The following is a 72,089-nucleotide window of genomic DNA, read 5'->3' on the forward strand; positions in this document are numbered from 1 at the left end:
TCTAGTAGCAACTCAACTGCCTCTGGATGAATACACAATAGGTATGGTCCTGAATAGGAACGTTTGTATAACTTTCGGTCTTCGGACAGCCAAAACCTGGTAGCCTTCCTTCGGATCTTGTCAGCCTCTCCCCGCTCTTCCGGCAAGGTGTCATCCTTCAAGAATTTGATTACGAGATTTATCTAGCAGAAACTTTCTCGAATCTGGTGCACTCGGACTGCATCCCTTCCTGCTCCGGTAGGCTCATAGAGATCCTCGATGAGGATAACTCTTGGCAAGTCTTGCTCCGAAGAGGTAGCTAGTGTGGCCAAAGAATCTGCGTGCGCGTTACTACTTCTAGAAACATGTAGCAAGCTAAAAAATTCGAATTCCACCTGCAGACGTTTGACTCGATTCAAGTATCCTTGCATTCTTTCATCCTTCGCTTCAAACTCCCACTGTACTTGGCCCACAACTAATCTTGAATCCGAGAAAAACTCCACGGCCTTTCCTCCCATTCTTCGGACCATAGCCATTCCCATCAATAGGGCTTCATACTCTGCCTCATTATTGGTCGCGCCAAAATCCAGCCTTAGTGACTTTTCAATGATAATTCCTTTTGGAGATATCAGGACCAGCCCCACTCCAGAACCTTTCCGGTTCGCAGCGCCGTCTACGTACACTTCCCAACGGGCAGGATCTTGTTGAGAAATCATTCCGACGATTTTCCATCCATGTCTCCCTTTATCGTTACTTCTTCTAAACTAGGCTCCGTGAACTCGGCCACTAAATCTACAAGGATCTGCCCTTTGACTGAAGTGCGAGGCATATACTTGATATTAAAAGCTCCTAGAATAGTGCCCCACTTGGCTATCCTCCCCGTGTAATCGGCACTTCGAAGTACTGTCTTAAGTGGGAGTTGCGTGAGCACAACGACAGTATGTGCTTGAAAGTAGTGGGGCAATTTTCGTGTTCCGAGTACTACTGCCAAAATGGCTTTTTCCAATGGCAAGTATCTGATCTCAGCTTCATGGAGAGACTTACTTACACAGTAGACCGGCCTTTGTACACCTTGATCCACTCTTATCAGCACTAAACTTACAGCATAGGGGACCACTGCGATATAGACAAATAAAACCTCATCTGGTTCATGGCTAGACATAATTGGTGGCCGAGACAAGTAGTCTTTAAGTTGTTGGAAAGCCGAGGCACATACTTCAGTTCATTCAAATCCCTTCCACTTGTTGATCAGCGAAAAGAAGGGTTTACATCTATCCTCGGACCTAGAGATGAATCGGTTCAAAGCAGCTGTCATCCCCGTTAACTTTTGGACCTCTTTCGGATTTCGAGGAGGCTGCAGATTTTGAATAGCCTTTATCTGATCAGGATTGACCTCAATTCTCCTGTGTGTTACCATGTAACCCAAAAATTTGCCTGATCCCACACCAAATGAGCACTTCGACGCGTTCAAGCGCAACTTATGTCTCCTCAGGGTCTCAAAAACGTTATCAAGATCCTTCAAATGCTCAGAAATAACCTTGCTTTTAACCACCATGTCATCTATATAGACCTCAATGCTTTTGCCCAATTGTGATTCAAACATCTTGGTCATCATCCGCTGATAAGTAGAACCTGCATTTTTTAGACCAAACGGCATCACTTTATAGTGGTAATTACCAATGGGGGTAACAAAAGCGGTTTTTTCCTGGTCATCTGGGGCTAATGGTATCTGATGGTAACCTTGGAAAGCATCCAAGAAACTCATCCGAGGATGACCAACAGTAGCATCTACTAATTGATCAATTTTCGGCATAGGGAAAGGATCCTTAGGACAAGCTTTATTCAAGTCTGTAAAGTCCACACAAACTCTCCACTTTCCACTTTTCTTTTTTACCACCACAGTATTCGCCAACCATTTGGGGTAAAAAACTTCTTTAATAGCCCCAGCTTATTTGAGCTTCATCACCTCTTCCCTGGTTGCATCAGCATGCTCTTTGGATGGCCCCCGAGGAGGTTGCTTCTTTGGTACACTCAGAGGGTTAACCCTCAGATGATGGCAAATGAACTCCGGGTCCACTCCTGGGGCTTCATAAGTACTCCAGGCGAATACATCAATATTTCTTTTAAGGAAGTCAATTAGCTCTTCTTTCTCTGGTTAAGGTATTTGAGATCCGATTTGAAAATATCTCTCAGGATTGGTCCCAATTAAAACCTGTACTAAGTCCTCGCATTTAACGCCTTCATCATGACTCTCGACGGGTGACAACCGACCCTTTAATTGCTATAGGTCTCCCTCCGCCCCGGTTGAGGATTCAATCTCAGGCTCGTGTCGTATGGCGGCCACTAAACATTGCCTAGCTGAGGATTGATCTTCGCGGATCTCACAAACGCGCCCTTCGGAAGGATATTTGACTTTCTGATATAGAGTGGAGGAAATAGCCCCTAGCGTATGTAACCAAGGCCTGGCTACAATCGCCGTATAAGGGGAATAGACATCTACCACAATGAAGTCCACCTCAACTACTTCTGAGCCAGTCTGTACAGGCAGCCGTATCTGTCCTTTCGGAGTAACCATCCTTTCCTCGAAGCTGACCAGGAGAGAACAGTATGGAGTTAAGTCATCAAGTGTGAGATTCAGCCCCTTGAAGAGGTCAGGATACATGATCTCCACCGCGCTGCCCTGGTCCACCATCATCCTCTTCACATCATATCCCCTGATCCTGAGTGTGACTACCAAAGCGTCGTCGTGAAGCTGAATGGTCCCAGCTTTATCTTCATCCCAAAAGCCTAAAACGGGTGGGGCAGCCTGTCTAGAGCTCTTCGGATCTCAGCCAATATCCCTTACTGGCAGTCGAGCCACTGACATAACCTTGGTCGGCCAGGACCCTGTTCTTCCTGGCGCTGCAAAAATGACGTTAATGGTACCTAATGGGAGTTTCCTAGAATCTCTCTTTTCGGACTTAAAATTCGCTTGACCTCCTCGGCCACTGGAGTGGTGCAAAAGATGCCTCAACCTGCCTTCACGGACCAGCTGGTCCAAATGATCCCATAAGCTTCTGCAGTCTTCAGTGGCATGCTCATGGTCTTGGTGGTATTGATAATAGAGATTGTGATTGCGCCTCTCAGGGTTCCCTACCAGTTTACTCGGCCACCTAAAGAATGACTCGTTCTTGATCTTTTCCAGGACTTGATGAACGGGCTCTTTGAACACTGTATTGACTGCTTGAGCATTTGCTGAGCCTGACTGCCTGGCAAAATCTCTCCTCGGCTTATTGTTGTTATAACGATCCGACCTGAAGTCCTTCCTGTCCTTGGGGGTAACCTTATCCTTACCCTTCCCTTGCTGCTGATCTTCTTCAACCCTTTTGTATTTCTCAATACGGTCCATAAGCTGACGCATGTTAGTGACAGGCTTGCCGGATAAGGATGTTCTTAAACAATGATCAGTGGGGAGACCCAACTTAAACGTCTCTAAGGCTATTGCATCAAAGTTGCCCTCCATATCATCAAACATCTCCCAATATCTATCCGAATACGCCTTAAGTGACTCGCCCTCACGCATGCTTAAGGATAGCAGAGAAGACAAGGGCCTGGCCACCCTTCGACATGTGACGAAACGTGAACCAAAAGCATGAGTGAGCTCTTGATAAGAATCGATAGAGTCTGCTTTCAGGTTATCAAACCACCTCATGGCCACGGGTCCAAGACTAGAAGGGAATACCTTGCACATCAGAGCTTCATCTCTGGAGTAGACAGCTATCCTTTGGTTAAAATGGCTCACATGTTCCACAGGGTTCGTTTTACCGTTGTAAATAGTAAAGGTTGGCTGATTAAAACGCTGAGGAAGTTTCGCTCCTTCAATCCTGAGCGTGAAAGGTGACCTAGAGATTTGATTCAAAACCTTGCTCATGGCATCATTGTCGACCCCTCCATGTGGTGGCCCTTGAGGTTGCTTCTTACGAGGGTGCTCATCCTCATATGAAAAAGATTCGCTGATTGGAGTTCGAGACCTCTGCTCATAGGTGATGTCTTGTCCGTCATCAGAGTCGTCGTCAAAGTGCGAGGCAACGCGTTTTCTTTTCGCATGACGCAACTCCCTTCTTAACCTTTCAATCTCTGTTTGCATGCTGTTTTTCTCTGCATGAGAAACATGACTTCCGCCACGAGGTTGAGTTCGTTCAGTGTGTGTAGTATGCACACTGCCTTCACAGTCTTGCCTCCGCTCCAAATTGAGAAAAGGATCAATATGTTGGGACGCCCCAGACTCTGCCGGTTGTTGCCCTGGTTCAGCCATGATCAACTGCTGCTCCTTCCCCTTACACTCAAGCTCTTCCCACAGACAGCGCCAATTGTAGGGTTAAGATTTGTGGCCCAAGCCCAAAACAATAAATTTGTAGAGTATGGGTGAAAGAGTTAGGTTAAGTATTGGATTGACAACAACGAATCACAACTTTCAAACACAAGCCAACATGAATTTACACGTAAAACCTGAAAATCCGAAGAGCTATACTATTGTTTATCTGATGAACAAAGGTCTTAGGGTTATGGTTAAGTTCTCTCTTTCTTTTTTTGTTCTTCCTCCCCCCTTCTCGTTAGGAGCCTCCTTCCTTTATATAGCCACCCTTCTCCTCATCTCCATCGTCCACTTGTTCCTCATCCACGAGTTTGCTTGAGTACATGTCACGTCAAGCATCTTCTTTTAGCTCTGTGTGAGTGGCGATAGGTTAGGATGCATTATTCAGGGGTCTTCTCCACATAAATGCGGTCAGAAAAGTTGCTGCAGAGTATTAAATACGGTGGTAGCAGCTTTCCCTTTAGATATTTCTCCATCCTTAACGTCTCCCAGCATACTCAGAGTTTATCTTGGTCAGGTGGAGTCCTCGGAAGGTCATTTTGGCCTTTCACACACTCAATTGATTTATAATATTTGCGTCAGAGGATTACAACTTCTTCAGAGAGGAGATATCCTCTTCGGATTGTAATAATTCTTCCTTCTGAGGGTCCCACTTCCAGATGGGCCCTGCCTTTTCCATCTCCTTCTTCTCGGTCGCAAAATAGCTCTCCTATGGGCTTTCGGCCCATTATGTTAGGTTGGGCCCTTTTCCCTCCACAATATCTATATTTAGCATGATAGTTTTGATTAAATAGTGAGTTGATACGTTATTATTATGTTTATTAAGAGATGTCCAATATTAGAAAGTAATTAATTAAGTGTCATATGTCTAGTAATAGGATGAGTCCAAAATAGTCCATAACCAGCTGCAGTTTAGTTCATGTCCAATATAATAAGGTATGTCCAGCAATGGTTTATGTTCAAATAATGTATGTCCAGCAATGATTTATGTCCAAGTAATATATGTCTAACGGTAGTTCATGTCCAAATGATATATGTCCAACGGTGGTTATGTCCTAATAATATATGTTTAGTGGTGGTTTATGTCCAAATAATACATGTCCGGTAGTGAGATGAATTCAATTTATTAATATATGTGTTTATTAATGGAGCATTTATGAATACATGTTTATTAAATAGTGAGATAATATTAAAGTGATTTGCATCCAGCGGTACAGTGATAATGAGTTAACATATGCTTAATAATGTAATTTCAAAGATGGAGAAAACATTGACTTATTTTTTATGTTTCTGACTCCAACTGTATAGCATCACTTCATTTTTTATATGATTTGTGGCTCCAGCTGTATAGTGTTGCTTCATAGTTTGTGGCTCCAACCATATAGCATCACTTTGTTCTTTATATGATTCGTGACTCCAATTGTATGGCGTTAATGAGCTGATAACATTTCAGCGGTATAATAACATTAGTCAAGTGGTATAATGATAATGAATAAAATATACTTAATAATATAAATTTGAAGATAAAAATATAATGACTTATCTTCATAGTTTGTAGCTCCAATCGTATAATAGTGGACTTAACATTTTCAGTAACATGAGAAAATGAGTCTAGTGGTACAATATGATATTATGAGTCCTTTTATGGTGACTTCATGATTAAAAGGGAAAAATGGGTTCAATTGGAGGGAGAGAGAATATGTCTAGCCATGTGCATAGGCTGGTTAAGTTCATCCTCTTTATCATGCACTTAAATGATTTTTCCTATATAATACTCTTTTGGTTTTTAGTCAAATATAAGTGCTACTACCTTCCATAAGAAGAACTTTTAGTTTTAGAAATTTATGTCTTTCATGAGAATGACTTTAATATGAAATCATCGTGCCTTCTAAGAGGAGGACTTTTAGTCTTTAATGTTCATATGCCTTCCATGAGAAAGAGCTTTTGTAATGTGTTCTTGGAAGAGTGTTTGGTATCTTTTAAGATGTATGGGGATTGTAAGAAATATATATGTTTTGTGAGATATGATGTTTGTAAGATAGATTAGAAATATATGTAAGAAGTATGTATGGATAGTTTGTGAGGAATGTGTTTGTAAAATATATGGAAGTATGAGATAGATAATATGAAAGTTAAATATAGTAAATACATGAGCTTATAGTTGCTATTGGAGTTGTTTTTTGTGTTATGACATTGGTTATGTTGTTTTCTAAGAAGAGAGGTATTGTAAGAAAAATAGAGAAAGAGATGGAGATGTATTTATGGGCAGCAAAATGATAATATTTCAAAATAATAGAGTGTGGAAAAGATGGGCAATGGATAATGGTGTGGTGTAATAGGTGTGTTGTAATAGTGTTATCTAAGAAGAGATATTTTTTATAATAGGGATGGAGAAGTGTAGAAATGCTTAGAGATACGGGCAGCAAAGTGAATGAAGTTTCAAAATAAGAGGGTGAAAGAGGAATGGATAGTGGTCGTGTTAGTGTGTAGCTTGTTTCTCTTTATATAGAGCCAAGTATGTAACTAGATTAGAATTAGTTAAAGGAAAATTTAGCAAATAAGGAAAAATATTTGACAAAGTAAGTGGTTTCATTAGTGGGTTTTTGTTTTTTAGCCAAAAGAAGAAAGTTTGAGACTTTAATGCTGCTGAAGCTGCTGTTACAGCTGTCAATCACAGCTGTAGCTGCTGGATGATGTCATCTGAATGACATCTTCTGTTGGAGGAAAATATTTGGCATTAAATCAATGGTTTGGCTGAAAATGGTAAGATAACCTTTATGGGACTTTCCTATTTTTGGTACTACAGTTGGAGGCTAAGGATCTTAGCTTAAAATGGTAGGATTTCTTTTATGAGATCCTTACTTCTTTTGGTATAGCAGGCAATTGCTGGGATTGACCATTAATAGGCAAATGATGTCATTTTAGGATATGTTAACTACCTAAGTTGCTGTTGGAGTTATTGCAGTTACTACTGGAGCTACTGCAGCTTTTGCTGGAGTTGTTGTAGTTTCTGTAGGAGCTATTGCAGCTTTTGCTGGAACTATCGCAGCTTCTGCTAGAGCCGTTGTTGGTATTTCTGACTAAGTTTCATCTTTTGGAAAATTATATGTTTAGTCCATATATAATTTTGATAAGTAATAGACTAGTTGGTTGATATTTGATGAAGTTTTAGAGATGTAATTATGGTCTTTTTGTATTTTAACCAAATCTTGGAGAGTAAGGAAAACATTTAATGCTAGATATGATATATTAATATATATTTAGCCATGTGCTTGTAATTGATTTAAATGAAAAAAATAATATAATTTATATGAAATGCTATAATTACATTTTTAAACTTATATTATATGATGAACATTAATTTTTATATAAAGAGCATGAGGAGTTTTATCATTTTAAGTGTTATGTGATATGAGAAGCTTACCAAATGTTACCTATTGCACACTGACCCGTTAGAGTTCAGGGAATTGGGAAAGACATGCCAAGCAACATGCTTTTCTTTATCAATTTTGAACCACTGGAGCTTTACTGAACATACTTCTTAGCCCTCCAAACCACGACTCCCAAAATTCCCCTGATGAGACTTATGAGCTTGGATCATGAGCCGAAAATGAGATGTTGTTCCATGAGCTCGAATTATAGGCTTTTCTTCTTGAAATTTATGTAATTATCTTTGAAACCTAAAAACCCTACCTTGAGAGAATATCAGAATGGGGATCAGAAATATGAGAAATTTGAGAGTGTGAGAAAGTGTCTCTCTGATAGCGTAAAAGAGTTTGCTGAATTTTGAGATCCAGTCTCTATTTATAGAGGCTGGAATGCTTAAAAAATAAGTAACGATGAGTAGAATGTGAATCAAGATGCATCTTTTTGCGAAAAAGTTGAAAAGGATATGCCTTATCGTCACCCGAAGAGCGTTGGGCCAAAGCCCTTAAGGGTACCATTCAGCACTTTGGAAGTGTCGTTCAGCACTCCAAAATTGCCGAATGGTACTCTTGGATGCCTCGCACTTTCGTGTTCAGGTGCGTTTTGGACTCATTTTTTAGGTTTTCTTGAGCTAGGCCTTGTACTTAGACGTGTTTTCAATCCGTATTCTAGGATTTTTATCTCTTTTCTGGACAATTCAAGTCTTTTCAGTAGCAATTATCTTGTAAATAAGTACTTCAAAATAAATCTTAATAAAGCTCAGATTATCTATAATTTTATTGTTATCCAATTATCCCCCTTATTCCTATGCAAACAATCCTATTTTAGACACTAATTATCAACCAATCACAAAATTATTTAATTAATTTTAATTGTTTAGCCAATCAGAATTAGTTTAAATTAATCATGAGTGATCGACTCTACCTAGACGCAATGCATGCTAACCGTGCAAACTTGATCATGCGATATCTTTCGATCCAACAGTCCAATTTGGAAACCGGGCATATCGCCACGACCGTTAGAATCTTAAGACCATTTTTATGATATGCAATGAACAAATTAATGCATGTAATACAGTCATGATTTTTGGGGTACATGGATGGTCATTCTAGTCACTCTTTTTGATTGAATCATGGGTGCAAAATCGAGTGTCTACACTTGCCTGGTTCTTCGGACCATATACCTTGGGTAAATTAATGCTCCTTATTTGTTTAAGTGTTAAATAGAACCTCGGTCATGTTTGGTTCCTCGAACTACATACCTTGGGTAAATTAATGCTCTTTATTTGTTTAAGTGTTAAATAGAACCTCAGTCATACCTGGTTCCTCAGATCACATACCTTGGGTAAATTAATGCTCCTTATTTGTTTAAGTGTTAAACAGAATCTCGGTCATGCCTGGTTTCTCGGACCACATACCTTGGGTAAATTGATACTCCTTATTTGTTTAAGAGTTAGGTAGAACCTCGGTCATGCCTGGTTCCTCGGACCACATATCTTGGGTAAATTAATATTCCTTATTTGTTTAATTGTTACATAGAATCTCGATCATGCCTGGTTCCTCAGACCACATACCTTGGGTAAATTAATGCTCCTTATTTGTTTGAGTGTTAAACAAAACTTTGGTCATGCCTGGTTCCTCGGACTATATACCTTAGGTAAATTAATGCTCCTTATTTGTTTAAGTGTTAAACGGAACCTCGGTCATGCCTAATTCATCGGACCACATACCCTGGGAAAATTAATAAGTACTTTTTGTTTATCTAAATGTTCAATCTTTATCTCTACTTATGGATTCAAAAAAGACTAGTGTTTCAATTTTGTGGATCTTGGAATTCCCAATAAACCAAATCATATTTTGATTTGGCAGGTCATGTTTAAAAAAAAATATTTGGTAAACTTAATAATGATAACACATATGTGACAATACACACTTGGAGTTAACTGAAACTTTTCATAATTTTTCATTAAAGTTTTCCACTGATAAGAACAAACTTTAAAAAAAAAAAAAAAAAAAACAAGTAAAATAGAAAAGCAATGTCCTAAGTATTGACTGGTGGAGGAACATCGATGCTGGCTATTGATGGTGGGTTAGAATGCTTGGTTTCCTTCTCCTTGGCTGGTTCCAAAGCAATGCTAGTAGCATCATCATCGGTGGACTCGTTGGTCGGAGGAGCTTGGGAAGTAGTGGTTGGTTGGGAGGTTGGTTAAGCCGCTTCCCATAAGGCTGGAGGTTAGAAGATATTCTCGGTTTTCCTCAAGTCCGAGGAAGCATCCACCCCGACCAGGTTCAGTGCTTCAGTCCATACCTGAAGGCAGTAACCTCGGCAAACTTCGATGATCTAGGCCCTCAGAATATCTTCTGTCTCTTTCACCTCAATGTCATAGCCAGATTGCTTGGCTTGAGCAATGGCTTCTTCTTTCTTCTCTAGCTCTTTTCGCTGAGCTTTAATATGTTCTCGAGCAATCACCATTTGCTCCCCAGCTTGGCGAAGTTGCTAGCGTTGATCCTTAGCCTGCTTCTTGGCGACGGCTAGAGCGGCTTCAGCGCTCTTTCTCTCTCTATTCACCTCGGTCAACTTTATGCCGAGGTCCTTTATTTTATTTTTGGCCATGGCCATAGTCTTGGCTGCAGATACTTGGCGTGCCTCTTCATCCTTAGTTGAGCATGGGCATGGTCCACCCATTCCTCGACAATGTTTGTTGTTTGGATTGCCTGAAAGAAAGTAATAGCATGAGGGCAGGCCAGTAAGTTACATTTAAAAAAAAAAAAAAGGAAAAGAAGAAGAAGAAGAGAGAGATAATAGGTAAAAGTTTATACCATGGCCAAGTCCCTCTTTAAAGTTAAGAAGACCTCATGCTTTTTTAAGGTCCTCAGGTCAGCCATGTCTTGTGGTAAGAGTAGGAGTTGTTCTAGAGCGTCAGCCACATAGCCCACTTTCCCCTTTTAGAAGTCCCTAATGGAGGAGTCCAATGGGAGTGGGGCTCCATCCAACTTGAGTGAGGGGTTCCAGATCGCGACCTTGGGGCGGCGATCTAAAACCATCTCCATTCTCGAACTATCCGTTGCATTTTTTCTTTGTGCCCCTTTGGCAATTTTTGCCCCCCTTTGGGGCTTGGGTTCTTTGGAAGGAGTAATCTCACATTCCTTAGATACTTCTTTACCTTTTTTTTCCCTCTTCCTCTTCTTTTATGGCTGTTAAGAAGGGGAGGTACGGGTAGGAAGAGGAGTGAAGGGTTGAGGTTGGATGGCTACTTCGGGTGTGGACCCCCCTGCATGTGAATCCAGTAGCTCAAGGAGACTGATGTTCTTCTTACGTTGGAGCACTATGGCTTTAGGTATGTCAGCTGACTCTTGGTTGCTACTGATTTGAGCGAAAGGTAGAGGCCTAGAAGTGTTGCTTGGTGATTCTGTAGGGTGTGGTTGGTCGAATATTTCAAAATCTTCTTCTTCCGAATCTACCACCTCAAATACCCTAGTTGCTTCTTCCTCTTGAGTTGAGTCTGAGGATATCACTTCTTCCTCAGTGGCACATTGGTTGGGGAGCTCAACTTGGTGTGTTCCTTCAAGGGGAGGTTCAGTGAGGAATTGGCACTGTAACGTTTATTTGGTGTAGCCGAGGATCTTTAGCATTGATGACATTCTTGGGTGATTGAAAGTTGGATGAAATGGGCTTGTACCCGAGGATAATGTGGGTAGCATGCAATTGGCCGTTTGTGTGAAGGAAGATTTCAGACTAAAGAATCCTGTTGAGATCTTCATCATTGACTAAACCGAAGTTAGGAGTTGTAAAATGCTTATCTGCAAAAACCAAAAGTAAAAGGATGATTAGACAAGAAGTAGAAAAAGGCACTCAGTAACCAGAAGGAAAAGGATTATGAAATTGAGATTTTTGCTTTAGAGAGGGGAAAGAGTAGGGTACTTAATCCTAGAACACCCCACCGTCTGACCATCTTGCGTCGGATAGTGTAGGCCATCATGCTATTCACCCGAGACGATCAAGAAATCCTGGTCCAAGCCCTTGTCGGATTTAGGGAGGCATGAAAATAGTCTGACCGAGGGAACCCTAGTTTGGAGTTAAAACTCGGTGTCTTTAAGGTATTGGCAATTATATACCTAGTTGACGTCATGGTAGGAAAGGTTTACCCCCATTTTTTGGTTTAAGGCATCAACACTACCCAATATTCTAAACAAGTTCGGGGAGCATTAGGTTGGGTAGAGTTTGTGGGCAATTAGAAAATCCCTAGTTACTCTCCCCATAGGGATTCGCAGTCCCCTTTCAATAAAGGCGATCATAAGGATCACCACAGCCCCTTTAAGCCTAAAAGTGTGCCATTCCCATAGGAGGCAGTGTCGTATGTCAACCCAAGGTGGTATATTGTACCTAGCTTTAAAGGCTTCTCTACCCTCGAGCGTATCTACCAAACTAGTAAACCTACCCATCCAAGAAAGAAAGGATCCTAAAGCTATAATGTGAACTAAGTGGTACTTACAACGAAATATGAAAGGAGCACCTCAGACTGCTTCTTTGAGATATTGAAGTTTTTGGAAATGGAGAAAAGGAACACCTCACACCCTTTATATAAGGAGAAGAGATGAATGGGAAAGTTCCTACTCGAAATCCTATGAAAAACCCCTGTTGTAGGATCTTCATTGCATCATAGAATGTGGAAGACAGAGCGCCGTGCGAAGCAATTAATGGTGTGTCTCAAATGCTGAAGCATCAGGAGTGTGCGCAGAGCAGGTGAAAAGACGTTACCACGTGGGAACGTTCCTTAAGTGCGTAAGGTTTGGGGAAAGAATCAAAATTCCACATTCATTGGAAAAGAAAGAGTAGCAATTTTGAGGGGCTATTGTGGGGTGGTGAAGTCCGAGTAGGCGTCTTGGGCTATGGGCCATGCCCGAGGACGATAATGTGCCCAAGGATGATTAATGGGATTGCTAGGCTTAGGTCAATGGGTCGAGGATAAATGAAATGAATAATGGGTCAGCTCTAATTTCCGAAGACCTAGGCCACCTTGGGAGAGCTTCAGGGAAGTAGCAAGAAACTCAGTCAATCATGAAAGGCAAAAAATCTGGGAAGAAGGCTGCCATCACTACATTAAATGCACTGCACCTAATGAACTGACCACATTTATGGAGAAATAACACTTGAACAGTGGCAACTCAGCTTACAACTACTAACAAAGCTTCCAGGAGGTTCTAATGGGACAAGCATCCAAAGGATTTTCTACTAAATCAATAGGTGGAGTGCTGAGATAAAGGGTGGTAGGAATATATAAGGAAGGGATCACCATGAAAAGAGGTGAGGTAATTGGAGAAGGAAGAAAAAGAAGAAGAACACATTGTATGGAGATAAGCTTGATTGAATATAATAACATCTCATCCTTGGACTTGACCGAGGAGCTCTATTTCCATTAATTTGTCTTACTGTCTTGAATCCATTCAATTGTGATATACTCTTTTTGTAAGATTGTTCCCTGAATTAACCCATTCTCTTACAAATATATTGTTTTGGGCTTGTTGGGCCATCATCCATTATTCTTGGTGGGTTGTGGTTCAAATTTCGGTCCTTACAAGTACTATACTTAAGTTTTGTTCAAAATTAATAATAGTATCTTCGCCTAATATAAAGAGCAACCATGAGCATATTTCATAGTTGAAATTTTATAAACTAAGGCTGCGTTTGGCTCCATGTAAATGAATTTCTGAGTGTAAAATAATTGCAGGTGAAAATATTTTTAGGAAAGGAAAATATTTTCTAGTGTTTTGTTGCATTTTGAAAATTGTATTAGAAAGTATTTTCAAGTGTTTGGTAACATTCTGAAAAATACAAAATTTCTACTAGTTTCTCACATTTTCTCAGCCATTTTCTCAATTTCCAAACAAATTTTATAATAGAAAATTGTAAGATATAAACTTTTTAAAGAAACAAAAATCAAAATAAAATCATTAAACTTTCAAACTCGGTCAAATAAAGAGGGGGAGGAAGAAAGAGTGAGAGATTGAGGGAAAGAGAGAGGTAGATCGAGAGAGGTTGAAATCGGGTCAAGGCTTCGATTTGTGTTTGACGTTGACGATGAGCTTCAACGGTGACTAGAGCAAGATGACAAGGGATGGGTGTGGTGGGATGGGGAATGGTGGGTTTGAGGAATGGGTTTGTTGAAGTAGGACAGATGGGGTGTGGTGGGTTTGAGGAATGGGTTTTCAAAAATTTCAGGGATGGGTGTGGTGGGATGCTCAAATCGGTTTGGGCATTGCTTGACAAAGATGGAGGGGACTTTCGACGAGGATGGGTTTGAACAAGATGGGTTTGAGCAAGAAAAGAAAGGAAGGAAGATGAACAGAGCACTCACCGTCGCGTGTAGGGGACGAGGATGGTGATCTAACCGGTGAGGATGTGCTTGGGAATCACTTCAGGTGGAGTGTGCTTGAGCTCTCTCTCACTCTCTCTCTTTTCAAGTGTGTAGTTCGGAAATTCGTTGAAGGTAAAATAAGAGAGTAAACGATTTTACAGCTTTAGGGAGTTATTTTACAGTCAACGTGTATTTGAATATCCGTTTGACCGTATTTTTCGTAGGTACCAAACATACACAAGAGTGTAAAATAACTTCCTAAAAGCGTTTTCAGGCGAAACAAATGTACCTTAATTCTAAAAAAATGAAAAAAAGAAAAAGAAAAGAAAAGAAAAAAGGTTAGAAAAAAAAAATTCCAGATTAATTACAACCCTAACCCGCTCATTTCATGCGGGCTAATGGGTAATAACTACAAGGAGAGGCTCCCCTCTCGAAAATTATATTATGTACCGGCATATATGTCGGGTACACTATATATATGCCGGGTACACCATTTAACTGCTCCTCCCCTCCCGTTAACAACTCTCACGTTTCCTCATTTTAATACAGATGGGGGACACGTGGCAAGTAACAAATCTAACGGCAGAAAATAAAACACGTTACAAAGTATTTTTTATTCTTAATTGCCCGCACCTTTCAGCAATCTCCTTGCAAACCCACCGGGGCCACCATTGATGCAACAACGGCTTTGAGCAAACAGGATGGAGCCATTGGAGATGATGCGTCTTACAACGACTTTGCAGCAAATCGGAAACAATGGCAAAGGCGCAGGACTTGCCTTTCCGTCGATTGAAACACATGAACTTTTATTGATGGTGGGATTTATTTGTGAATTCTCATGCTTGAAACTGACATCAAATCTAATCCAATTCTCCAAAACCACCATCTATAAAAATAAAAAAGAACTATCAACCCATATTCATTCTACCCATATTCGCAAATCTAGAGAAACCAAATCCACATTAAAAAAAACTCAGCCTCTGCCGTCGAACCAAACGGCCCAACTTATCTAGTTTCGCTCTACCGCAAGCTCATCGGAGGACCTTCGTTTCGTGCGCCACTGCCAGACCTAGCTAGCCTCGACGGCGACACTCACCGCCACATCAGTCCCAACTGCCACAGTTTCTTGGGTGTGTTCCTCGCAGTCGCACGCAACCAAACTGCAACAAAAAATTTCCAGCATGTTTTGAACTGAACACCTCTGATGCTCAGACCATGAGAGTGGTGACGGGAGAAAGAGGAAAAGAAGGATTGAGAGAATGACATGGCATATTTTTAGCCTTTAGATTATTTATTTGCCACGTGTCCATCTATATTAAAATGGGATAGTTTTAAACGGGAGGGGATAGTTTTAGAGTTTTTTTTTTTTTTTTTTATCAAAAAAACGGGAGGGGAGCCACTCCCATATCTATAAACCCTATAAGCCTTTAACCCCAAACTCTAAACCCTCACCCTCATTGCCCCGTTTCTGCACTCTCCAGCCATCTCCCATGGCTCCAGCTTTCGTTTTCGAAACCTCTAGCGACGAAGAACACGATGATTTTCAACCCGAAAACGAAGAAGAACAAGACGAAGAAGAAGAAGAAGAAGCAGAAGACGAAGACGAAGATGAAGATGAAGACGAAGAAGAACAGCCCTTGAATAAGAAAACAGAATCTCCATGGGACTTTGCTCCTTACTACGAATCAGTAGCTGAAGAACACGCCCGCAAAAGCACAACTTCCATCGATTTCAAAATCTCCAAAGCACTCCAAAATCGTACCGTTCCTATCATCCCCAACGACGATGACTCTGAATCCGATTCCGACAAACAAGAAGTTAGTACCAATCTTCTCTCTCTTCTAATCCCTAAATTCGATAAATCTGTTATATCAACTTGACTCTCTCTCTCTGCTTGTGCATTTAGGAAGAGGATAGGATTGAAGATGAGGATGAAGAGACCGGTGATGCCGTTGGCGTTAAATCGTTCTATGTGCCTTCTGATGGAGCTTCATTTAGTGCCAATTCATTCATTGAGCTCAATTTATCGCGGCCTTTGCTTCGTGCTTGCGAGGCCTTGGGGTACAGTAAGCCCACACCAATTCAGGTTTCTCTTTAATCAGCTATTCCATTTCTTATTTATTCATGTGCGCTTGTATATATGCCATTTAGGTTTGCTGAATTTTATGGTTTTGATGATTGTAGTCGGCGGTTATACCGCTAGCAATGAATGGGAGTGATATATGCGGGAGTGCAGTTACTGGTTCCGGGAAGGTAAATTGTTCTTTCAATGCCATGATTTGCATAGGAGTGTAGTGAAATTCGATGTTAGTATATAGTTCAATTGAAGTTATGGTTTTGCAATTGTTCCATTATGCAGACAGCTGCCTTTGCGCTGCCTACTTTGGAGAGATTACTGTTCCGTCCAAAGCGTGTGCCAGCAATAAGGGTTCTTATTCTTACCCCAACCAGAGAGTTGGCAGTTCAGTAAGTGTTATTTTGTCCTACTTGTTATTCATTTTTCATATAGCAAGCTATTTTATAAGAGAAATTGTAGTCTTGTTGCTTCCATTTTGGTCATGCTTTTAAGTATGAATAATCCATTTTATAGATGTTCCAATTTTATGCTTTGCTTTTTAAGTATGCATAATAGCATAAGGTTTTGAAAGTGAAGTTTGCTGAGAATGGTGTTGTGTGTACTTGGTTGTCATGCAAGGAAATCTTGGTATAATTTTTTTTTTTTTTTTCTCGTTCCTGGTGACTTGTTTCTTGTAGTTATGTGCAAAAATGGTGTATGAAGTTCAGTTTGGCTGTGGCAGCTTCAGATTGTGTCTCCAAATCATCCATTTGGTTACTATTGGGACCATTTTTTTTTTCCTTCCTTTTTCTAAAAATGAGAGGCAATTTTTAATCTTAAATTCTTGTATGCTAATGATGTAATTTTAACTAATAAACCTGAAACAGTGGTTTACATTAGACTGTGAACTGGTGATTTGGAAGCTAAAGGGTTAGTGGGTTTAGAATTGGGATGAATTATATCATGTCAAGTTTAATTTTAATAAGGGTAAATTGCAAATTACACTCCTAAAGTTTTGGGGATGATTAGATTTTACACTCTAAAGTTTCAGAATTTGGATTTTACCCCCTATATTTTAGGAGGTTTGGATTTTACTCCATAGAGTTTTGGGGTGTTTGGATTTTATATCCTAAAGTTTCAGAATTTGGGGGTGTAAAATCCAAACAACCTTAAACTTTAGGGGGTAAAATTCAAGTTCTGAAATGTTAGGGTGTAAAATCCAAACACCCCAAACTTTTGGGGGGTAAAATCTAAATTCTGAAACTTCAGGGTGTAAAATCTAATTACCCCTAAACTTTAAGAGTGTAATTTGCAATTTACCCTTGTAATAATTGTAATAGTAGATGCCAGAGAGCTCAAGTTCAAATGGCCCTTTCTTCGCTTGTAAGAATAAGGCAGATGATGAGGTTTTGAGTTCAAGACCTAGCTAATATTTTTGCAAGTTCCAAAAAAAAAAAAAAAAAAACGGTTGTAATAGTAGGCATGAGGAATAACAGAAATGGACGTTTAGAGATACCCAATGGTAGCATTTTTATATGTTTTTGTATGCATGTTCATGTTGTGTTTTTTACCTTTGAAGTTTTGGTTGCACTAAATCCTTGCTTAAAATCAACTTGTACTTGTATTTTTGTGAAGAGATATATCTACTTATGCAGGGTATTAAATTATTCCAGGTCATTTCTTTTGTTTGAGAAGTAATGGTCAATGTTTGTGGTTTATATTTTTTTGCCTCAAATTTTTTTTATGATTATGAAACAACGTTTGAATTATGAATTCTGAGACACCACTTTACATCTCAAGTCCAAGTTAGATTACATTTTCCATTACAAGGCCCACGGGTCAGACTCATACAAGCCTGAGTAAAGATTTTATCTGGAAAATATGATCTTATCTGGTTTGTCAAAGAGAGTGAAAAAAAGGAGAAGAAAATTGACCTTTTTGCTTGCCTGGTTTGATTCTGATCTTTAATTTATAATCAATCAAATTTTGATGTCATCGTGCAGGGTTCACAGTATGATAGAGAAACTTGCTCAATTTACTGACATCAGATGTTGCCTGGTTGTTGGTGGGCTTTCGACAAAGGTTTGATCATGAATCTCATTAAGGGTTTGATTTATGAACACCTGGTATGAGGTGTCTCTGCACCCACTGTGCTATCAGTAAATCCCTTTTTTCGTTTTGTCTTTTGTTATTTTGTTCAACTCATTTGAAATTAAATCTATTCAACAAATGAAAATTAGTCTAAGGTTATTTATATGTAGATTTCAATAAATTGAAATTCAGGCCTTTTTGAAATTAATAAAGAAGAATATGGGTTTTAAGATTATTTTTTTGTTTTTGAACTTCATGAAAGGGGGGATTTATTGTACTTGATAGTTTGTCTGTTTCCACCAGGAATATTGAAGTGATGTCTTTCTATATTAGGTGCAAGAGGCAGCCTTGAGATCAATGCCTGATATTGTTGTGGCCACTCCAGGACGCATGATAGATCATTTACGGGTAAATCAGGAAGCAGTTCTTCTTGCATTGTGCTCAAAGACTTTTACTTCCAAAGTTATCATCTTCAGGTTCTTACTACTGCCATTTGCAGTTAACATTCATTGTCTTGTATGAATGGTGACTTTGGTTGTTGTTTATAATATATCTTAGTCGGCAATCTTGATGTTGGCATAAATGCATATAAAGCAGCATCCTGATATTTACTAAAATATTGTTTTGAAAATGAAAATATTTTTATTGTGGGGGAGATGTTGATATTATGCAGAAATGTGACCCTATTTTAAAATATGGGAGGGTGAAAAATAGAAAAAGAAAAGAAGGATCCTGCTCTAAATTTGTGGTCTACCAAAACTTAACATCATTTGGATTTTCTACGGATTTCACATTTCTAGTAAAACGTTTTTCCATGTGACAGTCTGGAGGGTGGGATGCCATGAATCCTGTTTTCCTAATTACAGTCAATTAAAAGTCTTGTCTTGAGCACATACAATCTATCATACCAGTGCTCCTAAGCTTCAAAAAAAGAAAAAGGAAAGTACCAGAGGCTTATCAATTACGTCAACGTGAAATGTTAAGTCTTTTGGATCAATGGATTTTTCTTGCGTTGTTAATGATTTTCTATTGGTATTTGCAGCGGAACAAAACAGGCTGCACATAGGTTGAAGATTCTATTTGGATTAGCTGGCCTTAAAGCTACTGAGCTTCATGGAAATCTTACCCAAATCCAGCGCCTTGATGTGGGTAGCTTCTATAAATTGCCATTTTGTTTTTGTCTAATATAATTACATTACTCTTTAGTGAAGATAACCATCCTATTTTCTTGTTGTACTAAAATTTTGAAGTTCGTTGGAGAATGCTTTTCCTTGCTTTTATGAGCTTTAGATCTTTTCGGTTTTGTGAATTTTACTTATTGTTGTTTTGTAGGCTTTGGAACTTTTCAGAAAGCAGCAAGTCGACTTTTTGATTGCAACTGATGTAGCTGCTCGTGTGAGAACAAATTCTCAAACTTATTTATTTCTTCTCTCTAAGCCTCTCATGCTTCCATGATTTTTTACTTAAATCATGCCTCTATATTCAACTGTAGTAATTATCTCCCCTCCCTCATCTGCTCAGCCTTTTTTTGGGTTTTTGGGGGGGGGGGGGTGGTGTTGTGTGGGGGGGAGTGTGTTGAGTTAAGGAAAAAGTTGAGCTACAACTCGGTTTGGAGGAGATTCCTCCAACCGCTAAGTGGCAGCATTATAAAGTGAAACATTTCCTGGTCATGTGAGATGCACATGACCAGTTTAACATTAAAAGTTCCCACCCATTAAATCAAATCTCTCTCTCTCTCCAAACTCCAGTACCCCAGACCCTTCTCTCTCTCCTCCATAACCTCCACCACCCTATGCTCTCTTTGCCGGTCACCCCTGCTTGGAATGTTGAATAAAAGGGATGAGTACTTGGGGCTATCCATGGATAGTGATGAAGATGATGAAGCTGGGTTTTGATCTGGTAGCCTAAGTGGAGATAATTGTCTAGAGAAATCTTCAGGAAACCAGCTTCTCAATTCCTATTCGATATTAATCTACAAAATATGATAAACTTGTGTGAAGAAAAGAAGTGCCCCTTTAATTCAAGAAAAAAACGTTATGGAAAATGTGATAATAATGGGGTTTNGGGGGGGGGGGGGGGGGGGGGGGGCGGGCTTGAGTGTGTTGAGTTAAGGAAAAAGTTGCGCTACAACTTGGTTTGGGGGAGATTCCTCCAACTGCTAAGTGGCAGCATTTTAAGTTTAACATTAAAAGTTCCCACCCATTAACTCAAATCTCTCTCTCTCTCTCTCTCCAAACTCCAGTACCCAAGATCCTTCTCTCTCTCCTCCATAACCTCCACCCTATGCTCTCTTTGCCGGTCACCCCTGCTTGGAATGTTGAATAAAAGGGATGAGTACTTGGGGCTATCCATGGATAGTGATGAAGATGATGAAGCTGGGTTTTGATCTGGTAGCCTAAGTGGGGATAATTGTCTAGAGAAATCTTCAGGAAACCAGCTTCTCAGTTCCTATTTGATATTAATCTACAAAATATGATAAACTTATGTGAAGAAAAGAAGTGCCCCTTTAATTCAAGAAAAGAACGTTATGAAAAATGTGATAATAATGGGGTTTCTTACCTCAGTGCCATTGAAAGCTTTCATTGAGTTTCTAATGCCTTACACTCTGAGATCATATGGTAACAACTGAGTGCTTTTGGGGCGACTTGCTTGGATACGTGCACTAGCTCTCAAATAATTTAAGCTTGTAAAGAAAGCAATTGATCTCTTCAACATGCCTTGCCAGCCTAAATTGGCTCTCACCAGGTATAAACTACCTGGTGACTAAGGTAAAAACTGATGGGGTTGATGTGATGATGACAGGTTTTGGGGGAGGAACTGCCATAGAGAGAAATTTGAGTTAACAGATGGGGACCTTTAGCATTAACTGCGTGTTTGTCAATTTGACTGTTAAACTGGTTCCACTTTATAATGTTGCCACCTTTACTCCAAACTGGGTTGTAGCTAAACTTTGTTCTTAAGTTAATGGATGAATTTCTAAGTCCTTTGCATTTCTTCTTTTCTTTTCCTTTGCTCATGCGCTTTTTAGGCATAAATAGAAGATTCCAGTGGTACAAAAAAGCTGGATAATATTAAACTGTTTTGTTATTTGACTATATATTCTGATCGTCTTTTGTAGGGACTTGATATCATAGGTGTTCAAACAGTTATAAATTATGAATGTCCTCGGGAATATAAAAGGTAGATTAAACTTTCTTGATGTTGCCAGATGGTGATATGCACGTGATGGCATGAGGCTCACTTTCTTCATCCTGATGAAATCATTTTTTTTTTTTTTTTTTTTTGGGGGGTCCTTTGTGCAGCTATATTCATCGTGTCGGTCGTACAGCAAGAGCTGGTAGGGAAGGATATGCTGTTACATTTGTTACAGATAATGACCGATCCCTTTTGAAAGACATTGTGAGCATCATTTTCTTCCTCATATCATATTGGGGTTCTTATAATCTTTTGAAATTTGTTTCATTTGTTCTTTAGATTTAAGTAGGACAATACTTTAGTATTTACAATACTAACAATGAGGTGGACTCCTTATTATTATCCGGTAAATTTATTAGAAAATTCTCTTTCATTTTTTATTGTTCTTTTTCTCTATCAGTCTTTTGATACTATCTTCAATTCATATTAATCTCTATTTTTACTTCATACGAAATCTTACCACAAACTGTCTTGTTTTGTTTTTAATTTTATAAATAATTTTCTTTATTATAAATCTTGCTCCTTGGTAGTACTCCAGCTTCAAATTTCTCAAATTTTTAAATTGACCTCGCTCTTAATCTTATTTTGGCTCAACTATTTGATAATCTACAAACTTTGTATATAAAACTCCAATCTGAAAATCCACATTAGAAGTTTTGCGCCTTATAGTTTCTTTTATATCAATTACATAATTATTCTAAAACAGATGTCCCTTTTTGAGAATTACATTGATGCTTCTCCCATGCAACAACAATTGAGGAAAAAAGAAGGCAATAAGAAATTGATGCTTCTGTCAAATCCTCAATAAGATTTACCTTAGTGATGATTTCAATTTGATAGGCTAAGAAAGCTGGTTCCAAGCTGAGAAGTCGAACTGTTGCAGAGCAATCAATAACCAAGTGGTCTGAGATAATTGAGCAAATGGAAGATCAAGTGGCTGAGATTCTTGAAGAAGAGAGGTCTTAGTATTTTCATTATAAAAAATTTCATCTTATTGTTCAAAGCATTGCAATAATTGACTTCAATTACACACAGGGAAGAGAGAACCCTAAGAAAAGCTGAAATGGAAGTATCAAGGGTATGTGATTTTGCATATGTGATGCCTTTGTTTGATGTCATGAGTATGCAGTTCAGTTGTACTTTTAATGACATTTTCTATTATTTTGATGAAGTCATTGTTTGGAAAGTCTGTATTGTCATTTCCAAAGCAGCGATCATGTATATATTTTACATGCTTGACTAATCATTAACTATTCTTAAGATGATTTCTGTACAAGCTTAACATTAATTGGTGCACTTCTATGGTGCATGCAGGCAGAAAATTTGATCGCACATAGGGAGGAAATATATTCACGGCCCAAGAAAACCTGGTTTGTTACCGAAAAGGAGAAAAGGCTTGTTGCGAAGGCATCGAAGGTTATTTCAAATTTGCATACATACATTTATATTCTATTATTCTTAGCTTCTCAATTTTCCCCAAAAGGAAATTGTTTATCTGTACTTATACATAAGTTGGTGCATAAATGGGTGGACATCTTTTTAGATTATTTTGACAATGGCTTTCACATTGCCAATTTGGAACCATCTAGTTCATTCTCAATTTCATCTGATATCTCATGCATGGGATTTTACGCATATTAATTCCATTGTTTCATTCATTGTCTCTTCCTTTTTGTTGTAATTCTTTAGGCTTCTTTGTGTCTCTTGTCATGATGTAGTCTTCTTCTTTTTTTATTTTTATTTTTTATTTTTTTATTATTATTTATTATTTATTTTTTATTTTTTTTAATAATAAAATTGTTCTTATAAAAAACTTGATTATTGCTATATGATTAAAAAAAAATTTGGGACCCAGAAAAGCTTCTTGCAAATACAAATGATGAAGTCATTTTTCCCACCAGCATATGCGGAGAGCTTTTTGTTGTTTTACCCACTTAATATTCATAGTGCCATTCAGTCTTTGCTTGTTAGACAGAGTATTACCTCTTTTCTTTAATGAATTTAGATAATCCTTTATTTTAAAGGACCTCCAATGTGAGAGGACTTTTCCTTCTTTCCATGTCAAAGAGTAGGCAGAAGCTGAGCTAGTTTCTTTATCTCTTAAGTATCCAATTTTTCTAGTCTCTCTCTCTCTACTACCAGCCCCTCCTTCCCTCTCTATTTATCTTTTCCTTTCCCAGTGTACCATCTTATCTCCAAGTGGAATCCTCTCTTCTTAATGACTTTGTTCTTTTCTTAATCTGAACACTTTATCTTGGATTGGAGTTTTAACTGATTAAAACCTGACTCTGTAATCTTATTGACAGGCATCTGTGGAAAAAGAAATGAATTCTGGAAAAGCGGTAATCAGTGCACAAGAAGCTGAAGACCTCAAAATGAAAGAAAAAAGGAAGCGAGAGCATGAGGTGCTTATTATCTTGAATTTGAGATTATTTGTTAATTTAATAATTTTAGATGAAAACTTTTCATCTAAAATTAATTTATCCTTTACCTCTCTTTTACCAAAAAAAAAAAAAAAAAAAAATGATGAAAACTTTTAGTTGATGTACAACATGACTAATGTTCTTAACTGGTATATGTTGTGTAGAAAAATTTGCCACGGAAGAAGCGTCGAAAATTGGAAGCAGCTAGAGAAATGTTGGAGGATGAAAATCAAATGAAAAAATTAGAAGTATGTTCTCCTTTGCTTTTTGAGTTAATTTTTTTCCATCTATATTGAACTATTCTCATAATCTTGGCTTCTAGCAGCGTTTAGTGACATGGAGTATCTGTATTAACTAGTAAGAATCTGAGGCTTTCTGGGACAATTGGATGGCTCAATCTATTTGTAATCTTAGTAATCTAAGAATGTTTTGTTGAGGCAATTGGTTATAGTACCTGAACAACAAAGAAGATTGTGCTAGATTGATTTTGATTGCTATTATTGTTCAAATTTTAGTTTCATCCTTGCTACCTACAGAGTTTATTAGGCATGACATTAAATTGAAGATATGATTGTATTATTCTTAAATGTCATAAATGAACATCATCTATATGCTACTTTGGCAGACTTTGCTGTCTTTTTTCTTCTACATATCTTCTGCTGGTTGATCTTTATGAATTCATTGGTCTTTCAATTGATGGATTTGTACCCCGCAACTTTTTCCTTTTCTTCCTTTTCTTTCTCTCTCTTTTTTATTTTTTAATTATATATATATATATATATTTTTTTTTTAACTTTTTAAGTTGAGGTGTTTTTTGTCAAGTTTGTTAGAAGGTGGCACACACTGTTTAATAAGTAAAGCACTGCAGGGTAATGATAAAAACAAGAATGAAAAGACTGGATTGTCACTTGTTGAACTGGGTTACCGACGGGCAAAAGCGGTGAAGGCTGTGAAGAAGGCACTAGATACTGGCAAGATTGTGAAGAAGAACACCAAGAAATCTGAACATCCTAACCAAAGACAACAATCAAGGACAAGAGAGATGCAGGAGCTATTTCAAAGTGACATGAGTGAGAAAAAGCAGAAAAGAAATTCTGTTCCAGGCAAGAAAAAGTCCAAACATTCATTTAAGAGCAAGTCAAGGTATGAATTAGCTTACAATCCCATTGCACAGTACTTCTGCGGTTGATTTTGATCTTATGTATGTATGTAACATATGTGTGTGTTTGTGGCCTATGTATTTCATGTATGTATGTATGTATGATTTGCAAATATTTTATGCTAAGAACAATGATATGGGAGGCTCAAAGAGAAAATTATTTTTATTTAGTTTTATTTTATTTTTCAAGTCAATTTGTACTTCTATTGGTCAATTATATTTTTATTTTAGGTCCAGTAGTTTATTAGGTTATTACTTATTAGGCATTTAATTTCTAGAAGCAAGGTTATTTTTTTATTAGGTAATTAGGGTTTTCTACACTAGTTAGAATTATGGTTTAGTACTCTTATATAAGAAAAGTATTGTGCTCCTATCAAGGGGGATTATTTTGATGAATAAATTTTCTATTGAAATTATCTCCGTAGTCTGGTGCCGGCTCTAGTCAACCCTAGGTTTCCTAGTGATTTTATAATGCTTGATGCTAACCCCAAGCAGGCCTAGGTGTTGACATCTAGATTCTCAATCTTCTATTTTCCTGTTGTATTGTTCTAGTTTGTCCTGTATCAAATTTGGTATCAAAGCATGATAAAGGGTTGCAGGTTTTCTCTCTCATTTTGTATTTGCACTGCAAATACTCGATGTGAGATCATTCTTGGAAGAAAATGCTTACTTTTGTTCCAACTATTTTTTTCCAGGTATAAGCGCAAGTAGAACTATGAAGTGAAGCTGGCGGCTAAGTTTTCCTTCGACATCTAACTTTATGTGAGAGAACAAGCCGTCAACGGGAATTGTGCATTTGGTGGACGGTGATATATTTGTCTTTGTAACCCATTTTATAGAAGAGTTAGCAGATTCAAAAAGTAGTTTGTGTCAAATATCATTGCATTTTTGGGGTTGAGGATAGGAAAGGGGTCCTGCTGCTTTAGGAAGACATTGATACTGTAGCAACTAGCTGATCCAGTTGGCTCCCCTTCATTTTTGTGATAAATTATTTCGAGGTAGTGTTGTTCCATTAGTTAAGCATTAAAGAAAGAAGGTTGCGTTCCAATCTTCCAAGAGTTTATTAATTTCATCCATATCAGAAACTCGTGTTTTATTTTCAAACTTCGAGTTTTGATCTGCACAAGCGTTAATTACTGTTTATACTTGTCCAGTTAGAGAACTAATTGGGCATCTCTACTCATGCTAAAATGTAAAAAAAAGGGGCTCTGTTTATACTTGTCCAGTTAGAGATCTGGTTAGGCAGCTCTGTTCATGCTAAAATGGAAATAAAAGGGCTTTGTCCTCCAATGGTCCACATGTTGGGTTTTAAATGAATTGAGTTGTTCACAGCAGCCTGAGTTTGGTTTGTATTTGGTCTATTTAACAAATAAGTTGAGCTAAAGTTCCCAAGAGCCTTATTACTCAAATTGGTTTCTAATCGAGACAATCTAGGGTTCTAATTCCCCCCAATCCCAACTACTCAAATTGGTTTCCAACCGAGACAATCTACGGTTTTAATCCCCACAATCCCAACTATTAATATATCCGAAAAAAAAAAAAGGCTCAATGTTAAGTTTAGGATGACTATAAAGGAGTCAATTAAGTTCAAACATAATAATGTATTTATGAGAAGCTCATAATCCATGAGTATGAGACCCAATTAATTAATTTATAATATTATATATTTATATATATAAATGTTAAAAATATGTTTATAGACTTGAAATTGAATTATATAAGTTTAAAATGTAAGTTATTAAGATATCAAATTCTAAATTGATTGTAATTTATTGATATCATAAATAGTCTATTTTATAGTAAGATTACAGATAGTTTTTAACCATACAAGAGTGGTGAATCTAATTTTTGTAAGCTAATAGACAAAAATCATTCCATCTAATTAACTTTAGTAATATAATTTCAATTCTAATATAAGTTAATAGATTTATGAAGGGGTAAAAAACTTATATCGTTATGTTTACTATATATGAGAAAAAAAAAAAAAAAAAAGAGCTAATCAAGTAACTTGCGAATATGCTCGAGTTTTCTCGACCAGAAAAAAAAATAAAAATAAAAATAAACATGTAATATAATTTAGCAACGAGCTCAAAGTTGGTTCATTCAAAAAAAAAAATTAATGAACAATACTAAATTTTTAATCCTTGTTCAATGCTTCTTGGCTACAATGCTATACACATGCAGGATGAAACTAGTGTCACCAATAAAAAAGTTTGGCATACAAGATAACTTTTAAGAGAGAGAATGACAAGTGTCACCAATAAAGAGGTTGGCATACAAGGTAACTTTTAAGAGAGTGACAAGTGACAAGTTATATTACACACAAACACTCTCTTAAGTTATTCAAGACCACAAAGGTACTCACAAAATCGTTTGATTCTTTTTGCTTCTTAAAGCTCCATCAAGAGATTAAAGACCACTAAACCAGTTCTCGCCCACAGTTCAGACTTATGAAATTATTTGAGATACATAGTCACATTCAAAAATTGCAAAAAGTTTAGCTCCCAAATCCCAACACGAATATGAATTAACAAATGGACCTCACATAGACTTTGTTTCTTCTAATGTTAGAGCAAAAATGAATCAAATAGACTAATGGAGTAGCAGTGTATGCTCGTGCTTTGAGAATAATTATTGACTTTATTTTGTTTTATTTTATATCTCCCCCTCTAACCTCTATTTTGTCTTAAGGTTAGTGGAATTCTAATTGGGGTAGATGTGTTTAAAATAATAAGGTATTGGTTTTATATAATTTGAGGTCGAAGATGATAGCTTTAAGTGAGGTATTTCAATATTTAAATATCAATTAAATAATATTTATTTATTATATAAAATCCATTATTCTCATTTTTGAGATGCAAAATAACTAATGAATTTTTATATTCAAATTTTGCTAACATCTCATATTCAATTGGAAAAATATAGCTAATCTATTTCATATTTCTTGTGATATAAATAATTTTAAAAAAGATTTTATAAATTTTAATTAAAAAAAAAAGTTTTCTATACTCTATAGAAATAATTGTAACATATATTCTCAATAAAAATTCTAGAAGAAACTAAGAAAAAATAAATTCCGTTTTTTTATAATACAATTTTAGTACATCAATTTGTACTGCTTCTTCTTGTAAATTTTTTTTTTCAAATTTTTAGTCCTAAAAGTATATTTGAACTATTAATATTATAATAAACTAGTTTATAACTCCATGCATATGTATGGATCATTTTTTTTTTTTTTTTTTGAGAAACCAGACTCAAAGGTCTGCTATATTAGGAGAAAAAGACATTACAAAACATCACGAACTACAATAGGAGTTATGTCATCAGGTACGGATTCTATCCAAACCTGAAGCTCATTACCAGATTTAGACTTTCTGGCAAGGAAATGGGCGACTAAATTTCCTAGTCGTTTTACATGAGCAAACTTACAAAAACGAAGGCCACTAGCGAGCCTAAGTGAGTCATTAATGACCAGACCAAACTTAGGGTGGTTAGACCCTTCAACCTGCAGTGCTTTAGTTACAATCTCAGAATCACCCTCAAAAGTAGCCTCAAAAACACTAAGTTCCCTGGCAAATAAGACTGCTCTCCTGCAAGCCAAAGCTTCCACTGTAGCAACTGAGGGTGGGAGAGGGATTCTTTCAGCTAGAGCACCAACCACTCTGCCCTCCGAGTCCCGAATGATCACGCCCAGACCAGCAGCCCCAATTTCTTTGAATATTGCTCCATCATAATTTACTTTATATAGAGGTGGGATGGGAGGGATCCACCTGACCCTTTGGGCTGTAATAGGGGGATGATGGAGTCGTATGGGAGAGTGGGCTGCTGCATAGTCACGTAGAAGGCCCAAAGCCCTAGTCCGAATGTCTTTTAAACAAGACCAATGGCCCCCCACACGGTCAGAGTTCCTTTTTTCCCAAATCATCCAAAATAGGACCGCCATGAGGTTCAAATCCATGCTCCCATCAGAACTAAACAGCAACTCCAGCAGGTCCGCAAACGATGAAAATTTATATTTGAGGAATTTTTTTTGTTTTCTCATCAGCTTCCCAAATGGAGCAAAGAGCAGGGCAGCCCCACAATGCATGAACAGTGTTCTCACAGTCAGAGAGACAAACTGGACATGCCACTGCATGGACCATGCGCCTCCTCCACAGGTTGAAAAGCGTCGGAATTGCTTCGTTCGCTGCCTTCCACAACAGGTGTTTTATCTTGTGGGGTACCTGTAAAGACCAAATTCCGTTCCACATATGTCTACGTTTGCCAGGATCCGAACAGTTAGGGATAGACAAATGTTTTGACGAGGATAAAAATTTATAAGCACTACGAGTGGTATAAACACCATGGTTGGAGGGAAACCAAAACTGCATGTCCGGGGAATTATGAATGCTCAAGGGAAGGCCAGTAATGATCCTAGCTTCATGAGCTAGGAATTCACGTTGGATCAAGTCCGTGTTCCATGTGTGGGAGTCAGCATCGATCAACTCACTAACCTTAGCATTTGAACTGAGGATAGAGGCTGGAGAAATAATACAGGACCCTTGGGAGCTTGGGAGCCATTTATCACCTCTTATCTTGATGGATAGACCATTCCCGACTCGCCAAGCTAAACCCAACTCAACAACCTGTGAAGCTTGACAAATGCTTTTCCATGCAAAAGACCCTTTGTTTGAACTATTAGCCTCCAAAATTGAGCAATTCGGGAAAAATTTAGTCTTAAAGACCCTATGGAACAAGGTATCCTCATTGTTCATAAGCCTTCATACTTGCTTAGCAAGGAGTGAATCGTTAAAATTGCTAAGCTCTCTAAAGTCCATCCCCCATCACCTTTTGGAAGGCATAATTTCTCCCAACTGACCCAATGGATACGCTTCTGCTCACCGCGATAACCCCACCAAAATTTCCTAATCAAGCCTTCAATTTCATTGATAAGCCCTTTGGGAAGTTTGAAACACGACATGGTATAGGTGAGAATTGCCTGAACCACCGCCTTTATCAGGATTTAATGCCCCGCCTATGACAGAAGTTTTTCTTTCCAACCCTTTAGTTTTTTCCAAATCCGTTCTTTTATCATACTAAAGGACTTCTTTTTTGCTCGGCCAACCAAGGAAGGGAGGCCAAGGTACTGTTCATACCTTTGAATAGCTGGGATAGCCAAGAGAGTTTTGATTTCTTCTTGAGTTTGAGCAGAAGTGTTAGAGCTGAAAAACAGATTGGTCTTACCCCGGTTAATATTTTGACCCGAAGCATTTTCATAAATCTGAAGGATTGATTGGATTTTTCTGCAATCAGCAGCGGAGGCCCTACAAAAGATTAGGCTATCATCAGCAAATAGTAAATGAGAGATGCGAGGGCCAGCTGGGCAAAGAGACACTCCCCTCAAGCTGCCCTCCCCTTCAGCTTTCTTAAGGAGCCCATGCAAACCTTCAGTAACGAGCAAGAAAAGATATGGTGACAGTGGGTCACCTTGGCGGAGGCCACGCTGAGGAGAAATAAGACCATGGGGTTGTCCATTTAGCAGGATAGAATAGGTGACCGATCTAATACACATGGAAATTAGTGATATCCATCTAGTGTTGAAGCCCAATTTTTCCATAATCTTTTCCAGGAAAGCCCATTTAACACGATCGTATGCTTTGCTCATATCGAGCTTTAAAGCCATCATCCTCATCTTTCCCGTTCGTTTAGACTTTAGGTAATGAAGAATTTCATGAGCGATCAAGATGTTATCTGTTATTAGGCGACCTGGCAAGAACATGCTCTGTGTTTCTGAAATCAACTGAGAAAGGAACTCTTTCAAACGATTAGCAAGCACCTTTGCAATAAGTTTATATAACACATTAGTTAAACTAATAGGCCTGAAATCAGTTACTCTCCTCGGACTTTTAATTTTAGGTATCAAAGTAAGGAAAGTGTGGTTGAGCTCATTCGGGAGAATACCTGAATTAAGGACAACAAGGACAGCATTAGAGACATCCGCTCCGATTTTTGACCAAAATTTTTTGTAGAACAGGGGAGGAAAACCGTCTGGGCCAGGGGCAGTGTTTGCTTTCATTTGTGCAAGAGCCTCATGCACTTCAGAAGCTACAAAAGGGCGGAGCAGAGTCTCATTCATTTCTGGGGTGACCCAAGATTCCACACAATTAAGGACCTCATCAAACTCCGTGGGATTTGAAGAAGAGAAAAGTGAGGAAAAGAAGCCATTAAGCAAGTCACCAACCCTGTCTTCATCTTCAACCCATAGTCCAAGATCATCTTCTAGGCCTGAGATAAAGTTTCTTTTGTTTCTTTCAGTGGCACGGCAATGGAAGTATTTTGAGATCTGATCACCATATTGTAGCCAGTCCGATTTTGCTCTCTGACTCCACATACATTCTTCTAAATCCAGCAGCTTATTAATTTCTTCCTTGAGAATTTTGACTTGACAAACACCCTGTCCAAAAATAGCAACAATCTTTGCCTTAGCCAATAATTTTCTCTTGTGAACCAGAGCCGATTTAATGTTACCAAACACATTCTTGTTCCAAGACTTTAGATGGGATTGACAATTATTTACCTTTTGAAGAACATTCATCATAGGGTCGCCTTCAAGGCTCGAGTCCCACGTGGCATGAACCACCCCTTCACAGCTCTCATCCTTCAACCACATTTCTTTAAAACAGAATGGTTTTTGAGGACGGTAGAACCTACTATGCATATCATCGGAACAGAGCCAAATAGGCTTATGATCTGAAGAGAAACCAGCCAGATGGTGGAGGCGGATAGAAGGGAATTTTAGCATCCACTCAGCTGAAGCAATGGCTCTATCAAGCCTATCCACACCAATGGACCATCGAACCTATTATTGCACCAAGTAAAAGGCAGACCAGAGAACCCAATATCCTTAAAGCCACAAAAGTCAAGACAATCTCTAAAAACTTGCATCTGCTTTTCAGACCTTAATACTCCCCCTGACTTTTCTTCCAATTTTGTGATTTCATTAAAATCACCGATACAAACCCATGGCAAATCATACTGAGTGCTGAGATGGCGGAGCAGGGACTAAGAATCTTCCCGGTTGACTGTCTCTAGGGCTCCGTAGAACCCCGTAAACCGCCAGGTGTCATCAACTCTTGGGTTTACCACTGCGTCAATGTGATGAGGGGAGAAAGTGCGAATATGAAGGTCAAGATCATTCATCCAAAACAAGGCTAAACCGCCACTAAGGTTTCTACGAGGGACAAGGAACATATTATCAAACTTCAATCTGCAACGAATTTTCTCCATATACGAATTTTTCTTTTTAGTTTCCATCAGGAAAACTAACTTGGGACCTTTTGCTCTCACTAAATCCGAGAGCTCTCGAACTCGCCGCCGGTTCCCAAGCCTGCGGCAGTTCCAACTCAGGCAATTCATGGTGACTGGCGTGGCTGATCAACAGCCACCACCGATGGAGAATCAGAAGGGGTATGGCCATGAGAAGAAGCAGGTTTGGGTTTTTTAGTTTTAGGCTCTGTTTCATCAAATGCAGGTCTCTATCTATTTAAGTCATTCATATTAGCATCAGAGGGGGGCAAAGTGGGCTTTCTTTCAAGTCTAGACCACATACCTTTGTTTTTGGCTTGAGACTTGCCTTTCAGCCCACTATTGTTTGAAATGTCCACCAATGGAGGCCTCATGTTCCCAGTTGAGGAGGCAGCCATGGGGTTTGGCCCATTTTCCTTATTGAGCCCACTACCAAAATTCAAGGGGTTAATTTCGGATATTGCTGATACTGAAATTTTGTCCGCGGGAAGCTTTTTAGTGGGATTTGACTTTGCATTTAATACAACCTCCAAAGGATTCACTAATGGTAGGGCCACATAGTCCACTAGTAATCCCAACTCTCTGTCAATCCACAACAACGTCTCATCAAATCTTTTAGAATCTTCTAACAAAGGCTTTTCGTGTAAGCTACTTTCAGGCTCACCAACTCGGGTTACCTTATCGGGCTGGGTTGTCGTGGCTCGAGGGGCGTCATCTCCTATGCCTGACAGACGACTAGATGGAGACCCCTGTACCGGCGGAGACATGGATTGGCGAGCCTGTGAAGCTTCCTCACGCTCCGATCCCACTCTAGAACTCCATGGTTTACGAAAATGGTAGTCCGTTTCAGCCCTCAGCCACGGGCCAAATTGCCTCTGCTCTAAGGGTGTCTTACCTTTATTTCCGAGCCACAGATCACATTCCCTGTCCTCATGCAATAGGCAACCACACCAGTAGCAGAAGTTTGGGAGCCTTTCGTAACGAAAGGATACCCACCCAACCGCCACACCATTATCCCATAGCTTTCTCCCCCTACTCAACGACTTAGACACATCAATGGCCACACGAACCCAGAGTGAGCGACCAATCGTGCCTTTCTCTTCAAACTCTGCCACTCGAACCACCTTGCCAATTGAGCTTCCTATGGACCAGCCAAGCTCAGGAGTCATGCTTTTGATGGGTAAGTTATGAATCTGAACCCAAAAAGAACATTCAGTGAAAGATAGAGAAGAGATAGTTGTGGTATCATTAATCCTTTGGAATAGCACCAAGTGTTTATCATAGGTCCATGGTTCAAACTCCATGACTCTTTCCAAGTCCACCTCATTTTCGAACTCAAAGACCATTTTATTCTCATTCATATCATGTGTTAGGAAGGGTTTTCGGGTTCTCCATAGGGGCTTGAAAGTCCTGGACACTGCCTCCTTGTTCACCATACGGTGGGTTAGGAACTTCCCAGCCAAGAGAGATTTTGTAACCCCAGGTAGCTTCGGAACTTCAAGACCAACCTCTTCCTCCTCAGAAAGGGAGAGCTTTCTCCACAGATTTTCTACTTCCTCCATAGTGAGACAACCCCCAGACCACTCTGTTAGAAAGTGGAAAAACAGAGTTGAAGCAAGACAAACAGAAGAAACGAATACTAGAACCAGACCACCCTACCGCTACCCCGACGAAGAGAGGAGCAGAGGATACACAGAACCTCTACTAAGAGAGGGACGCACTATTCTACAAATCCTAGAGAGAGCGCCGCTCAAACTCTAGCATAAGAGAAACCCGTATGGATACACTTAAAAATATACAATAAGATGCATAATATAATTCCTATATATATAATTTAAATATTATCGATAGTCATTTTTATATTTTGTTAACTCTTTAAAAAATTTTGTAAGGATATTATTTGGTATAAAATGTAAATTGTCCATTTTTTTTTTTGTTTAATTATTGTGAAGCACTTTTTTTATTTTTTATTTTTTTTATGATTTATTTATTCTAGACTCTTTGATTTTTGTACTTAGTAACTCACTTAGATGAATATTTATGATATGGTTCCACATTTGATTTTAAAATTAAGAAATAAAACTCTTTAAGAATAAATAATTTAGGATACATGACACAAAATTTGAACTTTAATTTGAAATTCCAATTTGAGTTTCTCTTAGCTTTACCTATTATATATATATATATATATATAGATTTCATGTTTGTAGAAAAACAAATCGAGATAAATGACAAATTTTTTGCAAACTATCATCATTTAGTCAAAGCCTAAAGAGTTAAATTTACATGAGCTTTGAGTTATTGGCTAAGTGACATGACAGAAGAGCTGCCCCTCTTTGTATCATCATTGATGATTAGCTATTTAGCTCTTTCTACTTGAAAATGTACCATATTCATGTTCTATTTGAGTTCATACTTATACACGCTATGAATGATAAGTTTGGCTTTGAATATGCTTGGAACCTTGGACTCCAACTATCAATAGGAATATAACATGTATCCCATCATGTACATGTGCAATGCACATGATTCATTTAGTTGGTTGGATTAAGTAAGTTATATGCATTGTAAATAACGAATGTTAACGTTATTTTTTTATTGGTAGTTGGAGCCAAATTTTGTCATGTGCAAACACCCATGACCACAAGGATTACAATTGTGTGATTATTGGCTAGAGAACATTTTTACATTGATGACCCAAATCATGCAATTACTATGATATCTGTAAGCACAAATTATTACTAGTGACCCATATATGCATTTTCTGGCATGCCCAAAAATATCTTAAAAAATTAAATAATTATTTTAACATCTTAAGCAGCCCAGCTAATCTAACATTAATAACCAAAGCAACACGTCTAAAAATAATAACCAATTATATGCAAAAAGTAAGATGTTTAACGTAGAATCAAAGGTAAAAACAATATTGGGAAATAATATTTTATAATAACACATGCGTAAGGTATGAGAAATAATAATATAGTAATTGCAAATTGCACAAGATAAATGTATTTTAGATATGCTTAAAACTGAGATCAATGACCTGCCAGAGGAAGAAGAAATGTGCTAGAATCTGTGATATATGCCATATGGTACAAATTGTACCGTACAATGACTCTACAAAGGCGACCAACAGAAGAAGAATTTCCTTGTAGGATTGATCATATACTCGTAAACCGGTCAACCTGGTTCAGCCAAAAGGCTTGCGGACGGGTCTAGTCAAATGGGTCGATCAGAATAGATAAAAAATGGGTTGGGTGGGGGGATTTGCGGGCAGGTGACCCAAATCAACCCCCCAAAAAAAAAGAATATATATATATATATATACACACATATTACATCTTGCTTTTACACATGTATACTTTCTATTGGCTAATTAGATTATACCTCAAGTTTTGTAATTTTATATTGGACAGTATTGTCTATTACACACAACGTACACAAATTTCAGTTAAGAAAAAAAATGTATACTGTGTGTAAGAACATGCGCAAACTAACAATTACATTTCTATTTTTAAGTAGCTCTTGTATATGGGTGCTTATAATTTGAGTTGGATTGAGTTTGATGTCAATCTACCATTCAACCCAAACCCATTGCGTTTGACAAATACAATCATAGGATGGTTTCATTTAAACCCTATGTTCGAATAGATGGCAGATGCCAAATGTGTGAATGGATTGCATTCTCACTAGCAAATACACAAATACCATAAGCCAAATAAACCATAGATTCATATCCCAAATTCCTAATCCAACAATGACATGCAATCTCGTTGCATCGCAAGTCCAAATTAGCACTACGACAATTCACTCCAACTCTAATAATAATAGAACTACTCCTAGAAACCAAAGTTATATGCTTAACAAACCTGAATTTGAAATATTTATAGAGGGTTTAAGAAAATGTGGAGGATTTGTTTTGATATGGTACTACATTTGACAAATATGAAAATCAAGCATGATCTCGACTATTAATGGTCAGTGACACAAAATTATTAAAATTATATATATATATATATTATATTATATTAATGTGTTAAATTATGACTAGTATAAAATCATTTTTACGTAGTTTCGTTATTAACATTATTTGCGTTATATACTAATTACGATTTACGACATATCACCTTAATAGATTTTAAAAGAGTTGTGTGACTTCACACAATGATTTTGTTTATTTTTATATTTATTAAATAAAGTCAGCTTTACCATTGCCCATGTTGGGCTGAGTTGATACTTCCCCAAACCTTAAGGGCTTAAGGGATTTGAGGACCCAAGTTTGAGTAGCCCCAATATGAGGAGGGACTAGGAGGTAGGTTTATTTAATTATGTAATATATATAACTAATGTCAACCAAAAAAAAAAAAAAAAGCTCCGAATAAAGTCAGCATTATTGCAGAAGAAATATATATTTTTAGTGCTATCAACAAATTATTGCAGAAGAAATATGTATTTTTGGCACATACGTTTATAAAGAACCTTTGTAAATTTTGAAAGATATAAACAAGGTTCCTAGGTGACTCAATCAATTCAATCGGGTAGTAACCGCATTTTCTGCATAGTTCAACTCTTCGGTAATACGAAATTCTATCGTCAAGCTCTTTGACTACATAAACAAATTACATTCTATTTTAATCAGGTAGTAACTGCATCTTTGCATAATTAAACTCTTTGGCAATACGAAATTCTATTGTCAAACTCTTTGACAACATAAATAAATCATATTCTATTATATATTTTTAAGTAAAAAAATAAAAACAGAGATTGTCTTTTCCTCTTTACCCATATCGAAGAAAACATGCTGAGCTAGAACATCTTTTTTAATATTATTTTTTAATCATTTCAGGTAGCTAACAATAATTCTGTTCTAAGCTTATATAATTAATTATATATTAAACCTTTTTTTTAATCCCTGGATTTAATAAAATATGGAAATCATTCTATATAAAAATAATAATAATAAAAAAAAAATAGCATACAGTATTACCATGAATAACTCCGTAGGAAATTTTATTCGGATTGGGAAGGGTATCAATGGATCTCACAGTATTGTGAGTTGTGACAAGACCTCCTAAAGTTAATCATTAAGAGGGAAAAAAAAAGGATAAGAACAAAAACTTTGAGCTAGTCAGTGGGGATTAAGACCTTGAAAGCAGTCTTAATTTCTTTCATTAGTCCAAAGTCCTAACCATTATGGCTAATTTAGAATGATAAAGTCTTATAGAAAGCATTAGGATGGTGACCTCGTTAAATATTCAAGTGGCCCATGGACCACACAGGCACCATAGGACCAGCACACGTGGCATAATTTCCACATATATGAATTTTTCTTTATTTAATAGAAATCACATATATGAATCACTTGCCTTGAAATGATTTCTTAACTTTTGCTGCTGTTTTTTTTTTTTGGGCCTGAAAAAGAGAAGGTGGATGCAAGCACAAACAATTTAACCTAAACTACAACAAGGCCCAATTTTCTACGATCAGCTTAAAGCACAAATAGAACAGAACACAAAAAAATGCCCCACCTATGTACAATCCCAGCAGAAAGAAAAAGGCCGCCTTTTCCAGCCCAAAAAGAAGGCCTTTTGTGATTTCTCCCTCTAGGATTAAAGGGTTGCCGTGTTAGACATTGAGAAGAGGACAATAAATATTATACAAGAGCATCAACCACTGTGTAAATTGCAATGTGATATTATACAATTGCATTCTAATCACACTAATAAAGACATTTAGATGAGGACAATAAATATTTTCAGAATTTGAGAACAAATAAAAATTAGATTAATTAACTTGTCCTAAGACAAAGTGGTAGAAGCATATAAGTTCATGACAGGGCCTAAAATGATATATATTATACATATAAAATGAGGCTAAGTTTGAGCAACTACTTTTTGTGTGTTTATCATGAAATGTCACACGAACTCATTGTGACCTTTAATATAAGCACCATAAAACAATGTAAAACGAGACCAGTTCCTATAAATTTCTGTGATATATAAGGAAGAGAAATTACAGCTACATGTACCAAGCTTTCTATGATTGCAATGGCCATCTATGAAACCCAGAAAAGGAGATTCAAAGTAAATCAAAATTAAAACAAATAAACCTAATTTTTTTCCCTTCAGCAATTAATCACAAGAATCACATTACATCCACAATGCCCTCAGCTTTATTCAGTTAATAATTCCCCTCCCACTAAAGCCAATGGGCTGACCTACCATTCTGGATAATTTTAGGTAACGTAAGCATCAATTCACTTGGTTGGATTTATGAACTGATCCAAAGAGAGGAGGAACCGTAGATAAATAAAACACTGACTATTTCCATGGTGGTTGCTGATGTTTGTAGTTAAATGGATAGGGTTCCCATCCACTATCAGGTTCCTTCCTTTTCCCTCCAACCCCAGAGCTTGAAGAGGGTTGTAAGTTCGTCCTCGTATGCTCCTCCACAGACCTGCCTTGACCAGGAAGGAAAAGCTGCCTCAAATTCCCTGAGTCTCTATGCCCTCCCTCCATCATGAATCCTGAATTTAGATCAAAATTTGGACGGGATGGCCCGGGATTATTTAGACCTGATTGTACACCACCAATGCTCACCATAAACGGTGGCTGAGAGTAAGAAGGTGGAACAGCTGGTGCAGACCCCAAAACAACAGGGCTCCCTCTAGAATCCACCATATATTGCATTGAGCCAGAAGGATACATGGCTGAAGAGAAAGACATGGCAGTCCCTGTTGTCAGCCCATTGTAACCAAAAACAGAAGAATGAGTATAGGACATTGCGGGAGCCAGCCCCAAACCCCCCCCTGCTCTTGCCATGCTAGCATCCACTGTAGGCTCCATATTCTTGCCATTTGGCAAGGACAATGATTGAGAAAGAAAATCTTTTCTATTGACTTCCACTCTGGTGCCCATGATAGAAATAACAGGAGCATCTGGTTTAGGTCCTCCATATGCATTTACAAATTGGGAAGACTTAATAGTCCCGTGATCTGAAGCATCATTTTGGATATAAGGTCTGTCATTCAAATCAATGTTCCTCAAAGAAGGCTGCATAGATGATGACGACGAAGAAGGAGATGGGCTACGATGGCTATTCCGGCTGTTAAAGAGCTGTTCTCCCATCTTTGAATCCAGTGTTGGAGCATCACCATCATCACCAAGACAGTTCAAATCCAACTTCAGCCTCCCGGATCTCATTGGGCTGACTTCAACTGAAGATTCCCCAGAAGGAAGGCCAGATGATGGGGGAATTTGTTTTCCCAACTCATCTCCAACCTCGGCTACATTCAAATCAAAGTCAAGGAAATCCAGCCTCTGCTTTGAACCATCACGGGTTCCTGTAACAGGAGTCTTATCACCATCAGGAATTCTACGAGGAGATGCTGGGCGGAAAGCACTAGTAGCAGCACACCCTTTCCATCCAAGAGTCCCTCCAAACTGCAAAGGCACCATAGGCAATTCTTGAGCTGCTGATGGCCTTGAAGCAGAGGGTGCAGAGGGGTTCATTGGAGAATCCATTTCATCAGAGCAGACTTCTTGATTCAGATCAAAATCACAAGGGCCTTTCTCTGTGTTAACCTCTAGTTCTTGAGCTGCCTCAGTCACCAGAGATGACTCCATATCACGTGTGGAATTTTCTGGTTCATTGTCCAGATTATCTGAATTAATTGAGCCTCCCTCCTCATCAGGATTTGTCTCAGTAGAGTGACTTTTTCCAGTTGCCTCCTCTTGTGGCATCTTGGCAGGTAGGTCCTGCTTTCCATTTATAGAATCTGGGCTACCTGGCTGCCTGATTCCACCTTTCAAGATTTTCTCTGAAGAGGAGCTGCAGAATGGTTCCCTATAATCCACCACTTCTCTTTCTACTTCTTGAGCAACTTGCCGAGCAACTTCTATTGCATCAACTATGCCATACTCAAGTTCCCTATCAGACCTTCTCTTGTCAATCACAACAGGGCTTTCGGTATCCCTTGCTGGCTTAGAAAAATCAGAAGCGTTTGTCAAATCATCACCCTCATCACTACTATGCCCCTTATCTTCATCAGCTTCTCCAATGTCTTCCATCCTGGACAAAGTAGAGTCTAATTTCTCGGGCTTTCCCAATATACTCCCATTGGCGGACAAGTCTAGCAAAGCATTAGAACAACAATCACCATCTTGACCAGTAGTCTTGAACTCATTTCCACTGCAACGATTTAGAGGTCTCATATCATCTAACCTGGTCTTAAAATCAGATGCAGGTACCCTCACATCATCAAGAGTGGTGGTTTTCCCACAGACATCCCTCTCATTAGCATCGACACTATTCTGTAAAGCAGGCTCCCTCACAATCTTCTGCGCATTTACAGCATCATCACCAGGACAAGCAGCTCCAGATTCCATTGCATCAGATGCAGAAGAAATCTCGGACATATCCAACTTGCCCAAAGAATTGTCAGCTTCATGCACTTGCTTCTCAATTTTAATTGATTCATTCAACTTGAGAACATCAGAAATTATCCCATCACTGCCTTGCTTTGTAACTGCAACACTACCAGTCTCAGTAGAAGTTGCTCCATCTGCAGCACATACGGGGGATTCTTCTTTGATAGAAGGGTTATCTCGCAAAGAGTTTGAAAAAGAAGAGGCCAAAGGGTTTGAAGGTCCATCTTTGGTGTCCTCATGGTCAGCTGTTATGTGGGAGCCAGGCTGATCATTATGATTTGGAATCTGTACATCTTCAGTCCTTTCTGGCTGAAGATCATCTGATCTTCTCAAGGGCAAGATTTCATCTCTGGCAGGTTCTAACACATCATTTTCTTCCTTAGAACTTTCTGAATTAGGATTTTCAGAAGCAGATTGCCCACCTTCCTCTCCAGCAAGCCTTCTATTCCCATCCTGAACATCCTGGTGAATTGCATCACAATCCTTACCCTGCTTCCACCTATCAAACAACATTCTTGCTCCTTCCTGAACCTTAGAGCTATTGTGGCCAAGAAGATTCTTGACAGTAATCCAAATCCCTGAAGATAGTGATTTCTCATTGTCTATTTGCAACTTTTCAAGTGCTCGTAGCAGAGCAGTGATTGACTCTTCTGCAAAACTCTCTCTTGTGTCATTACCAAAATTTTCAGCATCCTTCAACCATCTATCAATAAACCAAAGTCCATCTAATTGTATAAAAAGATCAAGACAATCTTTATTCTCTGTGGCAGCAATAGTGCTTGCAACTGCAGCCCACTGCCTGGTTGCATCACCAACATTTTTCAAAACACAATCTTTGTCCTTCTGCATTACATTGAGCAGCTCCTCAACTCGAGATGGGGCTGTGAGCCCATCTTTCATCTCGGTCAAGGTAAAAAAATCCTCAAGCGTCATACTGCTTCAAATACAAAGTTTCCAGGCATCAAAGAAGTTCATGTGACATGCTGGTACTTTTCCTCCCATTGGAAAATGCTACAGAATTTCAGGATAATGTTTACAAAAACCTGCAGAACATGACATCAAAAAATGAGTATTTAGGGATCATTGGCTACCAGGGGGTTGATGGAGGATGAGAAATTTAAAATGGAATTTGTACGAAGTTGGGCCAAGCAAGTTTTGTTAGTACACAATTATGTTTCCAATTTCATGTCGTCAACAACAACAACAACAACAAAAAAGTCTGCAAAGATTTCAATTTTGACTTAACTGCATGACCACCATGTGTACATTAATTGGAAACCAAGAATAGAATGCACTAAATTACAAGTACCGAGTCAATCTAGCCCAAAAGTGAGGACCAACCAACCAGAACTAACCATATCAGACAATATTGATTTCTCAGTACATTGTTATCCTCGATGATAAAAATCGACTCACCCAAAATGATTTGCAGATTTTTAAAAATAGAATCATTTCATATGTTGACAAGGAGAGAATTCAACTCTAATTCCTTAATTCTTTTGTCCTCCAGATGGAGAGAGCAAGAGAATTCGCAAGAACATAAACGAAGAACTAGTACTGTAAGTTCAAATAAAGTCTCATTCTCCACAGAATTATGTACATTTTTGGTAATGTCAAAACCAAAACATAATTGGACTGGCAAAAGGCCAAAAGCAATAAAGACCATAAATCAAGATGAAGTAACATAGAAATAAACCAGACACAGAATATAAAGAAATAACAATTGTACATATCATGAGAGGATGAAACATGCACAAGAAAATAACTATGCACAACTAGGAACATGTCCATTGATGTGCATAACTGGCATTAACTGGAAGCATCAGAATGGAGTACATCACAAAACGAATATTCTGGAGAGGGCTTAGAATTTAAAGGGAAGGTTCTCAGCCACCAAACTAAATTAGAAGGTTCAAAAGGTCATGTGACCACGTGAAAGAAGCACACTTATTTGTCGACCCATATCCATCTATCAGATACAGTTGTGGCTTTCCTATTCATTCATTACCATCTAACAAATTTGGAAATCCAAGAAAGTTTCCTGTCTCATGCTTACTAATCAGAAAACTTGCTAATTAACTAAACTAAAAGCTTTCAACAAATTCAAAGAGAAGAGGTATCTATGGTCCAACAATCAACGATCAAATTACTTTGGCAACTACAAGCCATATGGAGCAACATCTAATTTCAAAAAGGAAACACTAAATATGTAAAGAAAAAACATAGTTGATGAGAAGAACTGGGTAATATTTGTTCACAAAACGAGGTTTAAAGATATCAAACCAAGAGAGTTCAACAACCTAAATTTGTAAGTCCAGTTACAATTGTAACTTATGAACAAAAATATCCAAAAAGCTGTTAAGGCACTAAGGTAACATAGTTTAGGACTGGAACGAAGGCCTTTTTGAACGTGAATTGAAAATACAGAGTCAATTTTTGGGAAAAAAGAAGAGGGGGTTGGGGGGGGGGCGGGGGGGCGAGGAGGGGAAGATTCAATGACAAGTGAAAAGTGCAATACAAATAAGCATGTATGATTTATCAATTAAGCCAAAAAAAATTCACTATATTGCCTTTCAGATAAACTACAAGCTAGATTATTTTCTCCATCTATCTGAGCAAAACTTGTACAGGACAAAAACTACCAATAGTGGCACAAAAAATCTGCTGAACCAGCAAGTAGCACATTGAACAGAATAGCCACCAGAACCTAATTAGTAAAGAATACATTACAAGACTACACGATCTATGAAAGAATTTTAGGAGGAGAGGCTATACTATAGTGGATTGGTGTTGCATGTGCCGGTGTAGTGGTGAGGCAGTGGATCACCTTTTTGCTTCATTGAAGGAGGGCTCATCAGTTGTGGAGTTTTGTATTTAGATCTTTTGGAATCTCCTGGGTTTTACCAGAGAGTGTGAAGGATCTTTTGTTTGGTTGGAGGAACTAGATGAAAAAAAAATTTGTTGGATGTTTGGAATTTGGTTCCGTTATGTTTATGGATTAATTGGTGGGAGTGAAATAGCCGTACATTTGAGGATATGGTCAGTACGGGGGACCAGCTCCTAGCTTCTTTGTTGGCACTTTGTTTGACTGGTCCTATGCTTGGGGTTTCACGAATAGAGATTTCATTCCTATGTTTATTAAATCTCTAACTTTTTGTAAATAATCTTTGTATTCTTTGTAATTCTTTTGGCTACTTTTGCTCTTTCTGCATGAAGTAGTTTTTTTTTCAATAAAATTTTTATTACTTAAAAATTAAAAAAAAAAAAAAAAAAAAAAAAAAAAAGAAAGAAAGACTATACACTATATATGGGAGAAAATTAAACCCACCCAAAAAAAAAAAAAAAATTGAATAGGCAATCCAGAACCTTTTCTTAGAAGTAAATAAAATTTATTAAAAGAAAAATCTCCCTGAGTCCCCGAGGTACTGTGAGTACAACACACAAACTTGAGGAGTCCAAAAAAAAGCCACGAATTGCGAAACATTCTACCATCAGACCCACAAAAGGGTTTGAAAATAACGGCAACAAAGTAAACTTGTTTTTTTTTTTATACCAAGGACATGACCTGTAGAGTGAATATTATTATTATTAACTATCCTCCTTAAAGCAGTCATAACTTATAAAAGAACTTGTGGTTGTCAACACTAGTTAAATTTAACTAATGAAAGGTTTCTCGTCTCCATAATACCCTTCTTCCCCCCCAAACATCACAAAACTGTTCTCACTTAATACATTGCCGCTTTGGACAATGCAATATTACAAATCCCAGATTTAAAATCTTCTCTAAGTTGTCTGAGCGAGAATTGGGCTTGCTTAGTGCGTTATAACTAAGAGATGTCAATGTAAAGATCAGTTATCCACTGTCTTTGTGGAGGTATTGCAAGAACTAAATACAGGGGAAATGAAGAATATAGAGCTCTTTAGATCTTAACGAGCATAATGGCCATGTATGTTTATATAGGAGACTTCTTTGGGCTCTATGTATATTTATTCTTTGCTTTTTATCTTCTTCTTTTTTTTTTTCTTTTTTTTTTTTTTTTGGGGGGTTGGGGGTGGGGGTGTGTTGTTGTTTAGCTCAGCTAATTGTGCCTTCCCCTGCACTTAGCTTCCACCTTCTCTTTGTTCGATACTTATACAAAAAGAAAATATGACCCAAGGGAGAAAAAAAAAAAAAAAAGTAATTTCAAAGGACAATGATTTACTGGGCCATGAATCAATGATAGGAACAAATGAATAAAACAAGTGTTCTGCAACTTTTTCCAACTAAATATTTCTATCAAAAAGGCCAAAACCAGGAGAATTACATTGACAAATTGGCAATAGAAGGTAGCAGAGAATATATGTGAAAAACAGATAATCTTTCAGTGTGGAAGCTTAACATTCTATGATGCTTTGTCTATAGCATGTTTAGACCTGCATATTGTCAGAAGCCTAAGACTAAGGCTAAACCAAGAAATATGAGCTTAAGACCTGCATGTTTAGACCTTGGGTTTATTAGGTGCATAGTCTTCTTTTTTCTCTCAAATACAAAACTCATTGGCGCCAAGCATGAAGGAATGCGGCTTCGACGAGATTTCGAAAGAGAAGTACCATTTGGAGTCTTATAGAGTTTATGAGCTTTTATGTGTGGACTTCAGTTCCAATTCAATTAGAAGTATATTTACCAAATAAAGTAGGAACTATAGTCCCACTAGTTGAGCTTAAGAACTAGAGGTCTTCCCCCCTCCTTACAAGTGAGGGAGAGGGGATTCAACCCCAAGTTCTCTTTTTAATGGGAGAACTGGGCAATGTCATTGAGGTACAAGGCTCTTGGCAAAACTAAAGGTCTATACATGTGTGCCTTTATACTTAAGTAATTCAAAATTGATCAATTGAAAATGTGAGTGTTTTGTTTTTGGAAGGCTTGTATTCCTAGAGTGTTTCCCATTCTCCTTTTTCTTCCTAGGGTGCTGTTCTTGTTACTGTTCACAGCCCAAGGTGAGATTCAACGTCAGCTTCTTCTCACCTATTTTGCAGGCCCAAATCAAGACCTTTCCCAAAATACCAAATTTTACCCTACCCAGAATTCCTGCAGTCCATTTCCTTGTTTCAGCCCTTCAAATCCAATTTTCAAGCCATATCCAAACCATAAACTCCAATCATAACCTCACATAATCCTAAGCCCTTGACCCACTAATCTTTCAAATCCCAAGTCTAACAAAGCAAAAATAGACAGATTCTTTAAAGCTGTCCTGTGTCACTCTATAAGTAACAAAAAACAAAAACAACCATGTGAAGAACATAACATGAAAATTACTTTCTCACTTTCATCTGTCAATTATTGGCGAAGACAGAAATTTTCTGTTGTGTGTCAACAAGTATAGAGTTGTGAACATGGCAGGCACAAGTATATAGTAGAAGTTTCCTTACTAGAAAGAGAGACCAAATACCCAGTGTCATAAAATTAATCAATTCAGCTAAAACTAATGGCTTGTTTGGAAGTTTAGAGAGGGAGGAGAGTAGAGGGGAGTAGAGGGAAGGGGAGTAGTGGGGAGGAGAGTAGAGGAGAATGATTCACCTCCACCTTATTTGGATGTTTTTAAAATGAGTAAGGGAGAAGGGAGTAATTAGCCCTTCCCCTTGTGTAATTTTGTTAATATAATAAGGGTAAATTAGGTAATTTACTTGGTCAATAGTTTGTGTACTCTGCTCTCCCTCCAAATCTCTCCAATTTGGGAGAATTAAAATTGGGGGGCTAGAGGGAGTCCAAACCCCTCCAAACTCCTCCCCCTCATTCTTTAAAAAACTTCCAAACAAGGTAATTGCATTACTCTCCCTCCCTCTACTCTACTCCACCTCTTTTTTTAAACATCCAAACATGCCATAAGGGCAATGAGTTTTTTCTTCTTTTTTATTATTATTTTTTATTTTTTATAGCAAATAAGTTCAATAAGTTTGAGCAATTTGGATTTTGAGTATTACATTCAACTTCCTAATCTAACAAAACTCCTAAAACAATAATAGAAGACAAAAACTATATAAAATTGCGAAGTGCCCGCCCATCCAACCCCAAAAACTAAAAAGATAGGAAATGCCCCCATGTATATAACATTGATGATTATGGAAAACAATCAATGAAGTAATAAAATACCAAAAGCTAAATCCATCAACAGAACTCTAATTACCAGTTGACAATGTCAAAAAATAAATAAAAAATCGAAACTCAAGCGCCAAATAAACAATAATTCAATCCTGAAAAGGCCAAATCAAAACCCCCCAAAAAAAACTATAGTCAAATAGCAAGATTAATAAAACTTAGAATCACTAAATCTAAACCAAAAGGAATTTCATTTTCTATACAGTACTAGATAATACAAAACCAAGAAATTAAAGCAACAATTACCATAAGCAGAAAGTACCAAACCCTAGAATTCAAAAATAGCAGAAACGAGAGCTCGTAGAAAACCCTGGCTTCATAGCTTTGCTCGAATGTAAAATAAATTAGATAATTAAAAATTTTTATTATATAAAAAAAAATCGATTAATTAATGCTCTTTGAGATTGGTGATTAATAACGCTAATCCTAAAATTGGTAACAAATTAATCACAACAAATTCGAAAACCAAATTTTTTTTATTTATTTAAAAAACGCAATAATTACAAGCGTGGTATGAACAATTCTTTACCTTTTCGCCAATTGAATTCGAAACCCTAGCTCTGACTCAGCCTGCGAAACCAAGCTCAACTCTCTCTCTCTCTTTCTCTTTCTCTCTCTAAGACTAAAAAGACTTTCTCTCTCTCTCTCTCTCTCTCTTCAATCGGTGATTTGTGGTTTCTCTCTCTAGAACTTCGATTTCTAATTCCCTCTCAGTTTCTCTCTCTTCATAAAACCCTCGCTTTGTCCTTTCTCTCTGTTAAGCTGTTTTTTCGAACAAGCGAGAAAAGAGCAACGTTTCTAACTTTCTTCTTCGACAAAATTTCGATTTTTATTTTTTATTTATTTTAAGGTTTACTCGTATTATTTTATATTTATATTTATTTATTTTATGTTTCAATTTTCTGTTCGGTTATAGTTCGCTATTGGTTGAATACACGTGACAACAAGAATTCGCTGACTCGAGCGAGTCGACTCGGTGTGGACCGGCGTGACCGGTGAACCGGTCAATATTGTTAGCTTCTAGGGAATCTAAACAAATAAATTTAAAAATATGGATTAGTACTTTAATTAATTTTATTTTTTAAAAATTAATTTTATTTCATAGAAGAGACTATGAGTTTTTTTTTTTTTTTTTGAGTTGGACTTTAAAACAGGTAACAAAAAAAACTGTCAATTCCGGTATGCCTTTTTTGTGGGGCTTCTGTTTTTTTGATCAGTTGTGGTTGTGGGGCTTTTTTATATAACGAGTAGTCAGAGTAAAGAAGTGAGGGGTGGACATGGTCTTATAAACATAAGCTGAAAAGGGAAGAGGTTTCTTCTTGTCGCTGTCTAATTTTGTATTTTGGTCCCCTTTCTCAATCACGTGCCACACACGTGAGAGAGAATTGTGCTATGACATTAAAATTTGTGCAGCATGATTTTTATTACTATTATTTTTTCTTTCTCTTTCGGGGGTCATAGTTTGAATGAAATTTATCTGCTTTAGGACACCATAGCATATATTCTATCACAAAAAAAAGGAAAACATAGCATATATGATAGATATATCTCAACTTTATCTTTGATATATATCAATCAAATGAGTGTTTTTTTTTTTGTGTGTGTCAGGGGTACATGAGATATACACTACCACACTACAGTCATATGCTAAAACAGTAAATAGTTTGGTTGGCACATGAATTTTGAACTAACAAAATGGACCAGACTTGACTTTGTTTCTTCTTCAATCAAAATGGAGTACTTGTTTAGAGAGTAATTATTGACTCTATTTTTTTTTTTTTTGATTCACTCTAACCTGTATATTGTATAGGGGTTGGTAGATTGTAATTAAAGGAAAATGTTATTAATATAAAATTCACTAGCCAACTCAAGTTGCCCTACTTACCCGTTTTTTCGTTCGGAAAAAGAAAAAAGAGTCTAATAAGAATTTGTTATTGATAAATTAATCAGCTTCCTGTATATCAATTTACAAATGTAATATATACATAATATCCATGGGATTAGATTAGGTTGTTGTGATTATTTGCTGGAAAATGTTTTTATATAGATGAACCCAAACATGCCATTGCTATAATTATTGATAGCACACATTATTAATTGTGAAGGTAATTAATGCATTTTCGCATGCCCAAAAAACCCTTAACATTAAAAAAGAAAAATTATTTGAACACCTCAATAGAAACACATCTTTTCTTTTCTTTTTTTGAGGGGGAAGAGCAGCTGTTAAAGGTTGATTAAATTGTAATGGTAAGCTTAGATTGTAATTATAATTAGATACTATACATAAGCTACATGTAGTAGCTGTGAGCAAAACGGCTTGTAGTTTTTTATACTACTCATAGTTAGTTAGGATATTAATACTGTAGATGACACATGTACAAATTTGATAGGTTGCTTAGTTAGTTAGATTTTTGTTATTACTTTTCCCGCCTCTATTGTAGTTATATAAGGAACAAAGCATGTTAATTATCAATACAAGAAATTCATTTCTCAATCTTTGCCTCTTGCTCTACATCTCTCTTCTCTGTGCTGAGCAATCCTCCATTGTAGAAGCTTAGGTATGTGAATGAATTTTAACATGGTATTAGAGCTCAGAGAATCAATTCACTCTGGTATTCTCTGAATTTTCTTAGTTCATTTCTCTTAGTGCTTTATTGCGAATCAAACATATTTTCATCTGTGTTCTTTCTTGATTCTTGCACTATTGTTTGTCTTCTAAATCTTGATCTAAGGTTTTTCAATTGCTTAATTGGAAATTCCATAATTGATTCTTGATTTAGGGTTCTTCAATTGCTTAATTGTAATCTTTGTTTTCTTGGTTTTGTTTGATCAATATAGTTCTGAGATTAATCCTTTGTGATCAAGAAGGTTCCTTTGATTGATTAGTGATTTGAGGCTATTGCTTTTGGATTTCATTTGTGTTGAAAATGGCTAATGCTACTTCTAGCACCTTTGTACCCATTGTTCAACCATGGGAAAAATCCTTCTAGTCCTTTTTTCTTGACTAGTAGTGATAATCTTGGTGTGTCCCTTGTTGTGGAATGTCTCATTGAAGAAAATTACTATACCTGGAGTAGGACTGTATTGATTTCATTGGATGCTAAAACTAAAATTGGGTTCATTGATGGTTCAATACCAAAACCCTAATCACCTGATCATCCATGCCATGCAACTTGGTTTAAGTGCAATGGCACGATTTTAGCTTGGTTATTCAATTCAATCTCAAAGGATTTTACAGCCTAGTGTAGTATATTTTAAGACAGCAAAAGAGGTTTGGGTTGATTTGCAATATATGTTTTCCTAAGGTAATGGGCCTAGAATCTTTGAGCTGAGAAAAGAAATCAGTTCTTTGACTCAAGAAGACATGTCTATCAATGTCTATTACACCAAATTCAAGGGTATTTGGGATGAATTTACTACCTACAAAAATTGCACTTGTGGTCATCAAGTGGAAGATTGTACAATGTCCTTTCTAATGGGGCTGAATGACACCTATTCTGCAGTAAGGGGACAAATTCTACTCATGGATCCTATCCCTCCTTTGAGCAAGGTTTTCTCTCTTTTGCTTCAAGATGAAAAGCAAAGAAAGGTTGGAGCTGGTAAGAAGATTCAGGTTGATACAACTGTAGTCTTGGTAGCATTGGGAAACAAGAACAATGCCAATGCCAATGCCAAGAATTTTAACAAGAACAAGTCTAGGAGACCTCAGTGTACTTACGATGGTGCCATGGGACATGTGGTAGATAAGTGTTATAAATTACATGGCTACCCACCTGGCTATAAATTCAAGAATAAGGTTGGTTCAACTACTTTTGCCAACACTGTTGTTGTTGTTAAAGAAGGTTCAAGTGAAGGTGTTTGTTTGACCAAGGCAAAATACCAACAATTGATAAGATTGTTGAATTCTCAGTGTCATTTTGGTACTCAAGCTCCACCAAAAGCAGTTGTAGAGACTCCCTAGGTTACCAATATTATTGCAGAGCCTTCCATTGGACTTCAAGGTCATGAGCTCTTAGGTATATGGTCTTTTCCTTCTCTAGAGTATTTTGTGTTTTCTTCCACTGTTGACACTTACTCACATCAATTCCACTGATTGGATTCTTGATAATGGGGCCATGGATCACATGGTCCATTCACTCACTTTCTTTAAAACCATCACTTCTTCTGTCCAAATTTCAGTTAGGTTGCCTAATGGAGACATGGCCAAGGTTACTCACATAGGAATTGTGCAAGTTTCAGCTTCTTTGATTCTTGAAAATGTTCTTTGCATTCCATCATTTTCTTTTAACCTTGTCTCTATCAGTAAATTGACTCAAAATCCTTCATGTTATTGCATTTTTCTTTCCCATTACTGTTTCATACAGGACTATAGCTTTGGAGGATGATTGGGTTGGGTAAAAAGCAAGGTGGCCTATATACTTTGCAAACTTCTACTCAGATTGCTTTGCCAAAGTCTGTTTCTGAAGTTTTGTCCAAGTTGACTTCTCATTTTTCTGTCAACAATGTCAATTCTTGTACTTCTGTTTCTACAAGTGAAGGCAATTAATTGCATTTTTGCATGCCCCAAAAACTCTTAACATTAAAAAAGAAAAATTATTTTGAACACCTCAAAAGCAGCATTTTTTTTTTTTTAGGGGGAAGAGCAATTGTTAAAGGTTGCTTAAATTGAAATGGTAAGCTTAGATTGTAATTGTAATTAGATACTGTACATAAGTTACATGTAGTAGCTGTGAGCAAAACGGCTTGTAGTTTTTGATACTGTTCATAGTTAATTAGGATATTAATACTATAGATGACACATGTACAAATTTGATAGGTTGCTTAGTTAGTTAGACTTCTATTATTACTTTTCCCGCCTCTGATGTAGTTATATAAGGAACAGAGCATGTTAATTATCAATACAAGAAATTCATTTCTCAATCTTTGTTTCTTGCTCTACATCTGTCTTCTCTATGTGCTGAGCAATCCTCCATTGTAGAAGCTTTGGTCTGTGAATGAATTTCAACAACAGCCCATCCTAATAACAACAACATGCTAACAACCGATATTAATAAAAAAAAAATTGTGTAAATAATATAAAATAAAAATAGTGCCTTAAATATGGAATTAGGGGTGAAAAAAACATTGGGAGATACTGTCTTTTAAAAATATTAAACACGGGTGCATAAGGTCGTAGAAAAACTGAAAAATCCACAAAGGGGGAGGGGGAAAAAATAAATAATAGAATCCATATACATAAATATACTAGTGGCATGAAGAGAGAATATTATGGATTGTGAAATCCTTGTCATTTTAATAAACATTATACTTAAATAATCATTACAAATTGTAGGCACACTATAAGATGTATATTTAAGAGGGTGTTTGGCCTGTCTTAAATCAGACCAACAAAGAACATCATAACTGTTTTAAGAGAGGTTTTAGACCACAAATTATTTCACAATTTTTTTGCCACAATTCTGACGTGACAGATTGTAAGTAGTTGTTTTTCACTTATACATGGATCTATCTTTCTTCTCCACTGGTCATACTCCACAACATCACAATTGTGGCAAAGAAATTGTAAAATAGTTGGTGGTCCTAGCATTTTTCCAGTTTTAATTATATTTAGTTTATTAACATTGAGTTAGCTTTGGCTCAAGATGTAATGCTTTTATCTTCTTCTTGATAAAGTTACGATATTCTTATAAAAAATTTAAAAATTTCATCAAAAAAATTTGAAACTAAATATGTTCCCTTAGATTCTTTATAATAATAATAATAATAATAATAATAATAACAACAACAACAAAAAAACGTTCCTTTCAAAAGTGAGTTTTAACTTCTTTCAAATTCCAATTTACCTTCCCTCTTAAATTTGAAATAATTTTCTTTTAATGTTTTCACATGTATATTCCCACCATAATCTAGTTTTAAATTTGAAATTTTCACACATATGTTAACAAAAAATGGTTCATATCCTATTTTAGACAAACTTGATATAAAATAAAACCTATTCCAAATTAATTTGGTTTTATTTGTTGGATTCAACATTGCATTATAATTGAATTGGCTTTATGGTTTGTCAAATATTCCTAAAAAAAAAGTATATTTTTCATGTGTACAAGGGGTGTTCTTCAATGATAATGGTCTACTTGAATACTATAAAATTGCATCACACATGTTATTACTTATTAGTAGCTAATATTTTTTATCAGTGATTGTGATATTTTTTCTTTTCTTTTCCTTTTTTTTTTTTTTTTTTTTTGTTGAAAAGACAGTGATTGTGATCTTTTAATGCTCAATAGATAATTAACATTTGCAGCACGAAACTATTACCATCTCCTTTTATCTTAATCATTTTCTTGGGGTTGATGTTCCTTTTAAGTCTTTTTACAGACTCGAATGGAATGATAGGAGTGGTGTGTGTGTGTGTTAGCCTGTTAGGGTCTAGGGGGTGCATGAGATACATTGTCACATTCAAAAATTGCAAAAAGTTTAGTTCCCAAATCCCAACAAGAATATGAATTAACAAATGGACCTCACATAAGACTTTGTTTCTTCTAATGTTAGAGCAAAAATGAATCAAATAGACTAATGGAGTAGTAGTGTATGCTCGTGCTTTGAGAATAATTATTGACTTTATTTTGTTTTTATTATATATTTCCTCCTCTAACCTCTATTTTGTCTTAAGGTTAGTGGAATTCTAATTGGGGTAGATGGGTTTAAAATATTAAGCTATTGGTTTTATATAATTTGAGCTCGAAGATAATAGCTTTAAGTTAGGTATTTTAATATTTAAATATCAATTAAATAATATTTATTTATTATATAAAATCCATTATTCTCATTTTTTTGAGATGCAAAATAACTAATGAATTTTTATATTTAAATTTTGCTAACATCTCATATTCAATTGAAAATTATAGCTAATCTATTTCATATTTCTTGTGATATAAATAATTTTAAATAAGATTTTATCAATTTTAATTTAAAAAAAAAAAACAGTTTTCTATACTCTGTAGAAATAATTGTAACATATATTCTCAATAAAATTCTAGAAGCAACTAAGAAAAAATAAATTCCGTTTTTTTATAATACAATTTTAGTACATCAATTTGTTTTGTTTCTTCTTGTAAAATTTCTTTTCAAATTTTTAGTCCTAAAAGTATATTTGAACTATTAATATTATAATAAACTAGCTTATAACTCCATACATATGCATGGATACACTTAAAAATATACAGTAAGATGCATAATATAATTCCTTTGTATATAATTTAAATACTATCGATAGTCATTTTTATATTTTATTAACTCTTTAAAAATTTTTGTAAGGATATTATTAGGTATAAAATGTAAATTGTCAATTTTTTTTTTGTTTAATTATTGTGAAGCACTTTTTTATTTTTATTTTTATTTTTTTATGATTCATTTATTCTAGACTCTTTGATTTTTGTACTTAGTAACTCACTTGGATGAATATTTATGATGTGGTCCCACATTTGATTTTAAAATTAAGAAATAAAACTTTTTAAGAATAAATAATTTAGAACACATAGCACAAAATTTGAACTTTAATTTGAAATTTCAATTTGAATTTCTTTCAGCTTTACCTATTATTATTATTATTATTATTATAGATTTCATGTTTGTAGAAAAACAAATCGAGATAAATGACAAATTTTTTGCAAACTATCATCATTTTGTCAAAGCCTAAAGAGTTAAATTTACATGAGTTTTGAGTTATTGGCTAAGTGACATGACAGAAGAGTTGCCCCTCTTTGTATCATCATTGATGATTAGCTATTTAGCTCTTTCTACTTGAAAATGTACCATATTCATGTTATATTTGAGTTCATACATATACACACTATGAATGATAAGTTCAGCTTTGAATATATTTGGAATCTTGGGCTCCAACTATCAATAGGAAGATAACATGTATCCCATCATGTACATGTGCAATGCACATGACTCATTTAGTTGGTTGGATTAAGTGAGTCATATGCATTGTAAATAATAAAAGTTAACGTTATTTTTTTATTGGTAGTTGGAGCCAAATTTTGTCCTGTGCAAATACTCATGACCATGAGGATTACAATTGTGTGATTATTGGCTAGAGAACGTTTTTACATTGATGACCCAAATCATGCAATTACTATGATACCTGTAAGCACAAATTATTACTAGTGACCCATATATGCATTTTCTGGCATGCCCAAAAATATCTTAAAAAATTAAATAATTATTTTAACATCTTAAGCAGCCCATCTAATCTAACATTAATAACCAAAGCAACACGTCTTAAAATAATAACCAATAATATGCAAAAAGTAAGATGTTTAACGTAGAATCAAAGGTAAAAACAATATTGGGAAATAATATTTTATAACAACACATGCGTAAGGTATGAGAAATAATAATATAGTAATTGCAAATTGCACAAGTTAAATGTATTTTAGATATGCTTAAAACTGAGATCAATGACCTGCCAGAGGAAGAAAAAATATGCTAGAATCTGTGATATATGCCATATGGTACAAATTGTACCGTACAATGACTCTACAAAGGCGACCAACACAAGAAGAATTTCCTTGTAGGATTGGTCATATACTCGTAAACCCGGTCAACCTGGTTCAGCCAAAAGGGTTGCGGACGGGTCTAGTCAAATGGGTCGATCAAAATAGATAAAAAGTGGGTTGGGCGGGGGGATTTGCGGGCAGGTGACCCAAATCAACCCAAAAAAAAAGAATATATATATATATATACATATTACATGTTGCTTTTACACATATATATACTTTCTATTGGCTAATTAGATTATACCTCAAGTTTTATAATTTTATCTTGGACAGTATTGCCTGTTACACATAACATACATAAATTTCAGTTAAGAAAAAAAAATGTATACTATGTGTAAGAATATACGTAAACTAACAATTACATTTTTATTTTTAGGTAACTCTTGCATATGGGTGCTTATAATTTGAGTTGGATTAAGTTTGACGTCAATCTACCATTCAACCCAAACCCTTCAAATGGGGAACTTTCCTACTCATTGCGTTTGACAAATAGGATCATAGGATAGTTTCGTTTAAACCCTATTTTCGAATAGATGGCAGATGCCAAATGTGTGAATGGATTGCATTCTCACTAGCAAATACACAAATACCATAAACCAAATAAACCATAGATTCACATCCCAAATTCATAATCCAACAATGACATGAAATCTCGTTGCGTTGCAGGTCCAAATTAGCACCACAACAATTCACTCCAACTCCAATAATAATAGAACTACTCCTAGAAACCAAAGTTATATGCTTAACAAACCTGAATTTGAAATATTTTATAGAGAGTTTGAGAAAATGTGGAGGATTTGTTTTGATATGGTACTACATTTGACAAATATGAAAATCAAGCATGATCTCGACTATTAATGGTCAGTGACACAAAATTATTAAAATTATATATATATTTTTTATTAAGGTGTTAAATTATAACTAGTATTGTGGGGGGAGAAAAACCCAGCCCAACTTATTGGGCCCAAGGCCCTGAATGAGGAACACTCTTCATCCGAGGAGATGGGGCCTTCAGTCGGATGCCCACGCCAATGGGGGATGCCTGGAGATGAGCACGTATACCATCCGAGGAGATGCTCATATGTCCGAGTAGTCATGCGTCCTCGGATCCGAAGAGGTTTGATCAAACACGAGTATGGGAGGTTCAACTGATCTATTTGACAAGTGTCAAGAGGGAGAGGAACCTCGGACACACATAAAGATAACGGCAACAGAGAAATATTTATATTTTGTGCATAATTTTAACTACAAAAACTTACAATTTAAAAAATTTATTGATGACATAGCTATTGATATTTAATTTTCTAGAAATTTTAAAGATAGAATACATAAGAAGATGTAATCCATGGTAAATTTGTCAAAATTTACCTCCAATAAAAAGATATTGAATGAGGTTATAATTTTAGGTTACAACCAATTTTATAGCTAAACTTTATCTTTAAGGATGTAGTTTCTGTCGATGTATAACTAATAAGCACATATTTTTAGCCAACCAAAAAATGTAGAAAAGACAAGTGCAACTTAAGGAGTATTATTACTCATTTATGGAAATATGTATTTAAGGTTGATTAACATGAAAATGGTAACCAATATCTTGCTATTTAAGCATATAATGATGCATTAGTTTTAAAAATGAATAGACAGTAAAGCTGATAAATATCCAAATTATTGTTTGTCCAAGTCTCTACTTGTAACATGTTACCATAGCATCCGTGGAATAAAGGACATATGTTTGTCTGATTTTTGTGTTGTTTATTTGCTGAAATACATGATATATTTTTGTTGTACTTGCTTGGTGCTTGGTGTTTGGGTGCTAAGAAAATGTGGAAAAACAAATAGAAATAGGTTTTCTTTTCTTCATTCTTTTTGGTTTCTAAGAAATTAGAAAAAACTGAAAGCTGACCAAACTGAACCGATTGAAATCCAATCAGTTTGGTTCGGTGTTCCTCTCTTACAATTCGATGTGGATACTAAATTTGGCAAAACCGAAAATTTCAGCCCAGCCAAAAAAAAAAAAGCACTTCAACTCGACTGAAACTGAACAATTACACCTATTTACCCTTTCTTCTCTCTAATTTATTTCAATAGTTCTGCTTTACTTACAATTTACGGCACATTTAAAAATATATATATTAGAAGACTTTTACGGCACAATAATTTTCTATTAATTTGAGTTTTTTAGAGTATTCTAGCTAGTAGGCTAGTAGCTTCTATCATAGTCTTAATCTACTGTTAGAGGATGTATTCACTTGTTAGAAATGAGTCAAATTTAATGTAATATGTACGTCCAACTTGTATTATTGCGCTTCAACTGCACATTCTAACCTGTACACACCTAGACTTCTTCTATGGCTAACCTAAGATTAATCCTGCACATTCTAACCTATACACACCTAGACTTGGTGCAGTTTTTGAAGATTTAAATGCAACCGGCATCGGGGTCATGGTTCGTAATTATTTAGGAGAAGTGTAGCAGCTTTATCTAATGCGATTATCCCTATCTCCCCTTTTATGGTCGCTCTTGAAACCATTGCGGCAAGAAGGGCTATTCAGTTTGTTTAGAAATTAGATTTGTTAGAACATAGGTAAATCATGTTAAGAATATATGTCATAATTTTATATAATTAGCTAATTTTTTAAAAAACGCACTTTACTTGTAATTGTGTAGATCTAGAATGTGTTTAATACTTCAAGGAACAAGGTTTCAAGTTCAAGTGTTAAAGTCATGCAAGTCTATCTAAGAAACAAGGGAAAATGTGCTGGATTTTAAATATCGACAACTAGTATCTATCGAGATTTAAAAACTGCTAAAACTCGGTGCTCTACAGCTAGCTTGATAGATAAGCTATCTACCAAAGTTTATGAAAAATAGATTTTCAGTTCTGATTTTCATCCAATCCATGTGTATATGTTTGAACTTTCTTTTCTCACAACCCTAAACATATATAAGGATTATTTTAAAGGCCGTACAAAGTTGCGTAAGTGTGAAGCAAAGTTTTGTTCACGCAAATTGTGACTGAAGACAAAATTTGCCCTAGTTCATCTTTCTCTTGAAGAAGCTGCTGCATTTATTCACAGTAGGTTTTGTAACCAACGAGATTCGTGATCTTCATTGTATGATAAACTAAAGAACTTTGTAGCCAACATCTTTCTTAAGTTGGTGATTAAGTCGCATACTAGGATCCGCGTATCTATTGGTTAGTCACGTACTAAGAGTCGTGCATTGAAAATGGAAGATTGTTACTACAGAACAAGTCCAATTAGGTATTGGGTAAGGGTTCAATTGCAAGTTAGTATAAAGTACTGAGGTTCCTTTACTTGTAACCGCTTGTTTTGATAACAGTGAATTCTCAGGAATAGTGACCTTAAAATCACCAGTGAGATTTTTGTCGTGTAGGTTTTCCTCATTAGTAAACAAATCACCGTGTCATTTGAATTTCCGCTGCATTTAGTTCATTGATGATTTGTTTGTGCTGCCACACATTTTGCATGATAATTGAATTAACTAATTAACTTAGTTAAATCAATTTGTAAATTTATCGCAAAGGGTCAATACATTTTTGGCCTATCAAGATTTGCATAGTTCAGTGTTCAATGGTGATTCAGAGATCTCCATTTCTACCGTCAGGAGTAGATGTTTCTCCCATCCTACTTGTGATCATCTGATAAAAGACATTTTGTCTTCAACTAGTTCTCTTCAGAACTATTCTCTGTCCCATATACTTTGGCAAGGCAATGTTTTGGTACATGTTTTAGCCAAGAGAGCAACAAGATTTTGTTTTCCTATTTTAGTCTGAATGGAGTCTGTTCCTCCTAACATTTATAAGGTGTTTGTTTCTAATTTTTTAGCTATTAAATAAATTTGGCTACTCAAGCCTATTTCTCAATCAAAAAATAAAAGACTTCTTCTATGGCTAACCTAAGATTAATCCATTTAGGAAAACCTCATAATGCATTTATTGTAACATAGTATAGAGAGAGAGAGAGAGAGAGAGAGAGAGAGAGAGAGAGAGAGAGAGAGAGAGAGAGAGTAGAATTTCTGAGGGGTAATCCTTGAGGAAAAGTTGTAGTGTATGTTATCAATTAAATCAACTATTTGAGCTTCCTAATGTGGAGTGTTTATAAATTGATTGTGTATTAGGGCATTTCGATTGTAATCTATGGGATTCCTCAGGGACCAGTTTTTGTCCATCACACCAATGTTAAAGTGAAAACTAAATTAATAAGACTATGTATTGCAAAGAAATCATTAAAAATCCTGATCACAAATGGATGTAACAAAAAAAGGAGTAGTGAGAAATATATATATGTATACTACCAAAATTATAAAAATCTATATTAGACCAAAGTAATGACTATTATACATTTTTAGAGTTGGAGTACGCTCCCAGCTCTACCACCTTTTATGTCCTTGATCAAACAACAAACAAAGTCTAGTAAACATGCTTAATTCAATTTCACTACTTTTGAAGGATATCCAAATATCATTTTTGTAAGGACTAGGTTCGAGCACTTCTGCTCTTTGGATGAATGAACTCAAACCCAACTAATCCAATATAATGAATTTGTAGAGGATGGGCTTAAGAACTAAGCCTTAGTGAGGATTACAACAACTAAACATAGTTATAAGTGGGTTAAATAACTAGGAAATGGATTTAAAGTGTGAAGGTCTGTCATCGGCCCCCAACTGAAGGGTTTGCAATTCTTATTGCTTTTTCCAATATCAGGTTACACAGGTCTCTCAGTTGATACCAATTACTATAGTATCTTGTGCCTCTAAGTGCCTCCGCCTTTTCGGGAGGACTTCTTTACATTATATACTCCCTCTTAGTTAATCTTGGCCCTCTATCTATTGATCATGCAAGTTACTACTTGAGTACTTGTCCCATCAGCCACTTTCTTCAGCTTTCTGTGAGATGCAGAGCCCTGGACAACACTGTTCAAGGGTCATTTCCTCATTAATGCGACCAGAATGTTAGTTGTGGGCATTTAATGTGAAGATGACAGTTCTGCCTAGAATTGCTCCTCCACCATGCTTTCATGGCTAGCCCAATGCACTTGTCTCTTTCTTAAGGCGCTTCGAGAGGTTGCCTTTGGTAGCATGCTGCTCTTCCCTTCTTTGATCTCAACTGGCCGAAGACTCCTCAGCTAAATTTCTTGGGAACCTGGGCTTCATACTTTCGTCTTCGGACGTTTCTACCTCTTCGGCATGGGCCTTTGGGCCTGACACAAAGTGGGCTGTCCTCAAGCCCCACAATTTTCTATGCAATAAGTTGCAAACAATTTTTTCTCTACTTTTGAGTTCTAAAAAATTAATAATTTATAGTTTGATGGTCACCAAATGAATGTTAAAAGAATCAACTCAACCAGTTATTACAAAAATATCTCCCAAAAGATACATTGATATTCATTTATTCCAAACAACTATAGAAACATTTTAATTTTTCTTGGGTTTGAAAACCACATATCATGTGATCACTTGGAGACTTGCTTTCTTTCTTGTCAAATCTAACTTGAATTGCTGATTAATTTGATGTCTTCTTTTTGTGCTTACTCTATCACCATCAACATTACTCTTCTCATCTCTCTTCCTCCTAATCACACTTCATGTAATAGGATTTCTAGAATAAATCAATAAATAAAGAATAAAAACAATTCAACAATTTTATCAAACATCTTGTATACATCAAATACAATTTTTCTCTGCTTTTATATAAATAAATTAATAAAGCAACTAATTTGTTGGGTAAATATATTAACCACAATACCATCATCGTCATCTAAAGGAAACCACATACGAATAATGTATGTATAAAAGAAATTAATATTGGTAATTAGTAAACAAAGACTACTTATTCTTTTGACATAAATTAATCTAAATTTATGGTTTTCCAAAAATTGGTATTAGGTGCATTTTGAATAGTATTTCCAAACACGGTTATCTAAAAACTTTTTTTTTTTTTTTAAGTATCATCCTTTGAATAGTATTTCCTTTGAAATTATTTTTCCAGTGGTTTCAAGGAGATCATGGCTTACTTGAAAGATTGCTCATTGGAAGGCTTGGAAAAGAGAGAGAAGTTTGTTTTCTTGCTTTTTATAGATCATGGAAGGACGAGTTCCGGATGAGGAAAACTTTTAAAATCCCCAAACGGATAATAAAATTTTGGTTTATGATGTTTGTCTCATCTTATAAAGCATTATAACGGTGAACGGACCAAAGAATATATAATTATACAAGGATTTTGTTTTTTTTGGTTGAAAATGCATTAAATAATTGTTTTAAATGGAAATAAATTAATGTATTTAAGGATGGGACAAAGTTTAGTTACAAAATTTGTTGTAGCTTACTCAATAAAATTAACATTATTACATATTTTAAAAATTTAACAGTTGAATTGCATGTTCTTTACGTTCTTCATACACATGTCAAATTTTGTGTAAATCGGATATCATTTACTATATGATCTATAAGCTTATATTTTGTGCATAATTTTATACTACAAAAACTTACAATTTAAAAAATTTATTGATGACATAGCTATTGATATTTAATTTTCTAGAAATTTTACAAGAATAGAATACATAAGAAGATGTAATCCAGTGGTAAATTTGTCAAAATTTACCTCCAATAAAAAGATATTGAATGAGGTTATAATTTTAGGTTACAACCAATTTTATAGCTAAACTTTATCTTTAAGGATGTAGTTTCTGTCGATGTATAACTAATAAGCACATATTTTTAGCCAACCAAAAAATGGTAGAAAAGACAAGTGCAACTTAAGGAGTATTATTACTCATTTATGGAAATATGTATTTAAGGTTGATTAACATGAAAATGGTAACCAATATCTTGCTATTTAAGCATATAATGATGCATTAGTTTTAAAAATGAATAGACAGTAAAGCTGATAAATATCCAAATTATTGTTTGTCCAAGTCTCTACTTGTAACATGTTACCATAGCATCCGTGGAATAAAGGACATATGTTTGTCTGATTTTTGTGTTGTTTATTTGCTGAAATACATGATATATTTTTGTTGTACTTGCTTGGTGCTTGGTGTTTGGGTGCTAAGAAAATGTGGAAAAACAAATAGAAATAGGTTTTCTTTTCTTCATTCTTTTTGGTTTCTAAGAAATTAGAAAAAACTGAAAGCTGACCAAACTGAACCGATTGAAATCCAATCAGTTTGGTTCGGTGTTCCTCTCTTACAATTCGATGTGGATACTAAATTTGGCAAAACCGAAAATTTCAGCCCAGCCAAAAAAAAAAAAAGCACTTCAACTCGACTGAAACTGAACAATTACACCTATTTACCCTTTCTTCTCTCTAATTTATTTCAATAGTTCTGCTTTACTTACAATTTACGGCACATTTAAAAATATATATATTAGAAGACTTTTTACGGCACAATAATTTTCTATTAATTTGAGTTTTTTAGAGTATTCTAGCTAGTAGGCTAGTAGCTTCTATCATAGTCTTAATCTACTGTTAGAGGATGTATTCACTTGGTTAGAAATGAGTCAAATTTAATGTAATATGTACGTCCAACTTGTATTATTGCGCTTCAACTGCACATTCTAACCTGTACACACCTAGACTTCTTCTATGGCTAACCTAAGATTAATCCTGCACATTCTAACCTATACACACCTAGACTTGGTGCAGTTTTTGAAGATTTAAATGCAACCGGCATCGGGGTCATGGTTCGTAATTATTTAGGAGAAGTGTAGCAGCTTTATCTAATGCGATTATCCCTATCTCCCCTTTTATGGTCGCTCTTGAAACCATTGCGGCAAGAAGGGCTATTCAGTTTGTTTAGAAATTAGATTTGTTAGAACATAGGTAAATCATGTTAAGAATATATGTCATAATTTTATATAATTAGCTAATTTTTTAATAAAACGCACTTTACTTGTAATTGTGTAGATCTAGAATGTGTTTAATACTTCAAGGAACAAGGTTTCAAGTTCAAGTGTTAAAGTCATGCAAGTCTATCTAAGAAACAAGGGAAAATGTGCTGGATTTTAAATATCGACAACTAGTATCTATCGAGATTTAAAAACTGCTAAAACTCGGTGCTCTACAGCTAGCTTGATAGATAAGCTATCTACCAAAGTTTATGAAAAATAGATTTTCAGTTCTGATTTTCATCCAATCCATGTGTATATGTTTGAACTTTCTTTTCTCACAACCCTAAACATATATAAGGATTATTTTAAAGGCCGTACAAAGTTGCGTAAGTGTGAAGCAAAGTTTTGTTCACGCAAATTGTGACTGAAGACAAAATTTGCCCTAGTTCATCTTTCTCTTGAAGAAGCTGCTGCATTTATTCACAGTAGGGTTTTGTAACCAACGAGATTCGTGATCTTCATTGTATGATAAACTAAAGAACTTTGTAGCCAACATCTTTCTTAAGTTGGTGATTAAGTCGCATACTAGGATCCGCGTATCTATTGGTTAGTCACGTACTAAGAGTCGTGCATTGAAAATGGAAAGATTGTTACTACAGAACAAGTCCAATTAGGTATTGGGGTAAGGGTTCAATTGCAAGTTAGTATAAAGTACTGAGGTTCCTTTACTTGTAACCGCTTGTTTTGATAACAGTGAATTCTCAGGAATAGTGACCTTAAAATCACCCAGTGAGATTTTTGTCGTGTAGGTTTTCCTCATTAGTAAACAAATCACCGTGTCATTTGAATTTCCGCTGCATTTAGTTCATTGATGATTTGTTTGTGCTGCCACACATTTTGCATGATAATTGAATTAACTAATTAACTTAGTTAAATCAATTTGTAAATTTATCGCAAAGGGTCAATACATTTTTGGCCTATCAAGATTTGCATAGTTCAGTGTTCAATGGTGATTCAGAGATCTCCATTTCTACCGTCAGGAGTAGATGTTTCTCCCATCCTACTTGTGATCATCTGATAAAAGACATTTTGTCTTCAACTAGTTCTCTTCAGAACTATTCTCTGTCCCATATACTTTGGCAAGGCAATGTTTTGGTACATGTTTTAGCCAAGAGAGCAACAAGATTTTGTTTTCCTATTTTAGTCTGAATGGAGTCTGTTCCTCCTAACATTTATAAGGTGTTTGTTTCTAATTTTTTAGCTATTAAATAAATTTGGCTACTCAAGCCTATTTCTCAATCAAAAAATAAAAGACTTCTTCTATGGCTAACCTAAGATTAATCCATTTAGGAAAACCTCATAATGCATTTATTGTAACATAGTATTTGTGGGGGGAGAAAAACCCAGCCCAACTTATTGGGCCCAAGGCCCTGAATGAAGAACACTCTTCATCCGAGGAGATGGGGCCTTCAGTCGGGTGCCCACGCCAATGGGGGATGCCTGGAGATGAGCACGTATACCATCCGAGGAGATGCTCATATGTCCGAGTAGTCATGCGTCCTCGGATCCGAAGAGGTTTGATCAAACACGAGTATGGGAGGTTCAACTGATCTATTTGACAAGTGTCAAGAGGGAGAGGAACCTCGGACACACATAAAGATAACGGCAACAGAGAAATATAAAGGAGGCATACTCCAACCACTACATTTAATGCACTGCACCTAACTTCCTGGCCGCATTTATGTGAATAGGACCCCTGAACAGTGCTTTCTCAGCTACCGCCACTCACATAAGGCTAAAAGTGGGGTGATGGGACATGTACTCAAGTGGGTGCCTGGATGATGAACAAGTGGACGGAGGAGATGTAAGAAGGCAATACTATATAAGGGAAGGGTACCTCTAATAGAGGGGGATGGAAAAGAAAGGAGAGGAAAAGGATATATGAGATGGTTGTAGCCCCAGGAATTGTAACCTTATATGATCAATGAAAAACATCTCTTCGGACGGAGTATTCATATTAGTCCGAGAGCACATTAATCCAAATCTTCCCATTCGCATGAGGAGATGTAAGAAGGCAATGCTATATAAGGGAAGGGTACCTCTGATAGAGGGAGATCGAAAAATAGGAGAGGAAAAGGATATATGAGATGGTTGTAGCCCCAGGAATTGTAACCTTATATGATCAATGAAATACATCTCTTCGGACGGAGTATTCATATTAGTCCGAGAGCACGTTAATCCAAATCTTCCCATTCGCATCGCTGTTTGATATTGTTATTTTCATTATTAGCCTAGCTCTTTCACCCACTCTCTACAAAATTTATTGTTTTGGGCTCGGTGGGCCAAGGACCCATACCTTTTTGGACTTGGGCTGCAAAAACTGACCCTACAAGTATAAAATCATTTTTACATAGTTTCGTTATTAACACTATTTGTGTTATATACTAATTACGAATTACAACGTATCATCTCAATAGATTTTAAAAGAGTTGTGTGACTTCACACAATGATTTTGTTTATTTTTATATTTATTAAATAAAGTCAGCTTTACCATTGCCCATGTTAGGCTGAGTTGATACTTCCCCAAACTTTAAGGGCTTAAGAGATTTGAGAACCCAAGTTTAAGTAGTCCCAATATGGGGAGGGAGGTAGGTTTATTTAATTATGTAATATATATAACTAATGTCCACCAAAAAAAAAAAACTCCTTAGCATTATTGCAGAAGAAATATATATTTTTAGTGCTATCAACAAATTATTGCAGAAGAAATATGTATTTTTGGCATATACGTTTATAAAGAACCTTAGTAAATTTTAAAAGATATAAACAAGGTTCCTAGGTGACTCAATCAATTCAATCGGGTAGTAACCGCATTTTCTGCATAGTTCAACTCTTCGGCAATACGAAATTCTATTGTCAGACAACATAAACAAATCACATTCTATTTTAATCAGGTAGTAACTGCATCTTTGCATAGTTAAACTCTTTGGCAATACGAAATTCTATTGTCAAACTCTTTGACAACATATATAAATCATGTTCTATTATATATTTTTAAGCAAAAATAAAAACAGAGATTGTGTTTTCCTCTTACCCATATCGACGAAAACATGTTGAGCTAGAACATCTTTTTTAATATATTTTTTTTAATCATTTCAGGTAGCTAACAATAATTCTGTTCTAAGCTTATATAATTGATTATTTATTAAACCTTTTTTTTAATCCCTGAATTTAATAAAATATGGAAATCATTCGATATAAAAATAATAATTAAAAAAAAATAGCATACAGTACTACCATGAATAATAGGAAATTTTTTCGGATAGGGAAGGGTATCAATGAATCTCACAGTATTGTGAGTTGTGACAAGACCTCCCAAAGTTAATCATTAAGAGGGGAAAAAAAGGATAAGAACAAAAAGTTTGAGCTAGTCAGTGGGGATTAAGACCTTGAAAGAAGTCTTAATTTCTTTCATTAGCCCAAAGTCCTAACCATTATGGCTAATTTAGAATGATAAAGTCTTATAGAAAGAGCATTAGGATGGTGACCTCGCTAAATAAGTAAATATCAAGTGGCCCATGGACCACACAGGCACCATAGGACCAGCACACGTGGCATAATTTCCACATATATGAATTTTTCTTTATTTAATAGAAATCACATATATGAATCATTTGCCTTGAAATGATTTCTTAACTTTTGCAGCTTTTTTTTTTTTTTGGGCCTGAAAAAAGGGTGGATGCAAGCACAAACAATTTAACCTAAACTACAACAAGGCCCAATTTTCTACGATCAGCTTAAAGCACAAAGAGAATAGAACACAAAATGCCCCACCTATGTACCGTCCCAGCAGAAAGAAAAAGGCCGCCTTTTCCAGCCCAAAAAGGCCTTTTTTTGTTTCTCCCTCTAGGATTAAAGGGTTGCCATGTTAGAGGCGAAGGTTGCTCTTAAGTAAGCGCAGGAGAGAGCTCTCTTGAGTTCTTTTTCTTTCATCCGCAGCCAATTTACCTCCAGTTCTGTTTCCCTGCAAATTAATTCTTATAAATCTAAGAACGTTTTCAGAAACACTAAGAGCAAGTTAACAGATGCCCTAAGAATATTGATTTAGGAAATATTTTTAGAAACTTTTTATAAGGAAAGACAAAAGTAATTAATATATTTTTGACGGTTTTTATATTTCTTATAAAAGTAATCAAAACTTTCATAAAATGGTTTATTAATAATTGTCTTAAAGACACTCACTAAAATAACCCTTCACTAAATTGTCAAATTAATCTTCAAGATTTAATTTTTTTGCTCAATTTAGGCATGAGTCAATATGATCCTTTGGTCCATCTCATGATAATATATATATATATATATATTATGTGTGTGTGGGTGTGTCATTCTGTCCAAATCTATTAACAAATAAACTATTTAAAGATTTTTATTTAATAAAATAATAATACTCATCAAAGAATACTATTAGAACAGTTTTAAAAGGAATGACCAAACTGACTTATTTTTAGAAGGAATGCGATTTCCACCTTATGAAGAGTTTCCCTACTACATTGGTTCTAATTCCAACTCTTTAAATTGTGGAGCAAACATGACTTGTCACTGTGACTCTACACTTTCTGGTCGCATCGGAGTAGCAAACAAACAATAAGGGACAATATCAAACTTACCTTAGGTTTCTCAACATCGTCCTCAACATCCAAAGTACTGTAATCCCTCAGCAATATGGATGAAGCAGGCAAAAGTCTCCTAATTTGGACCAAAAAAATAAAAAGATAAAAAGAATTAGGAACAAAAGCTAATACAGATCGATCTTGGGGGGAAAAAATTAATGATTTGTCAGATCCAAAGCAAGACTGACAATAATAAGCAATTCATGACAGTCAACCATTTTTTGTTAGTACCACATGTTTAATGATGAATGCAACCCACTCACCTTTTAGGTTTCTCTGGTTTACAGGAAGTATCAATTCTTGTTTTAATTTCTGGCACATCAACGTCACTTTCTTTTGTAATGGACACATCAACGTCGCTTTCCTTCGTAGATGTAACATCCTTCTTTGATTGAGGTAAATCCAAAAATTCCTACAATGGACACAGAACAAGAAAAAAGAAAAGAAAACAGAAGCAATTTGTAAATTAAATATTTCCCAAAAAATAAAAAGTTTCATTAAAAAGAAATGAGAAGGAAGTTAGAACTCAATTATTCTTTGACAGATCATTTTTTTTTTTTTTTTGAGAATCTTCTTTGACAGATCATGATATCCTTCAATTCTTCAAAAGTTAGCTTTCATCACTTTAGGGTCCGTTTGGTTCCCGTAAAATATTTTCTGGAAAATACCTATTTTCCGGAAATGCTATTTTCCGGAAAAGGAAAATATTTTTAAGTGTTTGGTTGTATTATGAAAATTGTTGTGGAAAATATTTTTATGTGTTTGGTTGTATTAGGAAAATGCTATTTTCGTAACCATTCAACAACAAATTCCGGCAACAACAACATAACAACAACGACAACAACAATCAAACTTAAAAAAAAAAACTGAGTCGTTGACGAGATCGAGGAAGAGAGCGATGGGTCGCCGTCTGGGTTTGGGTCGACGACGAGCTCCGGGTCGAAGGGCTGGGTCGTCGAAGGCAATGGTTCGAAGGTCGAAGGTCGAAGCCTCGTGGGTTCATCGGTGGGGTGCGATCTTCGTTGGATCGGTCTTCGGTGGTAATCTGGGCTCTGGGTTCGCCGGTGAAGTGGAAGATCAGTTTGTGGCGCGAAGGCGAAGTCGAAGATTGTGGGTTCGCGCCGCCGGCAAAGTCGAAGATCGTGGGTTCGTCGGTTCGTGGGTTCGTCCGTTCGTGGCGCCGGCAAAGTCGAAGATCGTGGACTCCGACGATGGGCTGTGGTGGTGGATCGGAGCTCGGGGTGGTTCGTTCTCTCTCTCGCTCTCTCTCTCTCTCGCTGGTGGTTCGTTCTCCCTCTGGTTCTCTCTTTTCCGGAAATGATTTGAAGTGAAATTAAAACCGTAAAATCATTTCCGGGTCAACGGTGAAAATTTTGGTCAACTGAAGCTTATTTTCCGGAAAATGTTATTTTCCTTGTCTTCCAAACAGTGGGCTGAGGTGGTAAATGATTTCCTGAAATCATTTACCACCAAAACAAACACAGCCTTAAACCCCTAAATAAACTCTAGATAAATAAACTTTTGTGCTTATTGTTGGTGGCTGGGTTACCACTGAATTGGCAAAAAAATTGAGTGTGGTTGATAACTTGACAAGATCCAAATACCCAACAACAAAAACAAAGTCGTAGTATCATAACTTTTGGGATTGGCTATGGATTATCAATAGCCTGCCTAATCAGGGTCAACAACATGTGTTCTTCTCCACAATCGTATCCTATCCAAAATCACTCTCTATTACCCTACATAATTAACATGTCATTCAATCCAAATTCCCAACAAAAGATGGAAAAAAGAATTCAGCACTAATATAGATGATCAATCCAGACTCCAGAGAGAACCACATCATTTTCAAAGTTCAAAAGACTTCGGAAAATCTAAAGTAATGTATATGCAAAGAATAGAGGAAATGCAGACAACTTACCGATGGTTTATTAATTTGATCCTCAACATTCAATGCACTGCAATCCCTTGTTGATATTGATGAGGCGGGCAAAGGTTTCCTGATTATTATAACATATTAGATATGAACTCAACCACCCCCCACCAAAAAAAAAAAAAAATGAAAAATAGAAGCATCCAGAGAAATTCTGTCATGAAATTGAGATTCAACTCTGATTATTTTCACCATTAGCTCATGTGTATTTTTTTAAAGATGTTATTTTACAGAACTATATTTTAAAGCCAATTAAAATAGGATCATCCAAACAAGACCTATAAGTGTGCAAATAAACACTTTGAAAATGAAACAACACACCCACTGACCTATTTAACTTCTCAAAATTCAACTCTCTACAGGAAGTATCAAGCACTAATTCACTCTCTGGCACATCAGGGGTGCTGCATCCTTGGGTAAATGCAACATCTTCCTTGGTTGATGCTGGCAGAACTGAAGATTCCTAAAAAAGGAAGAAAAGGAAAGATGAAAGAACCATAAAACCAGCATTTACATTATAGGCTATATGCATCTATAGATAACAGGAATGAGATTTAATTCACAACTATGGAAAGGGAAACTGTAAACACTAGGTTATACAGCATTTCAATCCTTAGGAGATAGCCATGTCAGAAAGCTGACATCCATGATGGGCATATGAATTGATTTATAAACTGAATCCCAAATATAAATAGCCTTAAAAAAGGATTGAACATCCAGCTTGTAAAACTGCTGTTAATGGTTTAGAGCATAACCGAGGCTGCAAAATACCCACATCAACCACTGTGTAAATTGCAATGTGATTCAGTGATTGTGGGGGCAATTTTTGCTTCAAAGGCCAAGGGCTAGACCATGTTGTAACCTTAAGCAAATTTTGTTATCCCACATAGGAAAAAAAGCCTCTCTCTTTGCACCTTATAAGAGATGAGCCAATGGTTGAAGAGGTTCAAGCTAGTGGTACTCTTCAACTATTGGCTCATCCCTTATAAGGTGCAAAGAGGGAGGCTTTCTTTCCTATGTGGGACAACAAAATTTGCCTAAGGTTACAACATGGTCTAGTCCTTGACCTTTGAAGCAAAAATTGCCCCCACATTAAAAGGCTAACCAAACTAATGGTACTCTTCAACCATTGATTCATCCCCTATAAGGTGCAAAGAGAGAGGCTTTCTTTCCTATGTGGGATAACAAAATTTGCTTAAGGTTACAACATGTTCTAGCCCTTAGCCTTTGAAGCAAAAATTGCCCCCACAGTGATATTATACAATTGCATTCTAATCACACTAATAAAGACATTGAGATGAGGACAATAAATATTTTCAGAATTTGAGAACAAATAAAAATTAGATTAATTAACGGATAAAGTTTAGCTACAAAATCAGTTGTAGTCTTAGGCTACAAACTCACTTAATAAAATAAATATTACTACATAGTTTGAAAATCTAACCGTTGAATTACATGTTCTTTACGCTCTTAATGCGCATGTCAATTTTTGTGTCAATCGGATATCATTTACTACATAATTTATTATCTTATATTTTATGCATAATTTTAAATTACAAAAACTTGCAATTTAAAAATTTATTGATGACATATCTATTGATCTTTAATTTTCTTGAAATTTTGCAAACATGGAGAATATAAGAGGAAGATGCAATCTAATGATGAATTTGTCAAAATTCACCTCCAATAAAAAGATATTGAGTGAGTTTGTAACCTAAGGCTACAATCAATTTTGTAGCTAAATTTTGCCTTTAATTAACCTGTCCTAAGAAAAAGTGGTAGAAGCATATAAGTGCAAGAAAATTGACACCAACAAAGAGGCCTGGCGATAGGGTGGGAGATGAAAACAAAGGGATATATTTTAAAGAAGTGGATGGAACGATTTGAGTATCATGTGGCAATGGTTGCATGGCTGAAAAGGCTGAATTTTACGTAATATCTAATCCACCGTATTAATAATTGTCACATATAAGTTAACCTGAACAAACTGCTTTCAAATTTCACTATTTTTTAAATAGCAACTAAAATGTACATAATTACATATTACAGGTGGTGACTTTCTCAAAATTATGAACCAGAACAAAATAGCTGATCTGTTTTATAAAGAAAAAGAGTTGTCTAGACTCTAGACTAACAATTTTGCTTGGAAAGCCACCGTGAGTTCCCCTTATCATGAACGGGAC

General features: G+C 36.3%; 4 protein-coding genes across 6 annotated transcripts in view; 1 reads left to right on the top strand and 3 right to left on the bottom strand.

Moving 5' to 3' along the window:
• Positions 1-2,260: 2,260 nt before the first annotated feature.
• Positions 2,261-4,273, bottom strand: LOC136071372 (uncharacterized). Its single transcript, XM_065782586.1, has 2 exons — positions 2,825-4,273; positions 2,261-2,731 (listed from the first exon to the last, which is right to left on the bottom strand). The coding sequence occupies exons 1-2, from the start codon at positions 4,271-4,273 to the stop codon at positions 2,261-2,263; spliced, it is 1,920 nt and encodes a 639-aa protein (XP_065638658.1).
• Positions 4,274-15,494: 11,221 nt separating this feature from the next.
• Positions 15,495-26,142, top strand: LOC111993268 (DEAD-box ATP-dependent RNA helicase 28). Its single transcript, XM_065782952.1, has 17 exons — positions 15,495-15,931; positions 16,021-16,200; positions 16,299-16,367; positions 16,474-16,580; positions 18,174-18,252; positions 18,595-18,737; positions 19,304-19,406; positions 19,594-19,656; positions 21,380-21,441; positions 21,564-21,660; positions 22,297-22,415; positions 22,492-22,534; positions 22,771-22,872; positions 23,763-23,861; positions 24,044-24,127; positions 24,748-25,022; positions 25,734-26,142. Exons 1-17 carry the CDS (start codon positions 15,605-15,607, stop codon positions 25,747-25,749), a joined length of 1,968 nt encoding a protein of 655 aa, XP_065639024.1. The 5' UTR covers positions 15,495-15,604; the 3' UTR covers positions 25,750-26,142.
• Positions 26,143-38,298: 12,156 nt separating this feature from the next.
• On the bottom strand, positions 38,299-47,719 carry LOC112025501 (uncharacterized). The gene is made up of 2 exons (XM_024058176.2): positions 47,417-47,719; positions 38,299-41,794 (listed from the first exon to the last, which is right to left on the bottom strand). Exon 2 carries the CDS (start codon positions 41,682-41,684, stop codon positions 38,643-38,645), a length of 3,042 nt encoding a protein of 1,013 aa, XP_023913944.1. The 5' UTR covers positions 41,685-41,794; positions 47,417-47,719; the 3' UTR covers positions 38,299-38,642.
• Positions 47,720-66,724: 19,005 nt separating this feature from the next.
• LOC111993036 (kinesin-like protein KIN-6) overlaps positions 66,725-72,089 on the bottom strand; it is a 15,366-nt gene continuing 10,001 nt past the window's right edge. For all 3 annotated transcript variants that reach the window (XM_024024885.2, XM_024024884.2, XM_024024886.2), the window contains exons 19-23: positions 70,236-70,369; positions 69,895-69,973; positions 68,237-68,385; positions 67,971-68,049; positions 66,725-67,327 (exon numbers count right to left, since the gene is read on the bottom strand). In XM_024024885.2, the coding sequence (XP_023880653.1) occupies positions 67,232-67,327; positions 67,971-68,049; positions 68,237-68,385; positions 69,895-69,973; positions 70,236-70,369 (537 nt within the window). In that variant the 3' untranslated portion in view covers positions 66,725-67,231. The remainder of the gene's footprint in view (positions 67,328-67,970; positions 68,050-68,236; positions 68,386-69,894; positions 69,974-70,235; positions 70,370-72,089) is intronic.

Source organism: Quercus suber, unplaced genomic scaffold (genome assembly GCF_002906115.3).
Source record: "Quercus suber isolate HL8 unplaced genomic scaffold, Cork oak 2.0 scaffold_16, whole genome shotgun sequence".
NCBI classification, from domain to species: domain Eukaryota; kingdom Viridiplantae; phylum Streptophyta; class Magnoliopsida; order Fagales; family Fagaceae; genus Quercus; species Quercus suber.

Excerpts from the sequence above, each read along its gene's own strand:
- LOC112025501 (XM_024058176.2), bottom strand. The coding sequence starts at position 41,684 with ATGACGCTTGAGGATTTTTTTACCTTGACCGAGATGAAAGATGGGCTC.
- LOC136071372 (XM_065782586.1), bottom strand. The coding sequence starts at position 4,273 with ATGGCTGAACCAGGGCAACAACCGGCAGAGTCTGGGGCGTCCCAACAT. Across the intron at positions 2,732-2,824 it reads TGTCAGTGGCTCGACTGCCA|CTTCACGACGACGCTTTGGT; the intron begins GTAAGGGATATT and ends GGGACCATTCAG.
- LOC111993268 (XM_065782952.1), top strand. The coding sequence starts at position 15,605 with ATGGCTCCAGCTTTCGTTTTCGAAACCTCTAGCGACGAAGAACACGAT. Across the intron at positions 16,581-18,173 it reads ACCAGAGAGTTGGCAGTTCA|GGTTCACAGTATGATAGAGA; the intron begins GTAAGTGTTATT and ends GTCATCGTGCAG. Across the intron at positions 19,407-19,593 it reads CCCAAATCCAGCGCCTTGAT|GCTTTGGAACTTTTCAGAAA; the intron begins GTGGGTAGCTTC and ends GTTGTTTTGTAG.